The 72,089-nt window shown below is 33.3% G+C and overlaps 2 protein-coding genes across 2 annotated transcripts in view; one reads left to right on the plus strand and one right to left on the minus strand.

Moving 5' to 3' along the window:
* The window catches only part of LOC148302942 (transmembrane protease serine 9-like), a 21,020-nt gene extending 6,619 nt beyond the window's left edge, over positions 1-14,401 (plus strand). Inside the window, exons 7-13 of the mRNA XM_088270842.1 lie at positions 3,781-3,842; positions 9,986-10,613; positions 11,119-11,262; positions 11,743-11,840; positions 12,391-12,624; positions 13,078-13,279; positions 14,102-14,401. Coding sequence (XP_088126968.1) covers positions 3,781-3,842; positions 9,986-10,613; positions 11,119-11,262; positions 11,743-11,840; positions 12,391-12,624; positions 13,078-13,279; positions 14,102-14,269 — 1,536 coding nt within the window. The 3' untranslated portion in view covers positions 14,270-14,401. The remainder of the gene's footprint in view (positions 1-3,780; positions 3,843-9,985; positions 10,614-11,118; positions 11,263-11,742; positions 11,841-12,390; positions 12,625-13,077; positions 13,280-14,101) is intronic.
* A 2,531-nt stretch (positions 14,402-16,932) lies between these two features.
* L (zinc finger protein Lobe) lies at positions 16,933-52,994 on the minus strand. Its single transcript, XM_088270812.1, has 7 exons — positions 52,739-52,994; positions 41,913-42,112; positions 29,578-29,720; positions 22,035-22,284; positions 20,294-21,139; positions 19,659-19,973; positions 16,933-19,525 (listed from the first exon to the last, which is right to left on the minus strand). The coding sequence occupies exons 1-7, from the start codon at positions 52,839-52,841 to the stop codon at positions 17,906-17,908; spliced, it is 3,477 nt and encodes a 1,158-aa protein (XP_088126938.1). The 5' UTR covers positions 52,842-52,994; the 3' UTR covers positions 16,933-17,905.
* Positions 52,995-72,089: the final 19,095 nt, after the last annotated feature.

Raw genomic sequence — 72,089 nt, forward strand, 5'->3', positions numbered from 1 at the left:
AAGCCTCAATTTATTGGACCAAACAGAGAATGTAGTGCAAAACATTTCGCTCACTCTTTTCAAGAACGTCAGAAATCAAAAAACTTGACTTTCAGGAGAACGTTTTTAAAGTTTAAAAATATAACTTAATGTAAGTACTAAAAATAAATATCAAGCCATTTCTTAAACTTTTACTGTGCAACAGATGTTTGTAGGTAAAACCTGAAGATTTTTTCTCCATTTGAAAAATAGTTAGTTTATTTAAAAATAATTTTAAAAAAAATATCTTTTCTTCAAAATGAAAAACAACATTTTCTGCCCTGTAGCGGGTAAATATTAAGTTAAAAATATGCCTCTTTTGCTGGAACATAGTAAATTTTCTGGGCATTCCGAAAACATGCACAATGACGATGAAAATTGACGATTTTTGATTAATGACGTTTTTGAAAGGAGTGAGCGATTTGTGAGTGTACAAATGTCAACAATCGAATAAATATTGGTGGTGCATCAAGATATCCCCCGCCCTGGAGGCCCATCAGTCCCGCCCTTGGGTTACCACTCAATGTAAGCCCACTCCAAAGATTATTTTTATTTAGTTTTATTCCGTAAAAAAATGTACAATCATATAAAATATATAAGCTTCGTTTATTTGTACGAATTCAGTTTTTAAAAAAGTTTGTTTGGTGTGCGCATGTTTTGAACCATTCAATTTCAATCTTTCATTTTCAAGTTTGTGTTCGTAGAATGGCCTTTATTACATATCTCAAAATGGATTCTACTGACGAAGAATATATATTCTTTGGACTTGGTTTAGTCAGAATAAAGTACAAATTATACAAAAGTACTCACTAGAGCCCTCAGACTATCACTGGGTTTTACAATATGAGTATGCCATTTGAAATTACTATCTATACATATACGTAAATATCCATATTCGTCAACAAATCTATTTTCTTACAGTTACATTTTTGTTGCATTTTTTTTGTGCAAACAGGCAAAATTTTGCGCAAAATTATATATTAGATGCCGCGAATTTTTTAGCAGAGTGAGTATAATATCACATCACCAAGTGTGGTGATGTGATATTATATATGTACATATATTTAGTTTATTTTAATTAATAGTATTTAATTTTAAGAAACTGTCAAATGGGTGAGAAACATAAATACGCCATCACTAGGAGATCGTTTTTAAAGATTAAAAATATAATAAAATGTATTCAAAATAAATATCAAGACATTTATTGAAATTTTTACTGTGCAACAGATCTTTTTAGGTAAAACCTGAATGTTTTTTTTTCCATTTGAAAAATATTTAGTAAATATAAAAAAAAATAAACAATATCTTTTCTTCAAAATGCAAAACAACATTTTCTGCCCTGTAGCGGGTAAATATAAAGTTAAAAGTATGCCTCCTTTGCTGGAATATAGTACATTTTCTGGGCATTCCGAAAACATGCTCAACTGAAAATTGACGCTTTTTGATTTATGACGTTCTTGAAAGGAGTGAGCGATATGTATTATTCCAAAATTGCACGTGGTCGGTGGAGAGTTCTGTATAATATTATGTATAAATCTATGCAAGTATTTTTTGAGTATTTCTATGGTTCTGTTAAAAGACTCGAGCGACAGATTGTGAACCGTATCGCTCAATTTCCATGAGCGAACAAAATATCTCGTATTACCTAAATAACCCCTAGTTGATCATCGATAACCAGTACGAACCTATGAGAAGGTTTTTTTAAATGATTTATTTGGCAGTTACCCAGTAAAATGATGTTTCTGCCAGTGTCAAGTATTATTTTTATTTACAAACAAAAAAATAATAGAGAATAATAAAAACAATTAATGCATTATTTTAAAGTTTAAATGCATTTAGCTTTATCATTTTAGAAATTATGCCCGCAATTCTAGAATTGATTCAGAAAGAAGGGTGGATACTTGGGACGGGAGTTGGATTCCTGCACGTGTTAAGCTATTTAGAAAGGGAGGAAGGTTAAATAGGATTTTCGATTCAATTATAATATATTCTTTTACCCGTTCACTGTCATCAAAAAGTAAACACTAGTACAGTAAAATCATTATACTGGGACTACTACCCTACTGTTTATGTATTTCTATACTTTTGTACAATGAATGGTTAAAAGTCGAATCTTTAAAAAGAAAATTACCATGACACCTCTATTAAACGAATAATATAATTTACTTTTGTATTTTGATCACTTTATAAACTGAAATGTACGTACACTGTTATTATATTGGTTGATTCACAAAAATTATAATGTCCTCGTGCAAACATGATGGCCTTTTAATTTATATAATTTGTTATTTTAATACACCAATATGACTAGTTAAAATAGACAGAGCCGGGAAAAGGCGTTTCGAGATATGTTTCAAACTTATCGCTCACTCCTTTCAACAACGTCATATATCAAAAATCGTCAATTTTCAGTTGTGCATGTTTTCGGAATGCCCAGATAATGTACTATATCCCAGGAAAAGCGGCATATTTTTTACTTAATATTTACCCGCTACAGGGTTTTTGCATTTTGAAGAAAAGGTATTTTTTAAATGAATAAAAGTTATTGTTTAATTATTTTTTTAAATAAACTAAATATTTTTAAATGGAGAAAAAACATTCAGGTTTTACCCAAAAAGATCAATTGCACAGTAAAAAGTTCAATAAGTGGCTTGATATTTATTTTTAATACATTGTATTATATTTTTAAACTTTAAAAGGGATCTCATGAAAAATCAATTTTTTTGATATATGACGTTGTTGAAAGGAGTGAGCGTTATGTAAAAGTATATGTTTATTATTATAACTAATCTATAACATGACTAAGTGATTTATTACATAAGTTGACTACCATATTTAGTTATATATTTATTTATATTATAGAATACTTAGGAACCTTTTACTTAATATAATATGACATTAGTACATACGTTAACGAAATAGTCATTTATATTTATGTAAAAGGACGATCTCCATATAATGATATGATTGAAGAATCAGAAGAATCAATGGAAGAACTGACCACTTACAATTAATTTTAGGGAATCCAAAAATATTACAAAGAGTCTGATTTTTTTTTAAAAGTACATCTTTTTTTTTTACATTGTCATGGATATATGTTTCCAATTTATAAAACTATATTACTTTAAAACCTATTTTTGTTGTTGTTGTTGTTGTATGTAAGTTATTGATAAATATTTAAGAAGAATGTATTTTTAAACACAAAATTAAGGGATATTATTATATACTTATATAAAACGTGTAATTGTTTTGCGTTATCGTTGACATATTATATTAAGACGATTATTTGTAAACTTATTTTTCTAATATGAAAAGGCAAATTTTCTCTAACGATATCCTTTTTCATCGACTTTTTAAAAACAATAAAAAAAATCATACCTTTTTTAAAAAAACATACAAGATGATTTTATTGTATTTTTTAACAAAGTAGATTAAAGTTTTTTTTTCTAAAAATTTCATAGATAAGCCACATCAGGAGACTTGGCGGGTCTCCCTAAAATTACAGATTCCATAAATCATTGAAATATACAAGCTCTACACTTGATCCGGCCCTTTACCGAGAAATGCAGCAGTTAAACCAATTTATTACTTGATATCTATTTGCAGATCGTAATTTTGCTGTCAAAATAAACCCAGTGGAAAAACCAGAAATTTTATATCCCTCACCAATATGTTCTCTGGTCACGAGATAATGACTCCAGCGGAGCTATATTTATGCACGCCTAGTTTTGGAAATACCATTTTCTTCTGTGAAGTGCGAAGAAGTGTTTTACAACTGGTTTCGTTGTATTTTGTGATCTGTGTAAAAATATGTTCTCACGCAGGTAGAATTTTTCATTGAGAAAAAAGTGCACAATTTGATTTATTAACATTATCTAGACCTTGTTTTGTATTTTTTAAATGTGTATAACTCTAAAATCTCCATTCTGTGCACCCTTAAAAATATATCAATAAAAAATAATAAAGGTTTTTACAACATTTTGAGTGTGTCCAAATACTTGTTCACAAAATCTGGATTGTCTCCAATAATAAATAATATAAGAGTTTCTGCTTAGTAAAAAAAAAGCTTCTTTACATCTCACCAATAGATGTCTCTAGTGAAGTTCTAGTGATTCATGAACAAGGTTTCTAAATTGGTTCATATATATAGAACTTCCAAGAATTTGAGTAGTGTGGTTGTCAATTATGGGTAGAATCGGTGAATGTTACACGTGTGTAAAGTGATCACTTAAACCAGCCTATGACGGTAGTAAGCCCCGTAAATGCTCAGACTTCCATATTCTTCTTCATCTTTGATGAGATGTCAAAAAATACTAAAGGTTTTTCTTAATTCTCTATACCTGTGATTTGGAAAATTATGAAAGAAATATCGGGCTTTAGACTTAGTTTTTGGCTGGCTTAAGTGATCACTTTATGCACTTGTGTAACGTTCATTGTTCTACCCATTATTGAATGATATGGCACTAATTTTTGAATGAGTTGTGTTTGCAATGACCTTGGATTCCTTTCACGTGCAAGTAACTATGTAATAGATTTATATTATCCACTGACACTTCGTGATGGAATTGCATTTTTAATTTATTATTAGATTAAAACCAATATTTTTAGCTTTTCCACTTTTTTATTTGACCAGCGACCGGGTTTCGTCGTTACCGACATCATCAGACTGGTGAGAGGCTATACAAATTGTTATGTTATATATAAAAGAAGGCAGGAGTTGATAACCATGATTTGATATAATTTTATGAGAAATTAATTTATTTTGAGTGAATTTTAGTATTGTATGATATTTAAAATATTTTTTATAAAGGTTTTTTTGTATTGAAAGCACGATTTTATATAAAGTTAAATGCAAATCTATTATAACTTTTTATAAAATCGTGCTTTCAATACAAAAAAACCTTTATAAAAAATATTTTAAATATCATACAATACTTAAATTCACTCAAATTAAATTAATTTCTCATAAAATTATATCAAATCATGGTTATCAACTCCTGCCTTCTTTTATATATAACATAACAATTTGTATAGCCTCTCACCAGTCTGATGATGTCGGTAACGACGAAACCCGGTCGCTGGTCAAATAAAAAAGTGGAAAAGCTAAAAATATTGGTTTTAATCTAATGATAAATTAAGTAATTATTTCATAAATTTGGAAGTTTGGCTGATAGTTAAGCTAACAGTTGAGAATTTTTTTAAGTATACACATTACTCCTAGTAGGTAAGTTTCATTCTCAATTATTTCACATAAATCATTAGGAGAGAGAAAGTCTGAAATGACCATTTTTAGATAATTGTATTTGATGAGTTTACAATCAAGTTTATTATTATTCGATTGTGAAAAGAATTTATATGAAAGGAATCTAAGAAATTTTTAAAGCTAACTAACTAACTAACTAACCATCACGCCGCTTCCCCGCAGGGGTAGGCAGAGAGAATCGAACGCCACACCACTCTGTCTTTGCAAACATTCTTTGCCTCTTCTACATTCATGCATCTCCTCATACATACCCGACGATTATTACGACTCCTGACCCGGCCGCTTTCAAGCATTTGACATACCTGATTGTGCCAAGTTTTCCTCGGTCGTCCTCTGCTTCTTTTTCCAACTACATTCGCTCCATAAATTTGTTTAACCGTTCTTTCTTCACTTATACGCTCCACATGTCCAAACCATCTCAACACACCTTTCTTAATTTTATCGAAAATGCTTATCTCAGCCTTACATTCTTTCCTTATTTCATCATTCGAACATCTATCAAACATCGTTTTGCCACACATTCGTCTGAGGGATCGCATTTCGACTGCATTCAGTCTGCTTTCATCCTTCTTTTGCCAACTCCATGCTTCGCTTCCATACATAAGGGTTGGAACCAGAACTCCATTGTGTACTGCCAGTTTAGCTTCCGCTGATAGATTTTTATTTGGTAAAACTGATTTTAGTAAAAAAAAAAAGAAAAATAAATGCAATAAGGATGTTTAATATTGGTCACAATGATGAATGTTACTCATGTGTATAAAGTGATCACTTAAGCCAGTAAAATGCCAGGTCGTAAGCCTTATGATGCTCAAACTTCTATCTTTTTTAGTATATTGATAAATCTGAAGTTGAGACACCTTTAATATTGATATATCATCCGTAGGGTGTATAATCTATTGTGAGAATAAATAAAAATACACCGTTAGACAAAGTCCTGTAAGTTTCCAAATACTTCCGTCAAATTGCATGGTCTTTGTAAAACATCTACATATTTGTAATTATTCCTATTAACAATTCGTAATCGTATTTTTAATCAATGTTGGACATATTAAAATATTGTTAAATAATCACTGTATCTAGATAAGTAGATTTCTGCAAGTTTTGTGTTTGGTTTAAAAATAAAACATTTTATTAACTTATTAAGGGCTTTCACAATGGGAAACACTGCGAACGATGGTATACAAATGACAATAATACGTTGGGCCTAGTTATTTATCATCAATTATATGTGAATACGGCATTCCTGTATTTTGATATTATACGTGTATATTACAAATACATGACATGCATACATACTTACATATGTATATATATATATATATATATATATATATATATATATATATATATATATATATATATATATATACATATATATATATATATATATATATATATATATATATATATATATATATATATATATATATAAATATATATATATATATATATATATATAAATATATAAATATATATATATATATATATATATATATATATATATATATATATATATATATATATATATATATATATATATACACCCCTGGACAAAAAAATTTACGAGTCCTCAAAAAAACTAAAATTGACACATAATGAATTATTCTTGATATTTAATTAGTTTTTTTTGTATTGTTTAACATATGTGATGACTACTCGTTACTTCAAGGTTAAAATGAAAGATCTTACTCATGAATTGTACTCAGAAATTGCCATTATATACCAGGTATCAGATTATCCGAACCTTAGAGACCCATAACGGTTCATTTATGGTCGAGTGTTTGTGATGGAGTAATAAAAGACATGTAATTTTTTAATTCATATTTAAGAAGAAGGTTCTAATCGCTTTATTTTAAATTAAGGTATTTTACATTTAAACATATTTATAACATTTTAAAATATTTAATACTTAGTGAATTCACCTTTATTTTTTATAACATGTAAAATTCTATTATTTAACGAAGCGTAAAGCGAATCTTAAATTTCTGATGTTATTTCTTCTTCCTAAACTTGAATCAAGTTTTTTTTTAATTCCTCAATGTTTTTTTATTTTTTTTTCCTAACTTTTTTTTTCATAATCGCCCATAAATTTTCTATCGGGTTCAAATCAGGACTATTCCCGGGCCACGTCAACGATTTTAAGCCAATTTTATCCTTGTATTCAATGATCTGTAAGAAAAACAATAAATTATTTATCAAGTGGTCTACAAAGTGCATTAAAAAATAAATATTTGTACTCACAGTGCGGGCTCTATGGCACGGCGCCAAATCGTCCTGAAAAATCGGGTCCGCGGTATACTGCGTAATGTCCTCGATTGTTGGAATAAGATGGTTTTTCAACACTTTTTTGTACTGGATGGCATTCATCGTACCCTGTATAAAATTTAGAGGTCCCAAACCGTACTCTGTCATGCACCCCCAAATCATGACGTAGGGTGAATGTTTAACGGTTTGAGTGACGCACGACGGATGGTATCTTTCCCCAAGTTTTCGTCGAACTATCTTTCTGCCGTCTGGACCAAAAAGGTTGAATTTTGATTCATCGGAGAAAATAACATTTTGCCAATCCTCCAAGGTCCAATTCTGGTGCTCCTTCGCCCAATCCAGTCTAGCCTTCTGCATTTTGTTCGTCAGTAATGGTTTCTTAGCGGGACTTCGTGCTTGGAAACCATGCTCCAACAGCCACCTGGACACTGTTTTTACGGAAAATGTTGATTAGCTGGTAGACTGCACCTCTGCGTGTATTTTAAGTGCCGTTAAAAATCGATCGCGCATAACAATTTTTTTTATTAAGCGATCATCTAGGGCAGATGTTGCGCGCCCCCATCCTTTCCTTTTTTCCGTTCTATGGATCCAGTTTCTTGGAATTTTTTTAAATAAAAACCTCACTGCACCTTCTGAATACCCAACTCAACGAGATATTTTACAATTAGATATGTTTTGTTGCGACAGTGTGGTTATTTTGGATTTTATCGCAATCGACATTTGCTTTGCACTTTCCATGATTGTTGTGTTATGTTCCCTCAAACGCGGGTAAAACAAAATTGTTGAGACATTTTAAAATGTAAATATTGTAGAAAGGTGACACAAAGTGTCTTTAATTTATTGAACAAAAGAAAGAGGTATCGATAAAGGATTTCTTAGAAAAAGAGTTCAGTAAAGTCAAGGCGTGCGGTAGCAAGTAAACTCGTAAATTTTTTTGTCCTGCGGTGTATATATATATATATATATATAAACATATATATATAAATATATATATATGTTTATATATATATATATATATATATATATATATATATATAAATATATATATATATATAAACATATATATATATATAAATATATATATATATATATATATATATATATATATATATATATATATATATATATATATATATATATATATATATATATATATATATATATATATATATATAAATATATATATATATATATATATATATATGTATATATATATATATATATATATATATATATATATATATATATATATATATATATATATATATATATATATATATATATATATATAAATACAAAAATTAGTTGATAGTAGACAAAAAAATTGTGTGCCGTAATAGATGTGATGGGAATGAATACCAAATATTATATGTATTTTCGAAATCAATCTGTATTACTGAACATGTTTTATATATATATAAACATATATATATATATATATATATATATATATATATATATATATATATATATATATATATATATATATATATATATACATATATAAATATATATATATATATATATATATATATATATAATATATATATATATATATATATATATATATATATATATATATATATATATATATATATATATATATATATATATATATATATATATATATATATATATATATATATATATATATATAATATATATATATATATATATATATATATATATATATATATATATATATATATATATATATATATATATATATATATATATATATATATATATATATATATATATATATATATATATATATATATATATATATATATATATATAAATACAAAAATTAGTTGATAGTAGACAAAAAAATTGTGTGCCGTAATAGATGTGATGGGAATGAATACCAAATATTATATGTATTTTCGAAATCAATCTGTATTACTGAACATGTTTTTTGAAATCCTGCCAGAAAAAAAAATATGTTCATTTAGTACGGGTGCCCATAACATGCTGTATTGGCATTGGCTGTTTTTTTTTTTAATTATTTAATATTTTTTTTTTTTTTTTTTTGTATTTAATTTAAGTTTTTTGTATTTTGTATTAACTAATTATACTTAGAAACCTATACCCTTATACCCTGTACTATGACTATTTATTTTGTATACCCACACACAGGCCATGCCTTTGTGGGATCTTTTTTTGTATTTATTTTTATTTTTTATAAATATCTTTTTGTTTTTGAATTTATGTAATGCAAAAGAATTTTAAATAAAGAAAAAAATTATATAGTTACTTTTTTAAGTACCTACAACATAATACAATTTCCAAATATTTATACATACGGCAATCTTATAGTTTTAGATTCGCTGTGCCTCTCCAAAATAGAGACTGAGCTCCTGTGCTGTTTATACAAACATAATAATAAACTATCATATTATGGCACATTTTTTAATGAATTCTTAATATTATTTGCAGAATATGTTTTTGGATACTGACTTCATGTCTCGGAGTCATCGTTGCTCCGGTGCCCCAACGTAACCACAAGCACGGGTCCATAGTGACTGCAGGAAGTCCTTCAACAGCGCTACCACCTGTCGTGACACCTTCGACCCTCCCACCTACCTTCGCCACCACAGCAGCTCCAGTCGCTTCTACTATTCCCGGAACGCCGCCCCCTCCGGCGTCCACGCTTCCGCCAGCCTCCAGTACCGCACTTCCTCCCCCGACTACTCTCCCACCAACTACAGTAACAGGTCCGCAGACTATCCCGACAGGACCTCCGCCGACTTTACCAACCACAGCACCTACCACCGCTACTCCTCCACCCCTTACTCCAGTTCCTACCACCACCGCCTTTCCTCAAATCGACCCTCGAGTTCAAACGCAAGGCCCATTTAGAACCAGGGATTCGGAGCCTTTGACGAAATTCGGAGAAGGCGAAGAAATCGAATTCGTCGGAGAAGCAAACGTTGTTGACAGTGTAGCGTTTCCAAGAGACAAGCGACAAGTAAATGGCTGCGCTTGCTATTTGGCATCCCAATGTAATGTGACTACTGGAAATACGGATGGAACGGGACTCATCGATTTCCGCGTTGTAGTAGCGGTGAGATTATTACTAATTTAATCCTTATTTATTTAGGCATATATGATGGAACGCCACACCTAACATCCCTTCTAGCCTTTCTACATCTATATAGGTGTCTAGATAGACACACGTGCCTTCCAGTTACGAAGACTTTTGACACGACCGGATTTTAGGTTATTGTTTGATCGGGTCGTGCCAAGTATTTCTTGAAGGTCTTCGTTCTGTTCTATCAGTACGTAACAAACATAAATAATATAATGAAGAGGAATAAAATTGAGTGCATTTTTTTTACCAACAACCGTTTTAATTTATAAGAATAAGTTACATTTCCCGTACATAATCATTTTGAAAAGCTGTAACAAATTTATTAATCTTGCAAAATAAAATATTTGAATTACTTCGTGTCCAAATAATACGTGAACATATGCATGTAAAATTATATATATTGAAGGACTTTTGTTGTATGTACAATTATATACATCGAAATATCTTTGTTTCTTTAAACTGTGCAATTTTCTTTAAGGTTCCAGTAACATGCGCCACGGGTTTGAAATACTGCTGTCTTCCCATTAGTTCCGGGCAGCAATCTTGTGGGTCTCATGTGACAGGAACTATAGTATACCCTACTCTGGCTGGGCAGACAAGATATGGGGATTACCCGTGGATGGTATGACTTTACGAGTAATAGTCTATTCTACAGTATGGAATTATTGGGTAGAGTAGTACAAGTAAAGCTCTATCAAATGTTATTGGAAAATCACAAAGTAAAGTTGAAATAAATTTAAATAAGGATACCTGCATCATTAGAATACACAGAACACCTATATCATTAATAGTAAATGGACAGACGCCGTGGCGTAGTTGAGTAGACGCTCGACCGCGAAACTGGCGTCGCGATGCTCGATTCATGCCAATTGCAGTATAAATTCAAGAAAGATTTATTTTTAATTGGTCTGGGTATTTACGATGTATTTTTCACATCTACCTTTCCTATTCAAACTACCATCGTCGATATAATATCTTAATAAAAACCTAAAATTCTTAATATACATCAATGAAATATCGTAATAAAAATCATTCGGGAGTTTTATCCAGTATTTATCCGCTTACTTATTCAAAATATTGTAAACGTACTGTTAAATTTCAGGCAGTTATTTTAACAACAGCAAACCAATACGTCGGAGGAGGAGTGTTGCTTGACGTTCAAAATGTTTTGACCACGGTTCACCGAATCTCTGCATACCCGTAAGATATATTTTATATTTTTGTATGGTATTTTATAGAGCTTTTAAATAACACCCAAAAAAACTATTTTTTAAATCAAAGAAACTTGTCACTTACACATTTTATGTATATTGAAATAGGAAATTCCATTTAAAACAAACCTGACCAAATTATAATAAATATTTAATCATTTTCAAATATTCAAATAAAATGTACATGAATTTAAGAAAAATACTCAATGGCCGGAATTGTAGAGGGATTTTTTTGTATTTCGCACGACGCAAACGAGAACGCGACATCTCACCGAGCTACGATTTTGATCGAAAATAAGGCAAAAAACTCAATAAATACGATCAATTAAACCACCGTATTCACCAGATATGGCTCCGCGTGATATTTTTTTAATTCTAAAACTCATATTCACACTGCGGTGTCGCCGCTTTGCAATGATAGAGGCCATCAAACAAATTTCGCTAAAGGAGTTGAAGGCGATGGTTTCGGCGGCCTATGAGCAGTGTATGGAGGATTAGATTAAACGTTGGTATGGCTTTACTGCATTTTTTTGTTCCAGTAATGGCAGTGGAATCAAGATCCGTCTTGGTGAGTGGGATGGTTCAGCGAACTACGAGCAATACCCATACAGGGATTTCTCAATAGCAAGAGTTTGGACTCACGAGGCTTTTAATCCAAATACTTTACAAAATGACGTGGCTCTCATAAGGCTCGTTGGAGGTGTTCCTGTAGGAGCTCAGGGCATAGTACCCATATGTCTTCCTACAGCTGCACAATCATTTGATTCTCAGAGGTAAGCGCAGCTTTAAATTAAACTAAATTTAGGAAGAAGGTACAAAAATATATTGCCTTTACACTACAAGTATGACTAATGTGTAACTGTTTTGGATTCCAAATTGGGTGGAATTCGATACTTTTCCCATATTTATATATTTTCCAGCTTAGGTTTTTTTAAATGTCAAATGGTCTAAAAATACTCTATACTCAACCAAATTGGTGCACTGATTGATTGATTGAAATTATCGTATACAAAAACTGATTTAAGTAACTATACCTTCTAAAGAAATCGTATTCATTTCGGTTTTAATTAGATCTCCCATGATCTTCACACAGGCCTGACGAGGTGAACTTTCGATTTCGAAATTAATGCGTATTTTACGAAGCCTGTAATCACCCAAACTTCCATATTCCCATCTCGATAACTTCTTCATCTATGTTCACTAATCAATATGTCATTTCATTCTAGGTGCTGGGTTGCTGGATGGGGCAAAGATCAATTCGGCCCTAACGGACAGTACCAGAGTATCCTAAAGTCTGTTGATGTGATTGTAGTACCTGCGGCTACTTGTGAGACTACATTGCGAACTACCAGACTGGGGACTTCTTTCCTGCTGGATCGTACTTCCTTTATCTGCGCTGGTGGAGAAATCAACAAGGATTCTTGCACGGTAATATGACATTTAATTAGTTTTCAAGATTATCGAATTGTTATATAAATATTCAACACGGTAATCTATATATAATGTCTACCTCCGTATTGTGATGGTCAGCACGATCGGTTACCGTACTGGAGGGCTGATCACCTATCCTTCATGTGTTCAGATCAAGATAACACTGCGTTTATATGATGTAGTGCCGTGTACAAACCGGGTGCGGGTGAGGGTTTGATGAATATCTTATAAAAATCTTAGTTTCTTCAAAATCTTAAATCTCCTGAAGTAATTCACAGATTGTATTGAAAATTTTACATGACTTTACATTCCAACAGGACTTTTTTATGTAACGCGGTGGAATGGCGTTCCGACACCTTTTTTCACTGATATATACTTATATATTTTTAAATTTCAATATCAATTCGACTAAACAATGTTTGCGCTTACGTAATTACACTCTATATTTATATAATTCGTCAAAATGATAAAATATGGTATTGCAATGAATACTTAATATTTGAATATATATGTTTTTCGTAAAAAAATTGTCATGAATTGAGTTCCGGGACTTTTTTGTTTTAAAAAAGCCCTGCATTAAAATATGTGATAAGTATAAACATGCTTTCTTCGCCGCATTTAACCATCGCCGTTGAAATTTCGCTTACGACTCAATCATTCCTATGTGTATACCTGCTTTGATTCAATAGCATCAATATATATTGTTAGTACCGGAACTCCGTTTGGACATTTGTTTGGTATGCTATTTATCACGTTATCGTTTATTATTAATAAAAATATCATTATTCCAATACCGCAAGTATTATTTCTTGGTTTCAGGGTGACGGTGGATCCGGCCTGGTGTGCGAGACCACCCCTGGAAGGTACACCCTCGCGGGGCTCGTGGCGTGGGGCCTGGGCTGCGCCACTCAGGGAGTCCCCGCTGCCTATGTCAACGTAGTCAACTACCTCCCTTGGATACAACCCAAGCTGACCGTGGCTGTTTAGTCAGCAGATCCTTTAACCTGGTTTTCATTAATTTCTGATTTAGTAGAACACCCAAGTCTTCAAAATTCTAAGTTTACAATTGTCGAGTTACATAATTAATTTTTTGACTAATTTACTGACCACGTGGATTCCCCTCAATTCTACTTAATAATTTTTTATTTGAGTTTTACTTGGTATATACCACTGTTTCTTAAAATTCATTTCACGTGTTTCTATGCATTCTGCATCGTTTTCAAACACCGTATGTGAAGCTAAATCTAAATTTTAGAGTTGTGTCCTTGGGACGTTGAAGGATGAAGAGGGTGTAGGTGCTTAAAGATTGATGGTTGTGGGCGAGAATGTCACAATAATTAATATAAAATACTTTTTGAACAGTTTTATCACTAAACAAGAATCATTGAAGTGGCTTGACAACAAATTGAAAAAAAAATATAGGCGAATGACAGAAGAAAAGACAAACAATAAAGAAGAAACTAATACTTCAACTAGACACTTAGGTATTATTATATAATTTATATTTGAAGCACTAACTTTGTGATATTCCATTATATAATTAAAATGTAACTTTGTTTTAAAATCACTATAAAGATTTTATTATAACTGAATTATAATGTCAACCGGTTTCGAAGCTAACCACTATTATTAAGTATAAATCAGTCTTGATAAAGAAGCTGTTAGCTTCGAAACCGGTAGACATTATAATTAAGTTATAATAAAATCTTTATTGTGATTTCAAAACAAAGTTACATTTTAATTAAACCTACTTCTTAATATACTTTTTAAGGCGAAATGCATAAAAAATATATTACTTAAAAAAACTGACACAAAAATGTTAGTTATAATTATGATTTTAGAGATCTTAACTTTATAAATATTTTGTTTATACGATTATAAATATTTTCTTTCTATTTTTACCCTTATTTCTTCACAATATTAAAAATTTCATGTTGCAAAAAATATTTTTATTTTTAATTTAAGTAGGTACTTAATAAAATAATTATTTTAATTGTAACCTAAGGTATTTGTATATATATAGAAATAATTATTATTTTAAAAGATTTTACTTGGCAAAAAATATACAAACAAAATAGGTGAGCATTTTTTTTCTCAAAATTATTATTCGATGGCATTTTGTTTGATCTGTAATTTTGATAACATGTTTCACCTACATACAGCAACAAAAAATCTTGGTAAAAAAAAAGACATAGTACATATCGCTCACTCCTTTCAAGAACGTCATAAATCAAAAATCGTAAATTTTCACTTACGCATGTTTTCGGAATGCCCAGAAAATGTACTTTATCCCAGCAAAAAGGCATATTTTTAATTTAATATTTACCCGCTACAGGGCAGAAGAGTTATTTTTGTATTTTGAAGAAAATGTATTGTTTAATTATTTTTTTAAAATATACTAAATTTATTTTTCACATGGAGAAAAAACCTTCAGGTTTTACCTAAAAGATCTGTTGCACAGTAAAAAGTTCAATAAGTGGCTTGATATTTATTTTTAAAACATTGTATTATATTTTTAAACTTTAAAAACATTCTTCTGAAAAATCAAGTTTTTTGATTTATAACTTTCTTGAAAGGATTGAGCGATATGGTTAGGTTGTTTTTGATAATGTGCCACAGTGTAAATTTATTCCTATCGTTTTCCCATTTTCTCCGGTACAACTCTATCCTGTCTCTTTCGCACCTTTTTGAATATTCCAAAAAAAAACGAATTGGAACATTTTTATTGTTGCAATTATTTCAGTACTCGCTTTGCCTTAGTTCGATACGCATCCGCGCTAAATATATGTATATTAAATAATAAATTTAAATAAAAAAAAGTTCTTTGAATACCTTACAAATCAAAGCTATTGTGACGAAAACGTGAAACATTACATTGTGGAGTTTGCAGCTTGTAACAGTTCTCCTTAGAGCAATCCGAAGATCTACCAAAAGGTAAGTCCAATAATTCCATATCCTCATCATCCACTTGCGCTGTGACATTTGATGCGATTTAATAACCTACGTTATGAACCAGCTTACGCGACGTCAACATATACATACATTTAGACATGTGATTGTCCTGACGGAGAGACGGGTACGTCTCGAAACAGGTAGACATAAAAATCTTGGTGAGCGGTTACATACTAATATTATTAACATTTATGTTAAAATAAAAATAAGTTTTTAATCAATTATTAAAGTCCTTATTTTGTATGAAATTAAGTTATATTGTCTAATATAACTTAAGGTCTAAAATTATAATTAAGTTTAACTAGAATTGCAAACCGATTTGACTCTCAAGAAAACTTTTAATCGTTGTAAAGTGCATATTGGCTTTTTGGCTAAATAGTTTGCCGATCACTGATTTGAAGGATGTGTTTGTAGAAAGAGGAACTCATTTAAAATAAAACAAAAATTTTCAAAATGGAATGCTTTGGTTTATTAAAACAATAATAAATACAATAATAATATGCTTGTGTTTGCCACGTTGCAAAATTGTAGTCAAATATCAACGATTTTGGTTAAAAATATTTAAAAAGTACGGTTAGGGTTCAATACATTTTCTACATAATCTAAATCGTTTACTTATTTACTTTTAAAATATTGCAATATTCGTAATGAATTATGATATAAAGAAAAATATGTAACATTATAAATTAAATATCAATGAAACAATCATATAATAAATTCGAATATCTAAAAATATTAATGACAATTATATTAATAGTACGTAACTTAAAAACACGATATTACATTTCATATAAACAAATTAGTATGGATAACGAAACCAACAAATATTTTAGGACATTTGCTTTACATGTGTGTTTAAATGAAAAATTGCGATAATTTTTTTGACGTACCAAATATATTTTTTAAAATTTATAAATACTATACTTGAATCACTAAAAGCATTTCTTGTTATATTTGATTTTTAAATTAATGTTTAATGTAAGGATATGTAAATTTACATACATAATAAATATAGGTACTCTTAATTGAAATAATAAACTATAAGAAATAAACAAACGTCTATGGAAAACAAATGGAAACTTCACTTATATTGAAAACATTGTATTTAAAGAGATATTTTCTCCGTTTGATTATATTCATATTAAAATCGTTTTCTTTTAAATTGACCTTTTGAGTAATGACTGTAGTGCAGAGAACATCAAATAGAAATTTCTCTGTCAATTAAAGATTTAATTTATTATTTCCGTAAAATACTTTTTTAGATGTAGCTTATTTATATTTAAAATTCAATTTATTAATATGTTTGTCACAACTGTGTAATTGTAAATACATATGTAGTATTACGCTATAACAGTTCGGTGCGAGTGCAACTTATTTATATATTCAGTGATTTATTGTACGCATGGACATAATAAACTATCTATTCAAATCGTAGTGCACCGTTACTTGTATTAAAATAAACTTAAAAACTATATTTCCTAAATATAAATAACATATACATCACTAAATTATCAATAAAAATGGATGGTGCGACGCCTATTCTTTTTAATTTAAACAAAAACTTAACCAAAATAAATTATATAATTATTATCACTAAGCTTTACATCGCCCTATATTTAACATCAATAAGTCTTAAAACAATCATTTTTAAAAGGTTTAACATAAACAGGGTTATTCTTCGATAGATTCCTTTTTAGGACTCAGCAGTGGGGCACTTCCATTCGAAGCGCTGAGATCTTCAGCGGTATTGCCGATACTTTCAGGTTTAGCGACATTTCTCACAGGCGGTGGCGAGCTGACTTCCACATACTCGTCCGTTTTATCTTCCACTTCTCTTTTCACCGTGATTTCCTCGTTGGATCCTTCCGGAGTTCGGGCCTCTCGTTCTGATCTGTGCTTTCTTCTATGCGCTTGCAGTTCAAGCGCGTTGCTAAAATCAGCCGGACACTCGGTACACTTTAACGGACCAGGGCTACTGGAAACTTTCATTTTCTTAATACTCGGCGAGCTCGAAGCGTAAAACGGGACGCCTTCTATTCCGTGAAACCCATTCTGGCCCACAAAGTAAGAGCGCTCGAGCGGATCGATGTCGGCTAACTTCATTCTCACATCGTCTTCGAGATGGGTATAGCTGTGATTGTCTAATTCTGCCCTGAAGAAGAACTTGAGTCCGCAGCGAGCGCAGTCGTAGGGTCGCGCCGCCAACCCGTGAGCGAGCATGTGGTGCTGCAGACCGGATGCTCCCGTGAACACGGCAGAGCACAGGTAGCACGTGAACCCGCCGCAGCCCGCGAAAGTGTGCTCTATAAGGTGGGCCTGGAGCTGCATCGGGGAGCCGAGTGACCGGCGACACAGGCGGCACTCCAGTCCCCCTCCCGACACGTGCGCTTGGACATGTGCCCGGACTTCTCTTTCGGATTCAAAAGCGGCTTGGCACTCGATACATGTATAAGTTTTCCTATGAACCGATTCAATATGGCTCTCTAGTGCTGACGAGGATTCAAACTTAGTATTGCATTCGACGCATCTCCTTTCTACGGATTGGACAGTTCCGCTGTGTTGCCTGTAGCATTCTCTACAAACATGCGTCGTCGGAACTCCATTATTGGCTTCAGCTCCGGCTGGGATTACATCTTGTTGAGAAAATGACTTAAGACATAATGCGCATTGAAAACTTTCAGTCGACAGTCCAGAATTTTTAAGATGAAACCTAGCGTGTATTCTAGCTTCGACATCCGAAACTAGAGTCTGACGACATATCACACACGACGTGGGTAAATTGAGAGGGGACGGAGAATGTGGACTGCCGGGTGGATTATTGTTATTGGAATGTCGCGAGAGATGAGAAAAGAATTGTTCTTCGGTTGTGAGGAGTGTTTTGCAATGCGTACAGTTATTTCCACCTAGAACTTTACAGTGAGTTAGTTTGTGTTCGGCGAGAATGGCGGACGAAGGAAATACTTCGTCGCAAATGAGGCACTTGTGCTTGCCTCCCGTAGCTCCGCCCTGGGAGTGACTCTTCATGTGGTTCTCCAGCTCGGCTCGAGATTTGCAGTTTTCACTGCAGTATGCGCAACTCAGACTGACAGCTCCATTCTTTCCTCCTCCTTTAACGTGGTGCGTGAGCTTGCGGTGGGCAATAAGTTCACTTTCCGACTGGAAGTCACTTCTATCACATATATCGCACGTGTTGGATTCTTTTTTAGTGTTGTTATTTTCAGTTGGCAGTACTTTGACGCTGACTCGGTTAGTGGGAGATTGTTTCGGCTTCGGACTGTCCCCATTTATTCCCTAAAAACAAACGAAATTTGTGAATAAAAAGAAAAGGATTCATTTTGATTTTTAAATTCAATTGCTTTAATACGTATGCAATGCAATTATTTCAATCAAAATCAAGGACTATGGAATACGAGTATATTTTTACCTGCTGATGATGCTGTTGCATGTGCTTGTCGAGTAAGAACTCTACATGGAAGCCTTCTCTGCATAGTGGACAGCGATATTGCTCGGCATGGGCTGCCAAGTGGAATTGCAGCTCCAGGTCTGTAGCGCAGGCAGCGTGGCAGTAGGGACACCGCGCTGCCATCACGCCCGACCCTGGCACCATTCCCGCGCCAGCGTGCTGAGCGCGCACGTGGAGCGCGAACTCCGCCTCCGAACGGAAAGAAGCAGCCGGAGACGCGCACGCGGTGCACTTGTAAACTTTGCATTCGTGGCTATGTTTTACAGCAAAATGCACCTGAAATTTATAAAACATATTTAAAAAAAACAGTTAATTATTTACTAGAAATATTTATTAATATTTCGTTTAAATTTCTCTCGTGTTTTGTCAAATTCTACGATTGACCACAAATATTGTCCTCTTTTAATGTTATAACGTGACATATGAACTTGTTTGTTTTTTTACTTTAACAACTTAAATTAATAAAAACACATTTATCATCTTTGTCTACTAACCTCTGTTAGAAAAATTATATTATCTGGACGGATGGTCTCGTTATTTGAAATAGGCTTTGATATAACACATTAAAAAAACATTTTAGTAAGACAAGTACCTACCTGTATAGCCACTTTGGAGTCGAACATTTCTTTGCAAATAGCGCAGCGATACAGGTGGTGCGCGTGGAGGTCCATGAGATGTTTTTGGAGTTCGTCCGGCTTGGGGAAGGCGCGCGAGCAGCTCGGGCAGCCGAACTCCGCACCCAGCGCCAGCAAGTGGACGGCCGCGTGCCGCTCCAGCGAGCTCGCGTCCGAGAAGCGCGCGCCGCACGTGGCGCACGCCAGGCACGCCCCGCCCTCTAGGTGAGCGCGCAAGTGCACGCGGAAAGATTCGAAGTCGGGAAGAGCGGCGCCGCACTGGTTACATAGCAGAGTTCCCGCGGCTACGGATTCTTCCCCGCCGCGAGATCTCTTCGCGGGACGATCGGAGGCCTTCTTGCTGAGGTCCGTGGGACGGAGTTGCTCCGGTGGCCCGCCGTGCACGAGCGCGTAGTGCTCCGCGAGGCCGGAGGAGGACGAGAAGGGAGCGGCGCACAGGCTACAAGACAGTGGAGATCTAGGACTCAGCTTGGAGTGCGCTACCGAGATGTGCTGATGAAGAGTGGCGGGAGAAGGGAAGCGCATGGTGCAGGAGTCGCAAGAATACGAGAGAGCGGGAGAGGGGACCGGAGGGATGCCGTTTTCTGGCAGTAACGGCGGAGGCGGAGGAAGCAGCGCGGAGTGCATGGAGTGCACGTGGCTCTGAAGTTGTTCCATGGTAGAAAACGTATCCCTGGTACAGTACATGCAGGCCAACTTGGGAAGGCTGTGAGGGCGTGCCCTCGGCGACGGAGGAGTGAGGGGGGGCGGGGCGTGAGGACTTCCAGTAGAGCTGACATCCGACGAGTGGACGGCACTCATATGGCTCTAAAAAAACAAAATATATTATTTAACACGTTGAACGCCATGAGGGGCACAGGTGACCTAGCCTGTTTTGGACCGCAGTGCCATGGGGGGCACTAGCGACCTCAATCAAGAGGTATATTCAAAATGCCTTAACTTTGGAACCCATCATCAAAATAAATAAACTAAATACATTATATTATTAAAATACGTAAATAACCGAAAAGTTTTTTTTGTGAAATTCAAATTTAACAAATTTTAATTATTTTTATAAGCGTTTAACGTATAAAAAAAACTATAGTTTTTTCCATGTTTACTTTATTTGACATGAATTTTTTATAAATTAAAATCATTTTTGAGGCGTCTCCTGATAGGTAAAAATAAATTAGATCATTCGGATAAATTAGAGTTCTTATTCTTACTATTGATAGAACGGAAATGTATTTACTTTGCAGCTTTCTAAACCGTAGCAGTTCCATCTGCCAGTTCCAACTATGATACTAATATGCGATTATTTAAATACTCGATAAATATCACTTTCGAAAATTGAGGTAATATGAATATTCGATTTGGTTATACGGTGTATAAATTGATAACTCAAGCATGCTGATGAAAGGTCGTAAGCTCTCTGAATGCCCTGACCTTGAAATGCTACATTTCTCTGTAGATATATCACAGATTTCCATACTCCTTCGTAAAGGGATGTTTAAAAACGATTGTTATATTACTCCATAAATATCACTTTCGAGAATTGACGCAGTATGAATGTTTTATTTGGTTATATGGTGCAGAAAATGATAACTTAAGCCAGCCGATGCCAGGTCGTAAGCTTTTTGAAGACCTGACCTCCATATGCATAGTTTATCTGGAGATATCTCATGAGTTTCGATAGCCCTTCGTAAAGGTGCATGGTATATACCTGTAGCAAATCGGGTCTCCTGAACCTCTCCCCGCACTGCAGGCAGCGGTAGCCGCGGCCGGGGCCGCCGCTGCCGGCGCGCAGCGGGGAGCCGCCGCCGCCGCCGCCCCCGCCGCCGCCAGGCTCGCCGCGCTTGTGGTTCTGCATGTGCGAAGTGAGCGCGGCCGCCGTGTTGTAGCCCCTGTTGCACACGGTGCACTGGAACGGCTTCTGGTTGTCGTGCGTCTTCATATGGATCTTCAGGTGGTCGCTGGAATGGAAAATAAAAACATGACAATCATGGTTAAAGTTACACGTGTATAAAGTCGTTTCGTGATCACAAACATTGTAAGTCAACATTGATATCGTGGTGTGTCCATCGTTTTGTACAATGTATCTCTGATTAAAATTTTTATCTTTCCGTGTAATTGAAATAGTTTTTTTTTCAAACCCTTATCCGCACCCCAATGGTGCATAGGGCACTGAATTATATAAACACAGTGTTATCTTGATCGTTAACACACGAAGGGAAGGTGATCAGCCCTCCGCTTCAGGTACTAGTCCAGGGTAATATTAAATTAATATTAGAGTGAAAAATCACTTATATTTATTTAACCCCCCCTGGGAATTGAGCCCAGGACGTCCAGAACGGTATCCGAGCGTGCTGACCATTACACTACGAAAGCGGAAACTGAAATAGTACAAGTATTAATTTTATTTTTCCTTTTTGAAAATGTGAGAATTTGTTTTTTCTTACGTATATGCAAAAAAAATAAACACACACACACACGCACACAAGTCAGCCTCCATAGGTATTAGGTTAGCGAGTTTAGCTACCGTGCTGGTGGTTCCGGGTTCAATTCCTTTGTGCCAATACCAGTACCTGGAGCGCTGTAATTGGAATGTAAAATCACAAATATTTATTTTGATCCCCTCTAGGAATCGAACTCGGGGCCTTCATTACGATAGCTAAACCAGAACGTAAACGGAGGCAGACAGATGCGTTCTAGGATTAAATAAATGTTTACAGCCACCTGTTGACAAAGTTCGTAAATTGGCCAGAAGGAATTTCAGTGAGAATGAATAAACGACGCAATTGAAACAGATGCTTGCATAATTTAAAATACCTTCATTTTCAAGATTAAAGGTTTCAAGGTCAATTAATAGGCGTAAAGGGGAAAACCTACAGTATGGGCGCTTGTCCACTACCCGGAATTCCGTGTAATTTTACCGTCCGGCACGTCAGTTAGCGTTTTAAAACGACGATCGGCTTGGATCGGCTTGTGCTTTTGTCCATCTTTCTTCGGATCGGAGCTCTTGATCGGTGCGTGAACACGTTGCGTGTAAATTCGCTCACTAAACTGTCGTAGTCGTTTTCATTTTTCAAAACCGGACTGCCGGACGGTGAAATCCCGTGTAGTGGACAAACGCCCTATCACGTGACGCCCTGTATCTTTTTTTTTACATTTTGAGTGTGTCCAAATACTAGTTGACAAATCTGGATTATCTCCAATTATAAGAGTTATTAAAATAAAAAAAACTTTTCTTCATTTCACCAATAGATGTCTCTAGTGAAATTCTAGTGATTCAAGAACAATGTTTCGAAATTGTATCATATATATAGAACTTCTAAGAATTTGAGTAGTGTGGTTGTCAATCATGGGTAGAATTGGTGAATGTTACACGTGTGTAAAGTGATCACTTAAAACAGCCTATGAAGGTCGTAAACCCTGCAAATGCCCACACTTCCATATTCTTCTTCATCTTTGTTGAGATGTCAAAAAATAATATGTAAAATATAATTTGAATCCGTCTTTATTTTTATCTGTGGCATTCCATTATTCCATTCCGGTCGGTCGCGGCGGCGAGCAGCTTTTGATCGTCAGAGGCCACGGAAGATTAATTAATTACCATCACCTCACTGTCTCTCCCCGGAGGAATTTGTCGCATTTGTTATGGAGAGTGGTCAGGTAACTCGTGCAACAAATATGGAGCTTAGATCACATATTTTTCTAAACCGAATTTTTTATGGTCCTTAATTTGCTTCTAATAGCTTTCCTTAAGTTCTCCGCAATGAATAAGATTTATTCATGTACGAGTATATAACAATACGTAAACCCCAGAGTAGATATTCTATAAGAATACCTACTCTGCAGATCTAATGAGAAAGTGACTAAGTGCAAGTTTCTTACAAAAACGTGATAAATGGCTATTTGATATCTTACTAGCTTAATTTTGCCCTGAAAAAATCCCAAAGGATTTTAAACTTGGGAGTATAATACTTTGACTTGTTAAAAATGACTAACTGCATTGATGCTTATTTTCTTGCCAAGCAAAAGTGACTTAAATGGCCCCCCTGCACATTTTACGTTTTGTTAGTTTGTCACTTTCTCCTGTACGTGTACGATATATATATATATATATATATATATATATATATATATATATATATATATATATATATATATATATATATATATATATATATATATATATATATATATATATATATATATATATATATATATGTGTGTATGTGTGTGTGTGTGTGTGTGTGTGTGTGTGTGTGTGTGTGTGTGTGTGTGTGTGTGTGTGTGTGTGTGTTTGTGTGTGTGTGTATCTATTTTTAATACTAGTAGTACTAGGGGTACTACTAAGAGTCTTTCAACGTATACCAACATGATTGATAACAAGTTCATTTTATAATAAGGGAGCATCGTATTACTTCACCAATGGAATGAACTTAAATAATGTATTATAAAGGTATTAATAACCCATTTTTTGACGAATGTGGGTAAGTCGTCATTTATAGTACAGGGACGATAATTCGCAAATATAATAAGAGTTATGAAAAATATCACTCAGTAAATATTTTACTTTCATTTATTCAATCGAAATGATATTTAAAGAAAAAAATAAAACGTAACAATAATATGAAAAAAAATACTCACAAAAATAATTTTATCTAGATTCGGAGTATTATATATATATATAAGTAAATAAATAGAGATTAAGATTTAAAAGCCATAAGATATAATGACTTTTAAAGATACCTTTCCGAAATAAATATGTGAGTATGGTAATTATCAGGTACCTACCTAAATGTTTATTTTTCTGTTGAAATATTTAACTTTTGTTAAAAATAAGAACTGATGTACGCCACTGGCGACATGACAAATGACAGTGTGGGGACCACAAAGGCGCGCTCAATTAGTCAGCGTTTATCCGCGCACAGCATCTCCGCGCTTTGTTTAGCCTCTGGACCGTTCTCCCCGCCCCGCCCCTGCTCCCGCTCCCAACCCCTCGTCCGCACACAGATCATGTCTCAATTACTACATTGGGCTCTTATCCCGACACATGTATAATGCACCCGAAAAACGACATCTTAAAGCCCATTATTCGTTAAGTCACAACTTAATTTTCTCCAAATCAAGGTAATTGATTTTTTTCTCAAAACACCGTTTTTGAATCGAAAAAAAAGTTTTTTCTCGAAATAATTATATGGTTTTGAAAATTGAGTTATTGAAAGAAATGAGATAAAAATGTAAAAAAAACTATGTATAAGTATGTGTGTATATATATTTTAAAACAATTTCCCATATACATTCTTCCAAAAATAGGGCGTGAAAAGACGTGTGACCTCTCCGGTAGTCGGCCGGTAATTGAATTCTGTGTTTGTGTTGTTTCCTCTTAAAACTTCTTAGATATATGTTCTGGCTAAAATGATAGCATGGAAATTACGGTTCATTTTTAACATAGGTACCTACCGAAAAAGACTCATTCACACGTCTGCAATTTATTGTCATCAATTTTCTCAAATATTAGTATAGGTATCGCGTGTGTTTGACAATTTCAGACTGTAAAACGATATTTTTTCACTCTGAAAATGTAAAACATATGTGAAACAAATATTTATCAAGAATTTTAAAAAATAAGTTAAATAAATTCTTGAACGAACGAAAGCATAAGCACGCCAAAAAAATCATAGTTTTCCCAAATTTCTACTTATTAAAAACGGAAAATTCATTAAACAACAAAAAGGGTACAGAACGACGGTAATTTACTTCTTTTAAACTCATCCAAATTTCAGTTCTTAAAAAAAATCGTCTCTGTTGTATCATTTGGAGAAGATAAACCCAATATTTGTATTGTCAAAGTGTGATTAACGTAGTCCCTTGACATTTATTCATTTTATATTCTTGTCATAATCGGATGGCTTTTACATAATATATGCATGTTTTTGCGCTCACAAAATGTTATATTTAGTACTTTAATTTTTGTTAAAGGATTACCAGAAATAGCGCATTTCTAAAAACCGTATTGTACAATACAAAGGTAGATTAATTATGGATTAAAGGTATCTATTTAGTATTTAGCTGTGACATCAAGGTTCCTTTATAATAGTTGGAGATTCCGAAAGTATATCATCATCTGTCAACCCTGGTCCATATGTCATCCGAGCTATCCGTGGGTCACAGTATTGTGTAGCGTTCCTTTGATGGAGTCAAGATTGAAGGTGAAGAGTGAAGAGTGAAGAAGAGAGAATGGTATCCTAAACACACGGAGGTAATTTGTCAACAGTCTTACACGGTCGTCCCAAAAGACGGACAAAATATCGACAAGTTATCCATTTATGGTTAGGCAATTTTGGTGATACAAGAAATGATTGATATACCTCCAACCTACTCAGTTATATATGTAATTTTATAATTATTTTAATACTTATATCCTTCAACCTCTCATGAGTCCAATCGTCAAATTTAATCTAAGTTTCACTTACTGTGTTCGATAATACCTAGTGTTTAATATATCGAAACACGTGTCACAATATATTTTTAATAAATAGTCGTATTCACCAAGTAATACTTAAATTTGTAATAAATATATATTTAAGAAAATGCTGAAAAAGTTCTCAGTTCTAAAGAGAAAAATGTCAAATGGTTGCTATATAAGAATGGAAATTTAAAAGGAGGCATATCGAAATATTGTAGTATTTATAATTGTTTATAACAATATTTAAAAAATACGTATTTTCAAAACTTGAACATTGCAATTTAATTTTGGTAAATTGAGTAGGTATTTTTACAAAATTATGTAGGAATTTGTGAATATTCCAAATAAATAGTAAATAAAAGTCCACATGTCCTATTTTCCACAGAATTTTGATCTTTTGGCCGATGTTTTTTACATTAAAAATTGAATTCATCAGAGTGAAAATATCAATAATTAACTTATTCCAAAAAATAATGATGCCTATTACATTACTGCCGACTAATTTACTACCTAAGACACGTAGTCAGAACGTTAGTAAATCATTATAAGAGTTTTGTTTACTCGTGCTGAAATTCTAAGAAATGATTTCAAAGTCATTTGGGTAGGCACGAGACAAAGAGTCGTGTTTTTGTCAACCTACATTTGGTGGCTTTAAATGATACGTGTAAGGCGTTAGTTAATATCGTTCCGTTTTAGATCATAGAAAATATTTACGAAAGGAGAGAAGAGAGGATCTTTTGGTATTCTCTTAGCGGCCTCGGCCGCCGGCCATCAATCACCCTTTCACCTCGTCATTCAGCGCGCATGCGCATTGTCCGCGGAGGACATGCCATCTAATCCGTGGAGGCCTTGTCACTAATTTGTGGTGCGCTCGAATGGGTAATCCGTCGCACAATGCGCGCGTCTCCGTACGAGGGAGATGTCACAAGAGTCCTTATACGGTCCCACGGTGACGGAAACCGGCCGTTTGACTAATTGATCGCCACATTACCGGCGTGACAATATCGGATACCTGACTGTAGGAATGCGTGGGCATAATATGGAGTGGTCGAATTTACCCCCCAACATGTGACAGGGTCACCAGCGTATCCTTCGTCTTTCCCAAAAAAATATCTATGTGTATTGTCAGCCTTCGTAGTGCGCTACTGTGCTGGAGGTCCCGGGTTCGATTCCCAGGGGGGTCAAATAAAGTTCAATTTATTATTTATTTAATATTACCCTGCACTGGTACCCGAACCGTAGGGTTTATTACCTGTATTTAGTGTATTTAATGATCAAGGTAACACTGCTTACATATGAAGCAGTGCCATTGAATACGGGTAAGGGTTAGAAGACTATCTACATATTATTATTAACGAACTAACTAATCATCACGCCGACTCTCCGCAGGGGTAGGCAGAGAGAATCGAACGCCACACCACTCTGTCTTTGCAAACATTCTTCGCCTCTTCCACATTCATGCATCTCCTCATACATACTATTATAATGAGATGAAATCATTTTTCTCTTACCCTTTACCCTCATCCGTACTCAATAGTGCATAGGACTCTTTATCGAATTAATACAATGTTTTGTTGATCATCAATTTTACGAGAGCAAGGTGATCAGTATTAAGTTTCAGGCACCAGTCGAGAGTTATATTAAATATTGGAGGGAAAAAACACTTTTAATTATTTTGACCCTTTCTGGGAAATGAACCCGAGATCTCCAGCAAGGCAGCCAAATGCGGTAACCTCTACACTATGGAGGCAGATATGAGACATTAAAGCAAGCAAACATTTAAAAAACACCTCTAGGTACTTGATTTCCACCCTTTTTCATAAGATATTGTTTTGTATGTATTTACAAATACTGATAGAGAAACATTTATGATAAATAGTATTTCTTTTACAGTATTTAAATGACAAGCGAAATGGTTTAATTTGCATTAGTAGAGATTTCAACGAACGGTTTTGCAAGGAACGTTACCTACCATTAAATTTTTAATTTATCATACCCGTATTCTGATATCCCGTTTATATTTGAACATATAACAAAAACGTCCATACAAAAAAGAGCTTCTTCCGACTTATTTCGGTCTTAACATCCAGTATTCTACCCCTCCCCCTCATCAGGTTAAAATTATAATTTATCTAGTCAATTACATTCGCTGCGCTCAAAATCAAATAAAAAGTATAGTTACTTTAAGGTATACGAAATTTAAACGACAACAAGGTATGTACTTATTTTTATTAATCTATATTTCTTGAACTTCCTCGTTCAAGAAACGTCTATTTGATAGTTGCTCTTGATATCATTGCAAGTAATTGATACTTATTTGACTTTTTTACATTCTTTACCAATATATATGAAAACACATCGTTTATGTCAAACACACGCAATACATTTGCAAAAATGGCGAATATTGAAGGTTACCGAAGACGAGGATGTCCTGTTGTGATGATTCAATTCACATTGTTGTGATTCAAGAACAATGTTTCAAAATTGGTTCATATATATAGAACTTCCAAGAATTTGAGTAGTGTGGTTGTCAATGATGGGTGGAATTGGTGAATGTTACACGTGTGTAAAGTGATCACTTAAACCAGCCTATAACGGTCGTCAGCCCCGTAAATGCCCAGACTTCCATATTCTTCTTCATCTTTGATGATATGTCAAAAAATAATATGAAAATAACTCCTGTAATTGGAGATAGCCCAGATTTTGTGAACAAGTATTTGGACACACTCAAAATGTTGTCCTCTTAATCTATTGATTAAAATTAGTGAAAATGGGTGTAATGTGAAATTACCTCCGAGAGAAGGCGGCCTCGCAGTGCGCACAGCGATACTTCCGGTCTCCCGTGTGGAGCTTGACATGGCGGTCTCTGGATCTCTTGTGCTTGAACAGCCGGGAACAGAAGTCGCAACGAAAGGGCATCTGGTCGGAGTGCGTCTGCGAAATTAAAAATAGTTATTATGTTTGACACGGCAAACGGAAAGTATTGAAATAGAATGAATAGAATAGAATAAATCATGTTTTTAGGCGTTTCTCAATATGTAAAAATAATCCGGGTTCAAATCTTGCATACAAATATAAATGGGTTTCTGCTAAACAAAAAAAAGGTTTTTATATCCAATCATAGATGATTGTTGTGAACTCAATCACGGAACGTCATTAGATTGATTAAATACATATATATGACTTCCAAAAGTTTGAGTAGTAAGTATACACTTTGTAACGTTCGCCATTTTGTATATTATTATGTATGTATGACTTCCAAAAATTTGAGTAGTATGCACTGTTTAACGCTCGCCATTCTGTCTTTTATTGGATTTATTGCATTATTTTTTCAAATATGTATAAATGCTCTGTTGTTGGATTCCTTTCGTACGTTAGTTGTACTTTTCATGGATGTGAAATTTTCGGCTTTTGATGCTGCCCTTAGTTGAGAATTTGTAAAATATATAGCTAAAATATGTAGGAAAGAAATCCAGCAACAGTGCATACATCGTATTAAGCGATCACTTAAGCCAATTTAACACCAAATCACAATCCTTCGGATGCCTAGATTTCCATTTTATTTCGTATAAAAACTGTAGGTAATTTGTCTTAAGTTGAGCCACCAACAAATGAATATTCATTGGTTCCCTCAATAACAAATATGTTTAACAATTACAACAACAAAAAAACATTTAAATGAAGAGATGAAAGAGATAAATACATAATTTAACACGAGAACTATTCCGATGAAAACATTTTGGAGACGGGTATTTACCAGTTGTTATTGTTAATCTAGACATGCCTTGTTTTAAACATCTTAACCGTATGACAAAGTGATGTTACCCTTGTGAAACGTAATGATGATTTCTCTGAACCCCTATCATTTCCCATCTCTACCAAAAGTGTCAGCATGATATGTGAAGGTGTTAGGTACCCATATGCATTTGAGACAACACCATAAAATGTGACACCTTTTCGTGCTAAAGATCCCATGATATAAACATATCTTGTTCTATAGACGGAGTATAAATTATATATTCGTGTAAGTATAACCAGAAGAAGAAATAAATAGTTGCTTGTAAACAAAATATCAGGGACGTGATCAATGCGCAGGCGCAGGTTCAATATAAGATCTCAAACTTTGTATGAGATTTTCATAATTATTTTGTAATTGTCTAGGATTAGATAGAAGATCTTATGAATCCAGTGCATTTATATTCGAAGGTGCGGGTATAATAATTTTGAACGATCTACAAAGACACGCCGCACACGCTTTTGCAAGCAGATCTCTATTTCAACAGAGCAAAGCAGATGGTATCGTGAAGGTGAATGTGGAAGGTGTAAAAGATGATATTCAGATAAAACCAGAGACGTGAGAGAAGAATCCACGCCGAGGCTAAAAAAAGGGTTTTATGATTTCGAAAAACTAACTGAATACTAAGAAAAAGAGGTGTTGATGAGCTTAATGGTATCAACCACATTTTGAAATATTATACACAGATAACAAGGTACCTACACAGGCACATGGATGTGAAAAGGATCGCAATGTTATTTCTGTGAACACCTAATTATTCAACAGAATAAAATAAAAACTATATAATTTATGCATTCATTTTTAAATCAAGCACAGATTTTTTGAGTCTAGTAAATTGTATTTTATTAAAAAACACATAAAAAATTATATTGTGACAATTGTTTCGCCTAGTTATGGCATTTCAAACGAATGTGAAGATCAAATGGACTGACGGTCCTTATATAGCTATACAATTCCAGGTACGTAAGTAAAAGTTTTATCATGTGCAGTAGTATTAATGCATTTTAGTGAATATAAAAAAATCACAAATATTTCTCTTTTGATAAAAAAAATCATACTGGTGACATAAGTTTAATAATGTAAATAATTTACCATTTATTTAATTTATTTCAAAATAAATCATTTATATTATAATTATTTATATAATTTATTATGTGAGTACAAAATTTCAATTCAATAATACATGTCCACTCACAGGTGTTTTTATCTAAGTAACTTATGATATACAAACAATTCGTAGATATGTGGGTTTTAGAATTATATTATCAATGGGTATGTGTGTAGTTTATCCATGTTCGATGGCCGAAATCCTCTCACTACAACCGGCTCCGATTGGGTCTCCTGCTGAGATCTCAGTTAGGTGTTCACGATAAACAATACCGACCGGCACAAAGCAAACATACACCGAGATGCCCTTTGCGATAGCGGCGAGATAGCTTGCGAGAGAGGCTCTCGTGATTAAATTGTAACCAACCGTTTGAGGCCAGTATCACTTATCGACACGCAATTAATCATTTCACGGAATGGTATTTAGCGGTGCCCGATCTCCGCGCAGTCGGGAGACCGGGGAACACGATCCACATATCGAGATCCGACGATTACTCGTTCAAAAGTTACGAAATGCCCGGACCATCAAATGGATACAAAAACGAGCTCAAACATACCTGACAAGTTAAGACGAATAATTACTTAAAAACTTTTAACAGAACAAAAAGCGTGGTTATAATTATAAAGAAAATCCTTGAAGACTCAGCGAGAGGAGACTGTGTTTATTCAATTTCGTCTCCGACCATTGTCCGCGCCACAAAGCGCGCCTCATTTTTCACAAAACACCTCCGCGACAAAGCGACGGATGCTGGATACATATTAAGAAGATCTTCGACGACAATACACCAAGTGCCCGTTAGATACGGTCGCCATATTTCATCGCCTGCCCACAATGGCGTAATGTGTGACCGAGCAAAGACAGATTGCAAATTACGAGCGAATATCCGTGAAAGAGCAGCGCGACATAACGATCCGTTTTTTTAATGCAAATCATTGTGTTCGAGTTCGAGAGAATTGCACATTAGGCGACTAATGCACTTTTAATTTACACATTAGTCTTATTGTGTCCGTCGGAACGCGCTTCTAATAGGGGCTTTTTCTGCACTTCGTCACAACTGCGTAGCGCGAGGAATTAGTATTGTCTCGTAGGAAACGTACGACACGTTGATACAAAGGTCCCATAATCATTCAGTGAAAGCAAATATAATTTTTGTGAAAAAAAAACATCTCATAAATATGTATTTTACACGGTCAAATGAAATTTGTGAAATATTGCTGCCGGTCTTCCAGACAATGAAAATTGTTTACAAGATTCGCTCACTTACACGTATTTACGTATTTCGTGGCTATTTGCCAGCAGAATATTGAAATCACTGTTTATAATCGTGGGAAATTCGTAAAGATACTTCCAGTAGTATCAACGTTACTACAACAAATATTAGTATACAAAGTAAGACCTCGCTTAACGCTGCTTGGCTTAACGTTTTTTTCAGTAATACGCGTTAGTATTGGCATTCCCCGAAATCGTACGTTTTATTGGTATACAATGTTTTTGCTTTGATACTCGCATAGACGGCATTTATGATACTATTACAATATGTGTTGTAATATAAGTATTTAGGTGTTGAGATAAGATGACCATTTAACGCTTTTTCGATTAGTGCTGTAACTTATTAGAATGTACTATTTTCTGCGTTAAGCGGGGTCTTGTTGTATCTACATGTATATGAACATCTCAACGCTACTAATATATTATACCCCTGACTACGAAATACTTAAAAAATATATAATAATAAAAACGTAGGGACTTAACGTAAGAATAATGACATACTGTAAAATTCGTTAATATAGTGGTTGTGGTACAATGTTTTTGCTTTGATACTCGCATAGACGGCATTTATGATACTATTACAATATGTGTTGTAATATAAGTATTTAGGTGTTGAGATAAGATGACCATTTAACGCTTTTTCGATTAGTGCTGTAACTTATTAGAATGTACTATTTTCTGCGTTAAGCGGGGTTTTGTTGTATCTACATGTATATGAACATCTCAACGCTACTAATATATTATACCCCTGACTACGAAATACTTAAAAAATATATAATAATAAAAACGTAGGGACTTTAAGAATAATGACATACTGTAAAATTCGTTAATATAGTGGTTGTGGTGATGGTAGTCGTTCTATATAGTTCGAATTAGACATACGCGTAGATTTTTCAGATGATTATCAACAATTAAAGAGTGGAGAAAATGTATATATGTATAATAAGTATGAAAATGTTCTCCTGCGAGTATGCAATATGTTTGCACAATATTTTACAAACCATAGTATAAAGTAGGAGGTGCTAGAGTGAATATGTCACAATAGTGCAGATTTATCTTGCAACATCTTCTTGGTGATGATGCTTACCTAAATAAATTTCACAACGTAAGCTAATGCCAGGAATTGACGATTTTTACCAAAATTACGGTTAATTTGAAGAAACGACGACACTTAGTATTGTTCGCCATGAAGTTGTCACGCCAACTCCTAGTTATGGCGAGTGTGTCTCCATTGAAAATTCGACAATTGATTCATTCCTCCCATTAGGCATAATTTCACAGGCATGAGAGAGCCTCACGATGCTCTTTGGAAGAGAAATACTCATATGTGAACGAAAGTAGAAGGCATTGTATTATATCATTATTCGGGTCAAATGTTACTTACAGAAACGCATAAAACCTTCATTTTCAGACATAATTTCAAATAAATTCAAAAAAGAGAAAAATAACCAGTTTTTTATGTGTCATTAGAAGAACCTTATAAATAATCAAAGACTATTTTTTTACGAATTTTACACAATACATAAATCAAATCTTTCAAATAGATGAGTTGCACAAAATAAGTACTTGTACTATCTATTCCAATTACAAAATTCCACATCTGTAAATTTGTGAAAATACCTGAAAGAGGGCCGGGAAAGGAGAAAGACCAAAGCTCAAGTAAAAGACAAATTGTATGAAAATAGAGACATACTTCGATATAAATGTCGACTTACAGTGTAAGCGATTATACTAGTATCTATCTCCAAAATAAAGTATTTCAATATCTTCATGTTTATTTTCATTACAAATTTTATTAAGACAGCGTGAATATGATTTTGACCATAATATATTGTAATTTTGACAAAATATATTGTATATGTAATATATTTTTTATAAATATGTATTTAAAACGAGCAAAGAAAAATCTTTGCTTGGCTGCCTTTTATATTTTTATTGAAATTTTTTGACGGTATTGCATTGAAGTGAGATTAACTTATAGAATCGAAATACTTGATACACTTTCACTTGGTCCTTTCACCCTTTCATCCTCAGGTAGATAATTTGGGTGTGAATATTCGCTAATTTATTACGCATGTTACAAAGAGCACGTGTTACTTTATTTATCAAATACAGATATCGCTCACTCCTTTCAAGAACGTCATAAATAAAAAAAACTTGATTTTTCAAGAGAACGTTTTTAAAGATTAAAAAAATAACCAAATGAATTAAAAATAAATATCAAGCCGCTTATTGAACTTTTTACTGTGCAACAGACCTTTTTAGGTAAAACCTGAGTATTTTTTTACATTTGAAAAATATTAAGTATATTTAAAAAAAATAATTACACAATACCTTTTCTTCAAAATGCAAAAACAACACTTTCTGCCCTGTAGCGGGTAAATATTAAGTTTAAAATATGCCTCTTTTTCTGGGATATAGTACATTTTCTGGGCATTCCGAAAACATGCACAACTGAATATTGTCGATTTTTGTTTTATGACGTTCTTGAAAGGAGTGAGCGATATGTTAATGACAATCATGTTGGTACGAGTTTGAATAATGTCTATATGTTCATATTGGTTTCCTGATTACATTAATATGAAATCAGCACTTATGCCCCTAGGTTTATAAATGCTAATATACTTTACATACAGTTTTATCGTACACTAGTTTATTGCAGGATGTTCGTTTAATTGGCGTTAGAAAGTACGAACTGTTTTAGTGTTACTTAATGCAGACTGAAAACCCGCAAAGTACCTCATGCAACCTATTAATATAATATGTAGTTTACTTACTAACGTTTAATTTCCTGTAGAATGAAAATAAATATTACTACGGTCTCCGCATACATTGGTCCCCCTTGAAATAGTTTTTTGCTGAAAATTTATATCTCTTCTTCTAATAACTATTATATTTGCACCCAAAGCAGGATATAAAACCCTTATCCGCACCCAAATGGTGCATAGGGCACTGTCATATAAACGCAGTGTTATCTTGATCGTTTATACATGACGGAAAGGTGATCAGCCTTCCGCTTCAGGTACCAGTCTATGGTAATTTTGAATAAATATTACAGTGAAAAAATCACTAATATTTATTTTACCCCCCCTTGGGAATCGAACCCGGAACCTCCAGAACGGTAGCCGAGCGTGCTGACCATTACACTACGGAGGCGGACAAAAGGCGGAAGGATAGATCATTGTATAAGATAATGGAGTTTTGTTAAATAATTAATGGCAAGGTGGTCACTTTTATCCGTTAGGCGCCCATCTAGTCGTCTTAAATATTATATGTGTATTTTTAATTTTCCATATTTGTTTGGGTAGGTTTTTAAAATATATATGTAAATATAATATGCGAAATACAATACATCCTCGCCCTTAAGAAATTATATAATATCTTAAATACAGAGTGGAACAAAATAAGGAAACTTAAAGGATTCAATAGGTATTAAGCGATTTCATACAATAATCTGGGAAACGAGGAAATTGATTAAGGATATATTAATATTTCAAATTATTTCTCTTTTCATGTTTATTACTATACAATTATCACTATGTATCTGATTATTCAATATTTTTCATTTATAATTCCTTACTATTGTTATTTTTTTTGATAATTTTTGATGGTGAATATTATTATTTGGTGAATATTATTATTTTTGGTGAATATTATTTTTATGTAAAAAAATTACAGCAGAACTACATATTAAAAATTAAATTATTTGGCTTTTTCAACAAACTTTAACTTATAATTTGTAAACATTTATTAAATGAGATAATTTTTTGATAATAATAATAATATAGATAGTTGATGGGCTAAGAACACACATTATGAGTTTTTGATTTCAAATTAGAATAAAATAAGTTCAGAAAAATTGATTTCATGGTTTACATATTTGAATACTCAACAAAGATGTCGGTAAGGATACCAAAAGCTACGTGCATGACTGTCTACTTTTGTTACTTGCTAACCCTTCTAGATAAATTACGCCGTAAAGACAATTAAATCAACCCGTTTCGTAATTTGTAATAGTGTAATTGTTGAGAAATAGCCACTTGAGGTTATCTGATGTACCGACGGATAGTGGGAGCGAACTCTGGCCTCTCGCTAAGTGCTGGTTAATTCGAGGTGTTAGGACGATCCAGTGAAGAGATTAGAGGAACACAACACCCACATTGTTGGCACGAGCTGTGCGGAACACGGATATTATATTAGTGGGGAAATACTTTTAATTGCCGTGGAGATAAACCACTTACAAACTATACCAATAACAAAAGTTTTCCCATATAGCTCTAGTTCTTACATCTAATGATAATGAATAATTATTATTATTTCCATTAAACCCTTATCTGCATCCAGTGGTGCATAGGAAATCATATAAATCAATCATATAAACGCTCATATAAACGCTCTGTTAAGTTGATCGTTAACACACGAAGGCAAGGTGATCAGCCCTCCGCTTCAGGTATCAGTCTAGGGTAGTATTGATTAAGTATAAGATTGTAAATATCACTTTTATTTATTTGATCCCCCTGGGAATCGAACCCGGGACCTCCAGTACGGTAACCGAGCGTGCGGACAATGATAATGAAAACGCTTTATAAATTAATCAATCACCCTTCTGTTAAAGAGACCCTATTTATTTACTTCAAAAATAATGTTTAGTCATATATATTCTTATTCTATTCCTAATTCGTACTTAATGGTGTATAGGGCACTACATTACATCGACTTAGTGTTATCTCGATCGTTAATTACATGAAAGCAAGATGATCATCCTCCGATCGATCTTCAGGTACCAGTCCAGGGTGATATTTGATGAATATTACAGTGAAAAATTAGGAATCGAACCAGGGACCTCGAGCACGGTAGCCAAACGCTTTATCACTACAATACGGAGGCAATATTATAAATGATCCAAGATAAGAAATACTGAGATTTCTGGGTGGAACTGCATTTTGTATAATAAATATACCAAGAACTTGATAGCTTTCTCCAAAATTTTCACCAGCGATTGAGTTTCATTGTTACCGACATCAGAAGTACATATGATGTTATATTATGTATATAATAAAAACATATTTACATGTTACCTACATTTGTTAATTTTGATAGTAAAATTATACTAGTGATATTATTTATTTATATTACTCAGTAAAAAAATAACACTTGCAAATTAAACGCTTTATGCTATTTTTCTTACATTCGTATATATCAAATTAAAAAATATATCACGATTTGCACCAAAGACAATGAATGCAAATAAAGCTTAAATTTAATACTTTAAATGTGAGTGAAGTAAAAGTCTCTAAAATAATGTATGTTTTTCGCATTTTCAACACATTTTTCAAATCCTTATCGCAACAATGAAAATCTAATTATTGAGATAAATTGAGGTAAATACGTTTAAAGTGCTGAGGTACTGGGGTACTTGAGTCAAATGTTGAGAATAACAATAAACATTACGAGGATAAAGCAAGTTTTTTTTATTATTCGCACGTGTTTATCGCAAAACTTTCACTGAAATAAAATAGTTCTGTATTCTTAAATATGTCATGGAAAGAAAAGTAAAACGAATATTCACTATACAAACATCAAAAATATTGAAACACGTACCGCTTTAAAAATGTTCGGGTTTCCAGTAAATACCACATTCTACCAAATCATGCGAATCGACTTAAAAAAAACATCTCTTTAGCTGTTGGAAAATTCCATTTCGAGCCATAAAAAAATATGTTTTATACATATAAAGTATTCTTTATATTATGTGTGCAATTATAATTAAGGATAAATTATTCAAACATCAATATTACCTATTGGACACTACTCTCTGTAGTTATGTAGTAAGTGATTACTTGCGTTTTTATGGTGATATTAGTGAGCCATTTTTTGTATGAAGCTGCAGTTAGTAATTAAATATCAATGAGTTAGTAACCAGTTTCTAATTATACTAACAGTTAATGAAAAACGGATTTACTAAGTTAAAGTATTAAGCAGTAGCTAATATCTTATGTACAAGATGCAAAAAGCGTTGCGAAGGTGTGCGTACCATTTAAGTTAGCGTTTTCTTGATAATATAGAATTATAAACTCATGACTCATTTACAACCTATTATTATATACGTTTCCTGATGTCTTGATTAAGAGAAAAGACTTCTTATTCATTGGTGTTTTTAGATTTGTGTTCTCAAATAAAATGGGTATTTAATAATATTAATTCTGATTTTACATTTGTTTGTCAGATTATTTTTTTTGCCTACAGTGTTTCCCATCAGCCAAGCATTTTGCGGCGATCCGTCCATTGTCGGCTTTTTTCGCACATCAAAGCGGTGGAAATCTGTCTTTGTCATATATCATACCGTCGCGTGTTTTTATTGTTTTTATTTTGAATTAATAATGCTTACTTAAGCTGAAGCGACCTTGATGCAATACCGCCGGGTTGGCAATTCTCACTACATCCATGTCTGCCAGATTGCAATTCTGAAAACATCGGGTGGTGTCATTCGCGTGTATGTATGTGTACCAGTCAATGTATTGTCTATGTAATTAAAACAGCATGTCTATGTAAAAAATGTTAAATGTTTTTAAAATACGCCGATTATTCCTGTTTTGATAAAATTCGTATTAGCTCGCGAAACTGCAAACATATACATTTTGTACCTAGACCATAGGTCGACAATGTGTGGCTCGGGAGCCGCATGTAGCTCTTTGACCTTTTATATGGGGGTCCGGCAAAAATATCCGCGGGAAGGTTCTTCGACTCTACATATTCATGCAAACAATCTTTTTGAACATATACCCTATTAAAGCAATAGAAAAAAACATCTCATTGACGACGAGCGCCTGGAAACGTGCTAAAAATAACGGAATACAATCCTGACTTGATCAAACTTTAAAGGAGATGCAAGGACATTATTCGCAAATCTTATGGGTATTTTACTTTGAAAAGATTATTTATCCATGAAGAAAATCTGCATTTTATGTGAAATCATGTTTTATTGGGTATACCCGTAATTGAATGAAGGGCTAAAATTGTAATAAAGGAGTACTAAAATTGGATACAGATTTGGCTTTCAAGATAAACCGCTGAAATGTGCATATCTGGTTCTTTAGCTACCAAGTTTGCTGACCACTGACCTAGACCAAGTGCACGATAATACTAGGTACTATAGTTTTATTGCAATCCCATGCGTGTACTGCTAACTGCTGCCAGTCTCCTGGGAGTTTCCTGTTGGGTACAGCGCACAGCGGCTGCGGATGTGACAGATCTCGGTAGATTTCTTTCTTATCACCACCGCGAAGAGGAAGGGAGCCGGTTTATCGAGGTATCCAACTGTACTGACTCCACTCAAGGAGACGAATAAATAATAATTCTCCAAGTAATTAACCTGATCATCGACCATAGATTTCGATTGCGTTTACATTTGTGAAAAGTACTGAACTTAATATCATTAGTAAAAATTATTAAGTGTAGTACAATGTATTAATTTTACAATTTAAAAATAAACTCACTTTATACGTCATTCAAAGGGTCCCTTCAATTTTGTGCTTTCGGTGTGCACTGCTGTAAAAAATTGTAAACAAAACTGACGTAGACCGAACAACGAATGAAAGATATCCATTTAACATCAGTTTATTGGCTTTCCAAATGTTATGCTTTAAAATCTAATTCAATATTAAAATTTACAATAATTACGAATATTACAAGGATTTTACATTAAAACAGGATGTCTATCAATTAACAGCATGTACTTTTATCAGTGCATGATGCAATTTATGGGACAGGTAAGTTATCTCAAGGACAGGAAGTAATGTATCCAACGCATCAGATCAATACGAGTCTCTGGTATTCGCGATTCGTGCGGAGATAAATAGTCATTCCAGAGTTGTTATTCAATGAACAATAATCAATCGGGAATTTTATGTGGATCGAGAATGTCAGAATTCTAAATATCTGATCATATCGAAGGATCCACGATTAACGATATTGAATTTAATACTTGAATATTAAAGATTTGAGAGTCAGGTTCCTTTGTCAGAATAGAGATCTGTCGTAACAAAACTGTCGGCAAAACAGGATCGTCTTATCTGGGTTGAAGAGGAACCACCGTACTCGGTTACAACAGATCGCGGCTCCTTTGTGAAGATCCGAGTTTAGATACAGAAGTGCTGCCCTCGCTCCGACTTATTCCAGTTAAAGTTCCAGTTTGACTCCAACTATCAGAAAGGTTCGTAAAGCGGCTGGCGGTCACGGATGATATAACTATTCCAAAAAAGATTTTTGGTCGAGGCGGTGCGCGGTTTGAACGGTAGCGCCGAGAGAGCCGGCTCTACGCGTCCAGTCTCCCGCTGATCTAATCGCCAATCCGGGGTTTAAAAAGTCCCTTGTACGTGAGCTCGCGCGGGTGACGGTAGGTGTCGCGGAGGCTTCACGTTACAGATTACCGTAAATTATTCGGGCTCGGAGTATCTCACGGGTCCACAATGATCCGCGCTCATTCTGCCTCCTATTGACCCGACACGTACCGCTTTAAAGTGTGTTGACACGACTATTAAGAGCTTCTCTATCGCGATCGCTTTGCTCCGTTCCAGATGTCAGAGGCTTCGGTGAAAATACGAGATAGTAAGCGTGCACTTGATGGAAAATTTTCAACCATATTCTCTCTGTATCCGGGAGTATAATCGGAACCAACACGCTTTTTCGTGATAAAGGCTCGCGTTACTGAAACGGTCAGTGGCCGTGTGCAGCCGAGTCTTTTCGAAGCTTTCTCGCTACAGTGTGACGGAATGTCGAGTATACTATTCTCGTTTCGACTTTTTTCTTCGGGCAATTATATCTGTCACAGGATTGTGACTATTGTAGCCGCTCATGATGAATCACTAGACATCCGAGTAAAACTTTACTTCTGGTATAATATTACGCAGGAGCGCTAAAGTAGGCAAACCTCTAGTAAGTAGCAAAAACCGACCTGTTCATGCTTCTTGAGGTAGGAAAGCCTGGGGAAGGCCTTGTCGCAGAACTGGCACTGGTAGGGGGTGTGCTCTGTAGCTCCCAGGGTGAAGGTGAGCTCCCTCTCCGAGGAGGGGCTGGAAGGGGAGGCGGGAGAGGCCGGGGATCCCCCCGACGGTGTAGAAGATCGCCACGAGCTGCCCGGGGTTGTCAGTGCTTCTGAAAGAATGACAAAATGATTTCCCTTTTTTAATATTTGATAATCAACACAGGTAAAAAAAAATAAGTTTATTTTGTTCAGATTCCTTCAATAGGCATCAGCTTTCAAAAACAGGTGCAAATTAATTACTTTTTTTACAAAGAGTAAATCCCTGTGATTTTTTAATGAATACTTAATATACACATTAAAATTACTCATTAACTATCATTTCGTGTATCATAGCATCTGTCTATCTAATTAGCGTTGGTAAAATTTTATTAAATGATAGAATAATTTATTTATCATATAGTTTTAAAAGGTACGTAAAAATAAAATACTGGCATCTACATACATACATGTTGTATTGCTAAATTCGCAGTCTTACCATTCGTGTTCATATATAACATATGTTATGGATTCAGGTTAGTAAATGGATATCTGTGTACTCGTATATTATGGTTACCCACATATTGCGGGTTTATTTAGTATTTTTTCATGATACGTGTCGGTAAGGTAAGCAGGTAGGCAAGTAGGTGGGTGGTGGGCGGTGGGTAGATAATGGCATGCCTAATGCCTAATGTGAAGCCAGTGAAAGGAATAAATATCACTTCTGCATTTCATTCCATTTTGCGGTTGTGAATCTTGACAAATGATGTCGTGAAGTGAAGCCCTGTATTAGGGTGGTATTTTATTTTCATTTTACACTTTTACACACGCGAAATGATACACCAGTGGCGCTCCGTGTATATTAAAATACGTATTTTGATTTTTTTTGTATTTTAAATTTTAGAAATAATCAAATGCCACGAGACGCACTCGTATCTGTTTGTACGTATTTTTATTTTAAATGACTCGATTAAAAATAAGACATTCACAAATTATAGGAAAGCTTTTAATTTTTAATGCCAATTATTTTGATTGATAAAATAAACGGACATAATGGGATAAGTACATGTTTGTAATATAATAATGTGCTTTACCTCACGCGACTTGTCTACATAAACTTTCGCAAGCTTGTACGAGCACGGTAACGCAACTCGAGCACCCTAGGCATTGCTACTATTCACATTTTCCTAACTACTGTTCTTCCTCTATCTCCTTTCCCATATAGCAGTCATGTTCCTCACCTTGAGCTTCTTCACGCACGTCATTTTTATTCCGCCAAATACGATACATTCCACTCCAATCAAGATACCGAAGTGTAGGACTGCTCAGTTGCCTTCATTCAATTGAAGATATAGTACGCTTCATCGATGCGATGCGGTGTTATATGTAGCATAGCGTTAAGATAGGGGTAAAAAGTAAAAGGAATAATAAATAAACGGTAAAAAATCATTAACTCGGTTACAATGAAATCCAGTATACGAGTATATTAGTGGTAATATCATGTATTCATTTCCTTATCCGCACCACAATGGAGCAAAGGGCACTGCATCATATAAACGGAGTGTTATCTTGATCATTAAGACATGAAGGAAAGGTAATCAGCCTTCCGCTTCAGGTACCAGTCCAGGGTAATATTGAATGAATATTAGAGTGAAAAATTCACTTATATTTTTTGACCCCCTACCCTGGGAATCGATCCGGGACCTCCAGAACGGTAGCCGAGCGTGCTGACCATTATACTACGGTGCGGACTGGTAATATCACTGATCAAAATATAGAAGCGGTTGAAACTCAAATAAAACTTATATTTATTAAGTTAAATGAAGTTTGAAAAAGAAATGTTTTTTCGACATAAGAGTCAAAATATGTATACGCGGACCGCCCTGTTTAATGCATGTAGGTACCTACTCGTATCCGCACCTAAATAAATGGGAAACTCGTTGGCGAATATAAATGATCCCATATCTATTACCAGGAGAACATCTAAGGAGAGGAGATGATGGTGAGGACTTCCGTACAGTGTACCGACACAAATTGTGATTGATGGACAGGCCGGGGAAATGAATAGCGCCATTTCACCTAAGTGCCTTCTTATTGCCTTATTTGGGTGTTATTTTAATGTGTGAATGAGGGTGATAAAAATGATGATGAATTATATACACTCACATATTTGTCTTAATTTTTGAGGAGCGTATAGATACCTATATATACGAATATTTTTCAAATACTATTTTCAGTGTGTTTTCGTGAACAAATTTCTTATTATTTTTTGATATCTCATCAAAGATGAAGAAGAATATGGAAGTCTGGGCATTTACGGGGCTTACGACCGTCATAGGCTGGTTTAAGTGATCACTTTACACACGTGTAACATTCACCAATTCTACCCATTATTGACAACCACACTACTCAAATTCTTGGAAGTTCTATATATATGAACCAATTTAGATTTAGAAACCTTGTTCATGAATCACTAGAACTTCACTAGAGACATCTATTGGTGAGATGTAAAGAATTTGGGCACACTCAAAATGTTGTAAACAAATTTCTTATGGATAGTCTTATTTCATTTACCTACTACATGATTACTACTACTACTACTACACTACACTACTACTACATTTTTTTTTAATTAAGGATATTTATTGAGATTTTTTTTCATTTAGTACAGGCATAAAATTTACAAATAAGGTTATTTTTTATTCAAAGGAACCCACAAGTTTATGTGTATAATAAAAAATTATATTGCAAAATCGTGATTTCTACATATTTTTACTCATTACTTGATGTACATTCCACGATGAATACAACAATTGTATTCATCGTGGAAAAATGCCAATCATATTTTAAAGTATTTGACATAACCTAACATAACCCATCACAAGATAAAACTAACAGCGTTCAAATTTGAACAAATATCTGAAAAATAAAAATTGAATTCCAATATCACCTTTCATTATCTAACAGACTGCGTAAATTATAATCAAAACGTATTTTTAAAAACAAAAATTCACATAAATATTCAGCATGCTAACCGAATTGCCAGTAAATTAACTCCTTTTTTCCAAGAACTGAAAAATTACACCTGAAATAATTTGTTGGTACCACTGAATATAAAAAAAAGAGCTAGTACGAGGATATTTATGATAGTTTCTCGATCAGTACAGCTTGAGCTTATCATTTTTTTCCAAAAATATTGAAGTAAGACCATAATACATTCAGGTAGGTACCAAAATGGATGTTGACCAGTGTGATTGTTCTCAAATTACAAATTTAACCCCTCAAAAATACCCAACAATAAATCAAGCTTAAAATATTTAGTTCAGGGTTAAATATTTACACTTTACTCAAAATCATATTGTTTTAAAGTTGTAGCTCTATTTTATCGGACTTGAGATATGTAGTCACGAGTATAAAGTGCAATTCCGCGATTAAAGGCCTGGGTGTCCGGAGTTGAGATAATCAGCGAAATAAATCAACCGGAGGCATGATATCACCGGACACAGGACGCGTGAGCCAGGAGGTGATTGAGGGATCCAGCGTTTAGTGCCGGTTGATTCCAGTAGCGAGTAGGTAAAGTGGCGCCAGCTAGTCACTGGTCATCCTTTATTGCCCAATTATATCCCCGCGAGCCGCAATCAAATACTCGTTGTAGGGCGCTCGGGACCATGTTTCCGGAGCGTGAGATTCCCAATTTACGGATATCACTTATTTACCATTGTTCTTAGTGCAACGTAAACTGAGGGAATAAGGCACCTTTTTTGTAGGAAGGTATTACATTTCTCATGGTACTTGTAAATAAAGAGTAAATACAATTCACATTCATCCTTTTATAACCTCATTTTATAACGAGTCATTAAAATAAAAATCGACATTTACAAAAAAACAATCTTCTCATATAATTCTATATGTTGGTGATATGGCAACACGAACACTGGTGATAATCTTGTAATATAAATAAAGCAAATATTTCCTTTTTAAAAAAATAGTTTTAGATGAAATTTGATTTTCAAAAATACCAAAACTATTTTTTTGACATCTTAACAAAGATGAAGAAGAATATGGAAGTGTTGGCATTTACGGGGCTTACGACCGTCTTAGGCTGATTTAAGTGATCACTTTACACAGTGTAACATTCATCAATTCTACCCATGATTGACAACCACACTACTCAAATTCTTAGAACTTCCATATATATGATCCAATTTCGAAACATTGTCCAAAATGTTGTAAATACTAAAACTCGTTTATATTACTCGTACAAGATTTTTATTCTGAAAAGTCCATTTTTTTTCACTGGTAGTTTCACAGCAACCTAGCACAAATTATTATGAGTGAATGTAAAGTAAACTGTTTAGATTCGGATGATAGATGAACAGGAAATGATGAATTAGGGTAATCCACTGGGGACTGTTACACTCCCAGGGCTCTAAGTAAAAGGTACATCTAGTATCTTGGGACGTTAAACTTACGAGTAGATGAACATAACAATTCTGTGCCCAGTGCAAAAAACATCACCTCCATATTCACCGTCACATTAATATTTAATTCAATTATATTTAATATTATTTTTATTTTAGGATAGGGTAGATACCTACTTCTAGCAACTTGCTAAGCAAATGAAATTTCATTAAAAATTAGTTTTTAACAGTAAATTTTCTTACATACTAAGAGAACTCTATTTTTTTTTATCTATTTATTGTATTTGGTTATATATGCAGGGCTTTTTTTTAAACAAAAAAGGTCCTGAAACTCACTTCATGTCAAGCTTTTAACTCAAAAAATAGTTCATTATAATGCCATATTTTATAATTTTGACGAATTACTTAAATATAGATTGTAATTATGTAAGCGCAAACAATATTTCATCACATTAATTTTGAAAATTAAATATAAATAAATATGCATATGTACATAAATAAATATATATATATATATATATATATATACACATATATATATATATATATATATATATATATACACATATATATATATATATATATATATATATATATATATATATATATATATATATATATATATATATATATATATATATATATATATATATATATATATATATATATATATATATATATATATATATATATATATATATATATATATATATATATATATATATATATATATATATATATATATATATATATATATATATATATATATATATATATATATATATATTTTTATATATATATATATATATATATATATATATATATATATATATAAATATATATATATATATATATATATATATATATATATATATATATATATATATATATATATATATATATATATATATATATATGTCCGCCTCCGTAGTGTAATGGTCAGCATGCTCGGCTACCGTTCTGGAGGTCCCGGGTTCGATTCCCAGGGGGGTTTAATAAATATAAGTGATTTTTTCACTCTAATATTTATTCAATATTACACTGGACTGGTACCTGAAGTGGAGGGCTGATCACCTTTCCTTCATGTGTAATCGATCGAGATAACACTGCGTTTATATGAAGCAGTGCCCTATGCACCATTGGGGTGCGGTAAGGGATTTATTATTATTATTATTATAGATATGTATGTTTGTATATATATATATATCCATGAAAAAGGGCGCTGGAACGCCGTTACACCGCGTCACATGGAAAAAAAGCCCTGTACCAATGTATCCAATTTGTTAGGTAAATTTAAATATCTCTGTATTGTTATAGTTTTATGTGTTGCAAACATTCGTCGCATCGCCCACTCCATGCGGCGCCATGTCTTGAGGATACTGTTACTTTAGCCATTTTACGGGTAATTTACATTATTTCACAGTCGACTTACGTAGTTTTAGGTAAATGGCACAGTCTTAGTACGTGAATTGAATTCCATCTTTTCTCATGTTAATATAGAACTTATTATTCTTCTTCTAACCCCTATCCGCACCCAATGGTGCATAGGGCATTGCATCGTATAGATTCGGTGTTATCTTGATCGTTTTTACATGAAGGCAAGGTGGTCACTCCTGCGCTTTAGGGATTAGTCCAGGGTAATATTAAATATATATTAGAGAATAAAATCACCTACATTTATAATCGCACTCGGGACCTCTAGCACGGTAGCTAAACACGCTAACCATTACACCACGGAGGCGGATAGAACTTATAGTAAAGATGTTATCTGATGAATGCATAAAATTATAGGTACTCCGCCGAGGGCATGACATTTTATTGTGCTATTGGCACGTCTCAAATTGACCAAACTTTACAAGATCTTCTCTAAATATCCAATTAAAGAATATTTATACATATTTTAATTAAAATTGGTATATCTATCGTTTATAACAGAAGGCGTACAAAATAGATCATCCGAAAATGAGATGTATTGCAAATGTCTTTGTGTTTTCTCAAATGGTGATATTACAATGGCATAGGGAGAAAACGGCGTAGTTCTATACTATCGACCGTTTCTCAGCACAACATCGTACATGCCAATATAAGGAGAAATATTATGGTACATACATACGGTCAAAAGTACCTACCTATATACTCGTAGTATATAAGGGGAAGTTTAGTATTTTTTAACGGCTTACTCTAATTTAACAAATCTACGTATATATATATATATATATATATATATATATATATATATATATATATATATATATATATATATATATATATATATATATATATATATATATATATATATATATATATATATATATATATATATATATATATATATATATATATATATATATATATATATATATATATATATATATATATATATATATATATATATATATATATATATATATATATATATATATATTTAAATATATTTATTTTATAATTACATTTAAAATAAATTCGCCTTTATTTGTATTATAGATACAATCCAGGCTTATTCCTAAGTAAAATTCATATACCCCGTAATATAAAGAATTTACAAACGTATTTGAAAATTAAAAGTTTATTATTCTGTCCGTCTCTTTTACAGCAACTCACACACATGAAATATGTACACAAAATTAACTTACCCATTTGATGGGAAACATGTTATACCATATATCTACATATCTATTGTGTGCATGTGTGCGTCTGGTTTGGATCAGGGGGCACTTTTGACAGGTCTAATTGACCCGTTTAACGCCTTTCCATCCCACCCGACCAACCCCCGCCCTCCCTCGGATACTTTCCAAACTCCCGCAAGCCATTTGTGCAGGTACCAACCTTCCACTGTCGGGTGGAGGAATTGTGAATTGAGAATGAGAAAAAGTTTTCAGTGGGTTTGCCGGGAGCACAATACATCGGTTTCAAAAGTAGGCGCGCTCTGTATAAAAAGGCTTGTTATCGTTCAATATATATTTATTATATTACACCCCTTTAAAATGATATTTCAAGATATTTTCAATTGATGCTTTAATTTTATTTTTATAAGAAAATGAAACACAATGTTCAAAATATTTTATTCTCTTTTCAGCGCTTCTGAAATATTTTTTAATCCAATTTTAACTAATTTTTATTTCAATTATTTTGTCCGATTATTTTGTTTGTATAAACGTCCAGTAAAAGGATATTGTTCTTTATATGTCTATATGATTAATTGAGTCAAAATTAAGGGTAGGTACAGTTTTATAGTATTATTTTTTTAAAGATATTAAATTTGATACAATAACTATATATTATGATTCATCAATTGTTGTAAGAAAATTTCTTTCGTAATTCTTAATTTTTTTTTTCAAATCAGGTAATTTCATGTACAGCTCATCAATTAAACAAATAAAATAAAAACCTTTCCAATGTTTTTTCTTAGAATATTTTATTATTATTATTTTGCAACAAATATAATTCTTTAAACTCATTTTTATATACAAAATCGTGTTGATAAATTGTTTTCCGTACAAAAAAGACACAGTTAAATGCTTGAATATCTAAATTTGTAATTCTTTGCTGGATATACTTACGCGCTATGTTGTGTATTAAGCCGTACACTAAAATAAATATGAAAAATGTAGTCAATTGAATACTTTTTTTTTGTCATTTTTGTGATTCAAAGTAAGTTTGAGCAGATATATCAATTATTACGGAGGTAAATAATTTATTTTTTAAGTAATAGTGATCGAGGTAACATTGACTTAACATTGAGGTAGCGCTGAAATCTAACTTCTAAATCTTTCGTCGCTATACGTTTTTTGTTTCATTACCAAAAGCAATAATTATTCGACAAATAATATTTCCAATCATTCAATCATTCCCCAACTTGATCCGTGAAACGTGAGTATTTTTTGTTTCTAGTTCTTTAAACACAAAATTCAACGGCATTTTTTTCAGAAAATGCTTCCAAATTAGGTTTACTAATTTGGAAACATCGAGGCATTGAAATCCCTCCCATTTGCCGAGTCGAGATCTGGGCATCCAGTATGGGCCGCCCAGAGCCGTGGGCGGAGGTGTATAGGTGCCGGGGCGGGGGCGGGGGCGCGGGGCAGTGGGCGGTCTCACACGAGGGCGGATCGCGCAAAGCCTCGGCCGTTTAAACACTGTCGCGATTTGTAAAGAATCTGTGATTTATTCTTGTTTTTGTCGGATTTTCCGTGACGTAGGTACTCTTTTGTTTGCCAAAAGTCAAACGTAGTTAGCGGATTTAGAAGTCACGAGTTGAAACGGAACGTAAGATTTGTAAAGTCAAGAAGCGCTCTTCGATAGGCGGCCATAACAGTATAAGTGTAAAAAACAATTTTTTGAAAAAGCAAAAAGAACACCCATTTTTCATATTCACTTGCGAATAAAGCAATGGATATATATGCGAAAAAATATATATACAGCACTGAAATAATGGTGTATCAATACTTGTATCTTTGTATTAAGCAATAATAATATAACTTTTTATAATTAGTGGATCACATTCGAGAGGAAGTGCCCTGAAAACGACATTTGTTAACTTGAAAGTTACAGTGTTTTTTTAAAATATATATTTAAATGGTTTAGAAATTTACGAAGCATTGATAGAAATAAAATTAGCCATACCACTAAATGCTCTTGGAAGGTATACGTTCTCTGCATACAAGATGAAAATCGTTCTCAGCATAAGAGGTTATTGTTTTAAAGGTGACGGTGGTTATTAATAAAAATTATTTCTTCGACTTTTAAACTCAGCTATGAAATAGATGTATCATTAAATTATGTTTTTTTTGTTTGCTTTGTTTCGTCTAATTCTTTAATGTGAAAATAATAAATCATGTGTCAAAAAAACATTTTTAAACAGCACCTAAATTTTATTTAAAATCATATAAAATTAGCGATTTGGATTTTTATATACTGTATGCCTGCATTTTGCCATAAATTCTTATTTTTCACGAAAATTTTTCGTAGTCATAACTAAAAGTAATTATAGCATATTATGAAATGTAAAATTCATCGTATATGGCTTTGATACATTCGAAAATATAATGTTTTTTATTATGTTAAACCATGGGTAATCCGTTTTTGATTAATGTTTTACTTCGTAAATACCACTATTTTACTTTGTAAATACCACTATTAGTAGTATTTACATAGTAAAACAGTGGTATTTACTAACTAATATTCACTTGGTAAATACCACTGTAGTGATATTTACAAAGTAAAAAATTAATTAAAAATGGATAGATTTTACCGCAAAGTGACTCTCGAATCAATAAATGAAATCATAGGAAATTCATTTAGATTAAGTGTACAAATTATAAAATATTGACATTCGATTTGAATAGATTCATTTAGCAAGTAACAAGTGGTTTTAAAAATATTTTTTTTATAATTTTTATGTTTTAAAAGTTTTTTTTGCATTGTACCTAAATTTTCTGGTCAAATATCTACTCAATAACTTAATTTAAAAATGGTTTAGTTTTAAGTCCATAAACCTACAATTGCAGAAATTTTTCTTCAATATTCTACAGCAGATAAACCATCAAAATACCTCAATAGAAATTCACGTTCTTCCTATCTTGTCTTCACCATCACTCTTCTCAGTAGTCGATATTTTCCATTCCTTGACGTAACAGATCTTTTTTTATGCAATTACTTTTTTATCCAAGCTACCAGAATACGAAACAAATTATTTAATACCATGAAACCTCTGATAATAGTCAAGAAACATGTGAAACAATACTATTCATATTTGGAAGCTCAAGTGTCTATCAAATCATCCTGGGATTTTTACTCTCTTCCACCTAACTCCTTATCTGATCTTTCTCCCAATGTCTTCCTTGCTTTCATCAATTCACTGTTTCATCGGTATATAATTATTTAAGCATTCATACAGCAACTCCATCCAATTCATATTTACTTCTTCTATTTTACGTTTACAAACGCTGACTGTCCATTAATTTTAAACAGGTCCTAATAAGAAAAAATCTTCACCACCCTTAGTAGATTATGGGTTGGCTGATATTGTTTTATAGCTATATGCCGGTAAATGTATACATTTTACAAGATGTGTACAAAATACCACAGCCTTTAATTAAAATTTTTAGAAGCTAAAAACTCGCAGATTGAAAACCATATCAACATGACAAAATCACAGGTCATTATGCCAGATGTTCCTAGGAGAACTCAATAATGAAGAGACAGATTCTGCTTTCATTTGACTATATTCCTACATCAAAAACATGATTTATTGTCACCAATTACAAAAATGGATATTAGGGGCCAATTATAATTTTTGACAGTTAAATTTCCAGAAGGATAATCACTATTATACTAACAAACCTTTGATGTCGTCAGCAGACACTTCGTGGTTCTCCTTATTGGCCTGAATCTTCTCAATGAGGTGCTCCAATCGGCTGCTGTTGCCCTTAAACAGCATGATCATTCTCTTATCTCGCTTCGTATTGTCTTGTCAACAACATCAATACAAACTTATTTACTTCGTTGTAATTAAAAACCCAAAGTCAATTACTTTCTCGTCACAACTGACCCGCGTCAAAGTGTCGACATCTACTTATGCGTAAATTGAAAATTTCGAATAAATTCTACGGTCCAATGAGCTATTATTTTTATCGTGGAAATTCATAGATAAAAACAGAGTTCCTTTTTTCAAATGTTATTTTTTAAAACTTGCGTATTTTAAAAAATGTGTTCTATGAAAAGAATAAGTAAGTACTTGAGTAGGTACCTATTTAAATGAAAATTATTCTCTGTCAGATTTCGCAAAATTTTTCATTTGTTTTTTTTTTTAATTGGTTCTAAATTCTTATTTTGAATATTTTCAAGATGATGTGCGTAAGCAGCTGTCCTTGTCTTGCCCAGGTGACGATTCCATACGCCGAGATGTTGACCTCTTTGCGAGGGAGGCGGAATAATATCCTGACAGGTGTAACGCAATGTCCGGCGTGACGGAGTAACCGATCATTATAATTTCGCGCGATTTTTCGACTTTATTTTTGACAGGTGCTCGAGTCAAAAATTCGTGTCACGGTTCGACCGCCAGACGCGCATCATTAGAGCGAGAAACACGATATTTTATTTATGTATTCAATGGCGAATAACCAAATTCGGTATTGTTCAAAATCACGGGGAATTTAGAAAATTTTCTAATTTGTTCATAAAATACACATTAAAAAACGTGACTTTATTTAAAACAATAATAATAATAACACAACACTAATTAAATTAAAAAATAATAAAAATGACAATGTTCGTATGCAGACCACTTGTTTTTATTAAATAAAAATATTTATTTTTTTCAAATATATTTTTATGTTCGAAATCGTATTCAATTTTCGAATTTCGCGGCTTCGTTAATTAATTCAACTCAATCGCCGTCCGTCCAGCGTGCGAGGCACGGAGTCACTGGTTGGCGAGGTCCCTTTGCTCCGTGGGCATCCCGTGTGGGACCTGCGGGGACGTGAGGGTGAAGGGGGGGAGAGGTGCTAACAGGCTCTATAGCCCCCCCACCGCCACCCCCGCCACCTGCCCGCCGGTAAAGGGATAACTGAAAGGATTGAATTTGGAGGCTGAATACGTTTTAATACCATTGCAATAATACTGTGAACTGCACACATAGGGCACTCGGAAAATTGATAAAGAAACACAGATTTTTGACTGCATATTATGCACATACATATATATCAAATAAGATTTTTAAGAAAACAACTCTAGAACAAACATTCAGGATAATGATTGCATGACTAGTTTTTCAAAAACTGATTTAAAAAAAATAATGATTATACTTTTATGTAACTAATCGGTGTTAGTCACATTTTAAAATAAAATGCGTTTAGAGTTCAAATTAATTTAAAAATTCAAGTTCTCATTTAAATGAAAATTTTTAATTAAAAAACAAAGTATGTGGAAATGTGATATTAACGATACGACAGGTTCATACGAACGTTGTTATTCATTTATTGACATGTTCAATTTTAAGATTATTTTTGTTTTTATTTTATTTTGTAAAGCGTGTTAATTTATTTGTATAAATTAAAATGCAATTGTTCTTTTGTTCATTCCTTTTTTAAATCTTCTAAAGGGACTCAATGATTGGTTTGTAATTTTTATACAACGTTGCATACGAATACGCGCATTCAATTAAAGCATACATATTTTTTGACAGGTAGTACACGATTTTTATAAACTGCTTTTAAAATATTTTTGAGCTTTTTGAAATAATTGAATTTTTGTTACAATTTTTGTTAAATTTTTGTTAGTAAAATTAAATTAAAAATAGATAAATATTACTACAATGTGACTGCCGAATTAATTTTAAAAAATTAACATTTTATTCGCTTCATAAGCATTGTGAAATTAAGTTTCTTAAAAATGTGTACCTACAATACTTTTTTCCTTTTCCATTTAACCAGAGTGCGCCACAGTAACTTGTAGCCGGTATAGCTAGTATTTTTTTTAAATGGATTACAATTATTTTTATCATATATCTTGTGACACTCGAGAGAGAATTACTTACGAAACCATTAATTTCTAAGTAAAAATTTAAAAGATAAAATATAAAACAAACGTACTGCTAAATTACCATAAATGAAACCTTAAAATCTTATTACCTATTAATCATAAGTCCAAATGACAAAGCTTTAATTTCACGGGAAAAATCTTTTTACATATTTAAAAAAATTACAACATTTTGAGTGTCCAAATACAAGTTCACAAATCTGGATTATCTCCGTTCATGTGTTATTTTCTACATTTTTGGTATCTCAACATATGACGGTCGTAAACCTTGTAAATGCCCAGACATTCATGTTCTTCTTCATCTATGTTGAGATGTCAAAAAATATTTACAATTTTTCTTTCAAACCTTTTTTAAAAATTTTTATAGAGACATATTTGTGTTTTTATTATTTACACAAATATTTCAATTTCATACTATTTCTGCGAGCCTAAGCGGCTCATAATTAGAAATAGGTATCAAATTGTGGTAGAGTGGGTTCGAACTGAGAAACTCGACACTCGTCACAACCAGACACATCTATATTTAAATTTTCGAATTCTCATTATATCTCTCATCAAAAACATTAAATTCACATTGCAGATCTAATTGATGACAATTCCAAAAATATTTCGCGAACGTTCGCAATTTGCGGTTTCGGGATTCGCGAATCCCGAGCACACTTAAATATTGCAAAGGGAATGCGCCGACAGCCGCCAGTTCTATTCTAGTTTTCAGGGCGGGTTCGGTACAGTACCACCGTACTACTACTACCTACATACAGCCTTCAGTTGTCCTGCAGTCGCGGAGTCACGCCACCCGATAGGTCCTGACACCAGCCGAATTGTGTCACAGAGCGACTGCAATCCGAATTGCATATTCTATTAAGGATTCAAATTTACATTATTAATACAGGGTGGCGCAAAATTAGTCACCCTATCGGAAGATGTTATAATTTTTGCAAATGTAGAGGTCCTCACCAAAAGTCGCATTTCCAATATTGCACAAGAAATATTTTTTTTACATTTTATCATTATAAAAGGAATAACCAAAGCTTATTTTTTAGCAGCTAGGATAGTAAGGACAGGGGAGGTAGATGTGAAAAATACACCTCAAACGCCTAAACCAATTGAAAATAAATATTTCTTGAATTCATTTTGCATTTGGCTGAAATCAAACCCGCGACGCCAGTTTCGCAGTCCACCGTCTATCCAACTACGCCACAGCGCTTTTCTGTAAATGCAAATCTGTTCTATTCAATCAAAATCACAATTAAAGTTGCGACAAAACTTGACCAATACTGTGTTGAACCAATATGAAATCATCAAATCGCACCAAAACGTAACGATTTTACAAACTAGAATTCCTGATTACTTAAAATCATTTATAATGGAAATGTAACGTTTTGGTGAGGACATCCACAAATGGTGTCGTACGTCAATCATATTTTATATTTTTAATCGAGACAGCTGCAGTATACAAACAGAGTTAGAGCGGTGCAAAATTAATCTTCCAATTTTGTTTTTGAATAAGTTTTTATTAAGTAAAAATAAATAATTTTGCGTTATGAAAATCTTTATATAAATTTTTACATTTTTTCTGCCATGTGGAAAAGATGATATCTATTTAGTGGCTACACATTTGTGCTCGTTTTATCGATTTGTTTGTGTACTGCAGCTGTTTAGTTCACAAATGTCAAGTATGATTGACGTACGACTTTATTTACATTTTTTTTACATATTCTATTAGAGTGATTATTTTTGTGCCACACTGTACAATCAATAATTGCTGAAATTCACATTATTAATTCGACCAATGAGTTTTTAAATTTACATATCAATTTGATCAATAAATGTTCAAATTTACAATATTAGTTCGATCCAGTTGGGAGAGGGATATATGCGCATAATTCAAAAAAACTTTAACATCGCTGTATCAATTTTAATATCTGTAGGTAGTATAAATGGATTTATTTCTCTTTTATTTAAAAAAAATATATAGTTAAAATATAAAACAAAATATTAACATAAATAAATAAGTTATTTTTTGGATCGAAACCCGGTTGACCGGTTTTGAATAATTTTAATCCAAATTTTTTTCTTGTTATACCAAAATAACCCCAGTTTTCTTTTTGGAAATTCATTTCTTGTACGCTTTAGTAATCCGTACGCGGTTGTCTCTATTTTTGACATCTATAACATTTTTACTGGTCAACCTGGTCAACTTTTGCTACTCGTGCAATATCTTGCAGATATTAAAAAATATATATACATATATTATATGGATACACATGTCGAGAAGACGCAAATTTTATGCTTGTTTTGTATTGTTTCTTTGGTTTGCTGCTTTTTTTTTGTTTTTTTTTTTATATCTCGTCTCCTTGAAGCATTTGCAAACTTTTCTTGTAATTGATTTTATAGATTATCCAATGAGTTTTTCTCTATTTCAGTTTATTTTCAATTTTGTCGTCTTCTTAAAATTAAAGCAACGCAATAACGTTGCCAATTAAAAAAAGTACAACTTGCAAAGACTACTTTTAGAAGCTTGTCTGCACGTAGAATAGTTAATATAGGGAACGTAAACACTCTGTTAACATCTTTCTTGAATTTATTTTTCAATAGGCGGGAATCGAGCCCAAGGTGCCATTTTCGCTGTCGAACGTCTCTGCCCATCTACCCTAGGGCGCCTACCATTTACGATTTAGTCGTGAAGGGGACATTTATTTTTTACGGTACTTAATCTCACGGTATACAGATTTGAACTAAGCCAAAGAAGATAACTGACTAAACATACTTTTAAACTACAGGTAAAAGTTGGAATTCTGTTTCTTGGTCATCTATGTATTTGCAAGGTAATAATAAATGTTTTATTTAAATATTATTTACAATATATTTAACGCATAAAATCATGTTGAATATTGAATGGTAAATCAAACAATAAAAAAACAGACTCCGAGATACAATATTTTTTTTTGGTACCGCACCTTATGGAGAGAAGTTTCCAGATTTAATGCCACTAGTGTACGTGCAGTCAATTGATTGAGTGATGTAGCTTGTAGGATTGTACTGGAATTATAATATACTAGTTATTTTCTATCCATATATACCTATTAAAGTATGTTTTTTTTAAATTGCCAATTGCCTGGCGCCTATTACATTATATTATTTTTTGACATCTCATCAAAGATGAAGAAGAATATGGAAGTCTGGGCATTTACGGGGCTGACGGTCGTCATAGGCTGGTTTAATCACTTTACACACGTGTAACATTCACCAATTCTTCCCATTATTGACAACCACACTACTGTTTTGAAACATTATTCTTGAATCACTAGAACTTCACTAGAGACATCTATCGGTAAGATAAAAAAAGAAGACATTACATTAGTTTGGACAATATATGTGGAGGTCCTCACCAAAAAGTTACATTTCCAATATTGCACAAAAAATCCTTCATATGCAAATCTGTTCTGTTTACTGTATTCTATCGAAATTTTAATTAAAGTTTCGACAAAACGTGACTTATCCTGTGTTAAACCAATATGAAATCATTAAATCGCACTAAAACGTAACAATTTTACAAGCTACAATTCCTGATAATTAAATATCATTTATAATGGAAATGTAACATTTTGGTGAGGACCTCCACAGTTATTATCTATTCTCACATACCTATTATATCAAGATTTTAAATTTACTATTGCCTGTCGCCTATTAGATTAGTTTTCTAAATATACCTAACGGTGTTTCAAAGGCATCATTATATTATTTATTATATTTGATACACAAGAGTTTTTTTTAAATATAAAAACCATATTTTTCCTCATGTGAACGAACAGCCACATGTTTCTATCACCAGTCACGTGGGTGCGAGGGAGATATCACCATAATCAGGTAGTAGCGGTGAAAAGGAGACGACAGCAGTGGGCGCGGGAAAGGCGCCCATTGGTCGGTGGGCGTGTTTAGGGACAGAGATTGGACGCTGGAACTCCCACTCAAATAGAATCGAAGCCTATTTAGTAAATATATTTATCAATTTACATTTTTAATAAAATATAATCAATTTTGTCCGAATATTTCGATTAAACCAAAATATTTTTAGAGGTTTATAAATTCAACACAAACAACAAATTTCATAGTTATAATGCTATTACCTCCGATTACGATATCTCATATAAAATTTCACAGTTTCATATAATTTCAATTATCTACGTAATATTATGTGTGATATTTTAATTGATTTCAGGGGAACACTATAAAACATTTTTATTAGAAGCCATACTTGAAAAGATTAAAAAATGTTCTTTAAGGTGGTATGGACATGTGGAGCGAATGGTTATCGAGTGAATGACTAAGAAATGCCTGTATTTAATATTTACTTTTTTGAATTAATTTGAAATTTATGATAAAACAAAATTTGGTATTTTTTCCACTTCTATTTTATTTGAGCAGCTGGTCACGTGGAGCGAATGGATAATGAGAGAATGGCTGGGAAAATATATTTGGTAGATGTGACGGGAGAAGAGAACGAGGTCGGTCAAAAATGTCTAGGGAAGACCAGATCAATCAGAACCTGAATCTTGATGGTGTCAAAAGTCTTTGTAGTCGGAGGGCATGTATGACTAGATAGATGTATGGACGTGAAGGAAGCTAGGAGTGTATGTCAGAACAGAAAAGCGTACCGTTCCATCCTCTCTTCCTACCCCTAAATGGAATCGGTATGATGGTTGTAGGCATATTATATATCGCTTGCGACTATAACTTTGACTACCGTAGAACGGGGCTTCTTGATCTTTGATGTGTTACAAAAAGACAAATGAGCCCAGTACAAAAAAAAATCTGTATTTGGTCTACAATAATGAACGTATCGACATGATTCATTGTTTCCCTGACAGGTGACACTTATTGTCACTATACTTCGATCGATACCACGATCTAATTTTTTTTTTTCATACTGGGCTCAAGTAACACATCAAAGTTCAAGTAGCCCCGTTCTACGGTACCTCATCCTTTTTCTCAGCCTAACTAGTTCAAATGTAAGCTACAATTTACAAATACACTATCTGGAATTGGAAGTCTAGAATAACATATTCAGGATATTTGGAAACTCCATTACTACCGAGATATTCCGAAAACATTCTCACGCCAATGCCAAGACCCTGGTTCCTACTAGAAAGTATGGGTTAGGGTTCCTGCGAGTAGTTCGACCCACGGAAATTCTTCGTGAGTTTGGTGAGAGCAAATGCCAATATCGAGTATTTGTATGTACAAGGAATCGGGCTACACTGTAGGTAGGTGCCTAACTACAATCTGAGAACATTCTGAACACCGCGCCCCTCCCTATGGGTGAGATTCTGCTGTGAGTTTGGAATTCCTCTACGACTAGGGTAGTTTACTCACCAACGCATTCTCAGCGAAAAAAATATAATTTCAAGTATTATTGATAAAAAGCCGTGTCAAATTAATTAAATTCGTAATATTTGCTTGCTATAGTAATATATATTTATCATTAAGTATGAGTAATTTCATAATTTTATAATTTCATATAATAAATTTCATAATTTTTTTCGACAGTCAGTTTGTAATAAAATCAATCCATTTTCAATTTAAGTTTTACGCAGTACGGTGTTTGCTGAATGCATCGTGTCACAGTAGATTTTAATAAATAGTGGTATTTACTAAGTAAAACTTAAACTCAAATTAATCATTTATTTAGGGTATTATATATAAAAGTAGAGTCCAAATTTTCCAGATTTTATATTCGTGTTATTATTATCAATATAAATGTACATTAAAGGTATTAATGCATCGTGTACAGGATGGTAAACATTACATAGGATAAAAAGTGATCACTGAAACTAGCCAATGACATGTCGTAAGCTCAGAAAAAGTTCAGAGATAAATACCCTTTTTCATTTGAAGGCCCAGTAATCAAAAGCCCACAAATTAACCCATCCAACATTTAACGAATTTTTTGTTTAAAACACCGTTTTTCTTTTAAAAACACAAGATTTCTTCGAAGTAAATCTATGATTTAAGAGTTATTAAAAGGTAAAGGCTTGAAAAATATGAAAAAATTCCAATACATATTCTTAAAAAAAAACAAATTCAAAAATATTTTTTAATGGGGGTGGAGAGACGTGTGACCCCTCACACAACCGGTCGCTTACTGAATTATATGATTGCTAGAAAGGGGCGGTAAGAATAACTGCTGATTATTTCTACTTAGAATTACTATCTAGGTAACGTAGGTATGAATCTACATATTATTAAATTTAAAAAATATTATATGTATTGGAATATCGAACTCTTAGATGATTATTCAAAATGAGCGGTTGAATATTTCAGCGATCATTCGATCCAAAATGACTGCTCATTTGTTGTAAAATAAAGTGAGAGGTTAGACTGTGACGAAATGATAACGTGCCATCGAATTTTCTTCACTACCGATAGCACCAGTTCCATGCTAATTATCGGTAACATTATTCGCAAGGCATTATATTCCCGTTACGCTTATAAAAATGGTGTGAGAAACTTTCCGACTTTTTATTTATCGGTTACATTTTCACAAAAGCAAAAAATGTATATAATTTTGCTCTAACAAATTAGATGGTACTAGTATCGTAATCTTTTCCACTCTGAACTGTATGTAACGATGACCTGTATGTATGGTATATTCTCTAAAAAATCTAAAGTGTCAGGTTTTGGTCCCGTGGTTAGTATCGCGGGCTCTTAAGTCAGACTTTCTCGGTTCGAACACACTCTACCACAATTTGATACCTATTTCTAATAATGAGCCGCTTGGGCTCACAGAAAAAGTATGAAATTGAAATATTTGTGTAAATTATAAAAATACAAATATTTCCCAACATTTAAATTCACAACATTTTTAGTGTGTCCAATTACTTATTTATAAATCTGGGTTTCTCCACTTAGAAGCTATTTGTTTTACATTTTTGACATCTCAACATAGGTGAAGAAGGATATGGAAGTCTGGGTATTTACAGGGCTTAGACCTGTCATAGGTTGGTTAAGTGATCACTTCATACACGTGTAATGTTCACCATTATACCCACTATTGACAACCATAAAATCGAAACATAGATGGCTGTTGTGAACTGATGAGAATGATCATGGAACGTCATGAGATTGATCATATATGTATGACTTCCTAAATTTGAGTAGTGTGGTTGTCAATCATGGGAAGAATAATGAATGTAATAAGTGTGTAAAGTAATCACTTTACTAACCTATAACAGGCAGTAAACCCTGTAAATACCCAAAATTATTTTTAATCTTTGTTGAGATGAAGATGAAGATGTAATAAGAATTCGTTTATATTAAGCAATTAAATACTAAATAACGGTGTTATGATTAAAATTGAGTATTTAGATATTGGTATATACACATATAATTTGCAAATAGATAGTAGTTTGTTCAATTAATTAAACGATTATTAGGGGTCTGCCTCGTTATTTGTCATATTTTAAATTGAGATTATTTTCGAAGAGAATTGGACATAGGGGGATCTAAAAATATGTATAAATACCGTAATGACATTTATTACATCGAGTATTTATTTCCGGGCGGCATTTTAGGGTTGGGTTAGTGTACCGAGGGTACACTTCGCAATCGGGAACGTATGACCCGGCTTTAATAGATTAATCCTAAGAAATAAATCGATTTTAATCCACCCCTCTTTGGACTTTATTGTCTAAGGACTTAAGGTGACTTACTCGTGTGTATTGCACAATATATGATTAAGTAGTAATTTACTGTTTTTAATAATAGGTACTTTTATTTAAGGTGGGGTCACCAATAGCCCGCAATTTAATTTTCTTTGAACCCAGGTAACATTTAATCACCATTTTTTTATTGAAAAAAATAAGTTTTTCGATTTTTGAAATAAATGTGTGGTTTTGAAAAGAAAATAGTCATTGAAAGGTAAGGAGTAAAACAAATGAAATTAAAATATTCGCAAATTTCTAATACATACTCTAAATATAGTATTAATACTGTGCGCAGCCGGTCGTGTACTGATTTTATATATTTATGAGTACCTACACCTTAAAGTTATTTTACTTGAGTTGTTATTGTTTTCAGTTCTCAAGTCGATAGAATATTATTTTGATAATAGATTATTATTAATCTGTCAAAATAATATTGATAGTATCAATATTATTTTGGTATACTTATTTATACCTACAATACGTACTAAATAATTTACCTTTACTGTTAATATACCTATTTACAATTTAAGGGATTTATATTATAATTCAGGATGCATTCATTTGCGACGTTGTCCTTAATATTAAATTAAATGAAAATAGTATCTGTTAAGATACTAGACATCAAAAGGACTCAGGTTTTGTTGAATATTGAGTAAAGAATGTCCGCCTCCGTAGTGTAATGATCAGCACGCTCGGCTACCGTTCTGTGGGTCCCGGGTTCGATTCCCAAGGGGGGTGAAATAAATGTTAGTGATTTTTTCACTGTTATATTTATTAAATATTACCCTGGACTGGTATCTGAAGCGGAGGGCTGATCACCTTTCCTTCATGCGTAAACGATCAAGATAACACTGCTTTTATATGACGCAGTGCCCTATGCACCATTGGGGTGCGGATAAGGGTTTTATTATTATATTATTAAAGAATGTTAATTTGTTTATGGTTACCTTTAATAATGACACTCAAATAAACAGTTTGAAATATTACATAGATGTTTAAACCCCTGTTTGTTTTTTTATTTAGTCTAATAATAAATTAACCCAAAATAAAGCTTCAACAAGACGCAACGCTTGTACACTTGTTTTAAAAACTTAATGTGTGAATGTATGTTTGTTACTACATATTAAGTCATACGACAAAATTAAGAAATATGACAAAAATACGATATGAAAACTTTGCATTTAAAACTGCCAATTGCATAAAATTTGATAAAATGGTTAAAATATTTTAGTCAAGCAACGTTTTGCCCGAGATTTTAATCCTATTTTTTCTTTGTGAAAAATAAAAATAAACATCAATTTTGTCACATTGAATGTTGCCATAATTTTCTTTATATAATAAAAACTGCCTTTAGGGTAATTTTGTATCCTTACTACACCTGGGGGAGATATAAGGATAATCTAGGATGTAGCTGAAATATTTGGTCAAGGTGTAATTTGCTTGTTGCGGACCAATATGGTAATACCAATTTCTTTAATCTCATCCCTCTGGTACTTCAATTTCCAAATGATATTATACCCAAACATAAATAATAATTTAACCGCCTTCGCAGTGCGGTGGTTTATTAAATGTGGCTGTTTTCTTCCATACAAATAAATATTTGGTCTACGTACATTATACTACATTTTTCGTATTATTTCGATGTCCGCCTCTGTAGTGTAGTGGTCAACAGGAGGTCCTGGTTTGATTCCCAGAGAGGGTGTCAAATAAATATAAAGAAGCAGAGGGCTGATCATCTTTCCTTCATGTTTTAACCATCAAGATAGCACTGCGTTTATATGATGCAGTGCCCTATGCACCACCTTGATAAGGGTTTGAAGAAGAAGAAGTTTGTTGTATTATGTTTATGCCATATAAACCCCTAGAGGCTTGCACACTTCACCTCAAGGTTTGGAAAAAATCATCCCTTAAATCTTAAATCAATGCAAATAAAAAAAATTAACAATCACCTGCCGATGAAAATAACTGTGGTTTTCGAAACTAGTCGTATGTAATAAAACTCGGGAAGTAGTTTTATACAAGTGTTTAATTAAATTGTCCACCTCCGTAGTGTAATGGTCAACACGCTCGGCTACCGTTCTGGAGGTCCCGGGTTCGATTCCCAGAGGGGGTCAAATAAATATAAGTGATTTTGTTCACTATAAACTAACTAACTAACTAACCATCACGCCGCTTCACGTAGGCAGAGAGAATAGAGCGCCACATCACTCTGTCCTTGCAAACATTCTTCGCCTCTTCCACGTTCATGCATCTCCTCATACATACCCGCCGATACTATAATATGTATTGCCGTTCACTATAATATGTATTCAATATTACCCTGGACTGGTACCTGAAGCGGAGGGCTGATCACCTTGCCTTCGTGTTAACGATCAAGATAACACTGTGTTTATATAATGCAGTGCCCTATGCACCATTGGGGTGCGGATAAGGGTTTGATGAGTTTAATTGAAAAAAAAATAAATAAGATAATCGGAAACGTGTTTCAGTTAAAGGAGCTTTTGAGGGCCAAAATAAAACGCCCTAGTTTAGCAAACATTCCGACATCATTTACTATAAACATTCACATTGTTAGTGCCATGCGCCCATGCAGGCGCGACACATTGAAGGTTGGGAACAATGCTCGAGCCCCTTGCCCGCTACTGCGACAGCGTCACCACACACCCATCCATCGGAAGCCCATAAATTATCAGGCAAACGGTACAAAATAATGGGCAAAAGAGAAAATACGATTACAATAACATTGACTCCGCCCCCGTAGTGTAATGGTCAGTACGCTCGGCTAACGTACTGGAGGTCCCGGGTTCGATTCCCATGGGGGGTCAAATAAATAAAAGTTCAATTTCTTTCTAATTTATTTATTCATATTACCCTGGACTGGTACCTGAAGCAGGAGGCTGATCACCTTTCCTTCATATCTTAACGATCAAGATAACACTGCATTTATATGATGCAGTGCCCTATGCACCATTGGGGTGCGGATAAGGGTTCAATGATAATATTGACTACTACTACTACCGTCTCGCTGTCTCTCCGCAAGAGTAGGCAGAGAGGATGACATTCAATCCTCGCTTCCTTCACATCCATATATCTGGTCAACCATGCCCTCCGATTACGCTGACTTTTGACACCACCAGATTTTAGGTTCTAATTGATCTAATCGTGCCAGGTCTTTTTCGGCCGCCATCGTTCTGTTCTTCAAAAAAATAAATCTTTCGAGAAAGATCCATGGCGATCGCCTGGTTTACAATACGTCCTATGTGCTTATACCATCTCAATTGCCTTTGCTCTACCTTACTATTTATGTCAGTTACACCCGGGCTTCAACAAATGCATGAACTTCTTATTTTAGCTCTCATGGACGTTATATGCTACAAATAAAAAATTTATCTTAAATCTTGAGTGTAACATAATAAGACCTACCGCTTCAGTAAGCCGGAATAATAAGATGAATCATTTGCATATATTTATCAGCATAATATAGTCGCAATAAGTAATAAAACAACACACAAGTACGATATTTTGAAAATTTCAAATAAATTTTAAAAAATTTGCATGTTTAACCTCGATTCGTAACGCATGTCTGTATTGAAAACTATAGTGCATGTTGGTCTTCGGGTCGACCAAAAATCGCATGTGTTAGACTTTTTATGTAGTTTTGAGTGTGTAAATGGTGCTATGGTGGTGAAGGGTAGTATTGTTTGCATGCTGTGTTAGTGATTGTCCTGACGAAGAGACGGGTACGTCTCGATACCGGTAGACATAAAAATCTCGGTGAGTGGTTATTTACTAATATTATTAACATTTTAGTAAAAAAAAAAGTTTTGAAATAAGTATTTACAGTCGAAAAATTGTAAACGTGACGTTTGTCAACAGTAAATGACCTACACGTGTTGATCGTCTCGGGTCTCTGGTTTTGGGGCACATTGTATACTTCTGCGGGGGGCTAATGGACATAAGGCTTCATTGTGCCCCTCTGGGATAGGGAGAGGAGGGGGGGGGGAAACGTGCACAGGGCCCTTACTTGGGTGGCCCTAACATGGGCTACATGCAGAGCATTAAATAAAATTTACAAGAAAAAAATTCATGTCATTTTTTACGTAATAGAAATTTGAAGTATCTAACGAATTAGTCGTGTATTAATTTGATACGGTACTTACTACTTTAAAATATAAGTATATTGTAATATACTAATGGAATTTAAACAATTAATAAGTATCGCTTCATTTATATATTCACCTACTCTAAGCAACTAGAAACTACTGAAATACGAAAACTTAGATGGTCAGCTGAAGTTTCCCTTAGAGGTAAAATAAAGAGTTCACGCATTCGTGGAAGCCTAGGTGTAACTGATATCAATAGTAAGGTAGATTAAAGGGAATTTAGATGGTAAGGGCATATAGGACGTAAAAATTCTGAACATATTGTAAACCAGTTGATCCCCATGGATCTTCCTCAAAAGACATCTAGAGGAATACCAAAAAATCATGGATGCTACAGAAAGATAACATATTTGAAAGATAACAAATTTGTAGAACTCCATGGAAAACGTTTTTTTTGTCTACTAAGTTGTATTTTATTAACGAAAACACATAAAAATTAATTGAGACAATTGTATCGCCTGGTTATGGCATTTTCAATTGAATGAACATTTGTTTGAAAATGCCATAACTAGGCGAAATAATTATCACAATATTATTTTTTTATGTATTTTTGTTAATAAAATACGGCTTAGTAGACTCAAAAAATCTGTGTTTAATTTTAAAACTAATACATAAAAAATAAAAAAATAAAAATAAAGATAACATGATTCGAAGGCATGACCTAGGTGACGTTATATATGATAGAAGGACCTACAACCTGCGGACGAGGAGAGCTGACCTTAACAGTTTACAAAGACGATAAGTTGGGATGGAGCAAGGAAGAAGAAGAAGCTGCATTTATATAATTATTCAAGTATATCTAGGTATTAACTTAAATTTGTTAGATATAAAAATACGTTATATCAACAACAAAAAGAACGCACGTAACCCATAACTTTTAAATCCAACATCTTTATAACAACTATCGACAAAATAACAAAATACTTAATTCATCTGACATGTTTTTTTTATCGAGTGTTGTGGTTAAGTAATTTGTCGGATTATTTCTGGGACCGATATCTCCTTATTTGAAAAGGTTCAAAGCGCGAGGACCAAAAGGGTGAGTTGCTTTTTTTAAACATTTTTTGTGATACTCCTAACCACTTCCAGCATCCGTTTTTTGGTTAGCTGATTATTTTATTATATCCTTCAAATAGTACGACCCACAAGATATCTAAATTAATCACAAAACATTTACTTGTTTTGTTTTTCAACATGTAAAAGTTGTAAAATACATAATATAGGAATGATTGCACGTTTTATTTCGACTTTACATATTTTTACATCTTTTCACTAAATTCTGATATCTTCAAACCCTTATCCGCACTCGATGGTGCACAGGGCACTGCATCATACAAACGCAGTGTTATTTTGATCGTCAACACATGAAGGAAAGATCATTAGCCCTCCGCTTCAGGTACTAGTCCAGGGTAATATTGAATATTTAACTATCTGGGTTAAAAAATGTTTTTATTTCGATTTGAATCCTACATTTTTTGGAGAGATTATAATACGTTTTGAGATAAGGATTTTTTTGTAAGTGCTACTTAGGTACAGTCGTATTTCACTGAAAATTATTGAATTAATATTAAAGGCGTATGTTTCCTGATGATTAGCTTTATTCAGCGCCATCTGAATCGGTTGAAATCGTGACGTTTTTTGAACTCCTAGTGAGAAAGAGAAGGGCGCAAATCCCGCTGTCAAGACTTATCCCATTAAATATTAATCGCGTCAGTATCCCAGACTGACTTAACCCCTTTCACGTACCCTTAAAGCTCCGATTTAATATTAAAATATAAATAAAAGCACATATACGCATATATGTACGTAAGTTTTTATATAGGGATCCCAGACGTCTCGGTTTCACAGCGACAGTTGTGGATTACTCCTTATTGTCCCCTAACACTGAAAAAAGGTCCTGGACCGCAGGAATCCAGTAATTACAAATAACACTTTAGTTTTCCTAAAAATTAAGATGTAAAAAAGTTATTTGAAATAAGTAATTATAGAATAACCGACATTATCACCGACATCATCAGACATCAGACACCAGTCTGATGACGTTGATAAGACGAAACCCAGTCGACGGTCAAATAAAATTCATGTGTAAAAAACTACATACTTAGCTGCTTTTTTATTATATAAAATGTAGTTTCACCGAGAAATGTCAGTACAAAACTTATATCATATTAAGTAATTATGCTTGCATTTTCGTAGATGACGTAGATAATTGGGTCATATTATTTAAACATGATTCAAGCCTCATAAAAACATTCGGAGGTAAGTACCATATATGAAAAATTAATATAATCGCTTAGATCCCGAAGGTAAACCTGCATTTTAGACCAATCTAGTATTAGAAAAGTTGAAAATTTACAATATCTTTATAAAATTAATACATACTGTTTTTTTGGGTGATTCCATTAGTTGTTATTTGGGGTTGCTATGCAATAAATAATAAAAATACCATTTAGAATTTTTATGGAGTGTGTGAAACTTTTTTTGTGAAAGTATTCTAATATTTTTAATGTTTTTTTTATATTTAAAATAAACCCTGATGATGACAATGTTTTGTTGAAACCGGTAGGTTGAATTATATGCATAAAAAAAGTGGTGAAAACAAAGTCTATTAATTTTATAAAGATATTATAAAATGTACCACAAAGTATCTGCGCAAAACATTCAAGATTTTTTTTTTATATTAAAGTCATTCAATTAAGTATCGTTGATAGTATATAATAGAAAACGCATGTTGTTAACGATAGTGACAACTAGACCCAGGCTATAACATTCTTTCACAAGGGTGAAAAGCCATCAGAGAAAAAAGAAGTTGCAGTGCTTTAAGCACCATTTATTTAGGAATCAACAGAAATAAAGTGGACACAAGAATGTAAGGTGATCAATCTAATGATTTTGAAGTTAGTCCAAGAACTCTCATACTCGTACATTGACCGAAACAAATAATAAAACTTACCTAAAGTATTTTTTTTTAAATAAAAAATAATTATTTCGTTCATTAATAAATTAAAATATTTAAAAACGCATTTCCTTTACTTTTTCGTCAAGCTGAGGATTGGGAAACGGGTTAAACCAGAAACCGTCAGACTTAAGTAAAAAGGGTTAAACAAGGAACAGAAACACCCCCACCCTTTCTAGTTACTCCCTCCGTTGACTGACAGAACAGTCTGAATTTTTTATTCGGTGGTTTCGCAGACAATGCTGTAAGCGAGAAGGAAATATGGAGACTTTTTCCAAATTACTGGGGTTTAGGTGAATTAAATTTTGTGATATGATAGAATATATAAATGAGACTTTTATGTGATCTATTATATCATGGATAATTTTGTCAAAACAAGTAGGTACTTATGTCCAAAATTGACATCATAACAAAGTTACCAGCATCTACAGCAGTTGTCACGTAAGAGGGTATTAACACGACGTCCGTCTTTGTAGGGTGATATAATTTGTATACTGATTGCCACTCTGATTTTTTTTTAACATTCGGGTATTTGTAGTGACATACGGGTGTCTGCCTGTAGACAACATTTTTCTTAAATATTTTTGATATCATATGAATAAGTTGGAGATTGAGTGGTAAAATGAACGCACATTTTACAAATGTAGCTGTGATTTATTTAAAAATTAGTGTGATGTTAGATTTATTTAAATAACGTTGAGAATAACCCTTTGCTTCATAATATTAATTGAAACCGTTAGAAAATTTAATTTCCTTGAAACATTCTTAAATAAAAAAGGGAGGTAGATGTGCATAACATATAAGTATATTTCTGTATAGGATCAGTCTTATGCTTAAGGTACCAACTAGCCCAGGGTAATATGAAATACACATTAGAGTGAAAAAACACCTTAGTATATTTATTTTGACCCACTGGGAAATCGAATACGTGACCTCCCGAATAGTAGCCAAATGCGGTAGCCACTACACTTTTGAGGCAGAGTAAATGATATTTCCGTAACAAATTTGTTTAAAAGAAATATCCATGCGAAATAACGGAATTGAGAACGCTTTGGGCCCAAGAAAGTGTTCTCTCACATAATACTTCTTTAAAAATACCATTAAAATTTGATAAAAAAAGAAAATACATCTCCAGTGGCGGAATTTCATGGGAAGGTGTTAAATTGTAAATTCGGATTGCCTCGATAAACATTCAATTTATATTGTCTTCTGCATCTGCCAAACGGATTCGTCTTAATTGATCGCCGTGAGAAGCAGAGTTCACCCATGATCGAATTACTCGAACCGCATTTCTTACAGATACCAACTAAATAAATTCACAGGTCAACTGTTGGCAGGTACTCTTGTAAAACTCTGTTCGGTAAAAAACTTTGATTTTAGTTTTGCGTATCATGTGAAAGATAAGGTCTATTAGCGGCGATTTTCAAAGTAATGGGTAAAAATGTTTACAATGCTTTCGATAAGCGTTAACCGTTAAAATTTATTAATAAACATTTTACTTAAAGAGGCTATAACTTTTAATTTAAATGGGTTTTTAAATCACCAATTTCTTTTTTTCATTTTAATGATGTTTAATTACTTCAGTTATTTTTTTATACGAAGAAACTTAAATATGATGAAAGAAAACATTTGTTTTATACCACTTGAGTTTTATTAAAGACTACATGTTTCAGAAGTTAAACTTCCATCATTCAGGTCTGTATTACACAGACCTGAAAGATGGAAGTTTAACTTCTCAAGTGGTATAAAACAAGTGTTTTCTTTAATCATTGTAACATGTCTTACCACAAAGTTAATGCCGAAACAATAAATAAAACTTAAATATCATCCCATTTAACCATCGTAATTATTTGTAAAAATTTTCTTAATATCCTTCTTCTCGTACATATTCATTGTTCTTTTTCTTATTCTGTTTGTTACTTCTTCATGTTTCAATTTTAAATTGTGTATTTAAATAAATTAATACGTTACATTTTTGGAAAGTTTTGATCCAAGACTTCGTGTGGTATACATACCTGTGTATCTTTAAAATATAACTTTGGGCAGATATCGTTTGAAGCTACAGCATAGTCAAGAACTTAGACCTCAAATTTGAGAAGAAGCATCTCATTCGATCGTGTAAAAAATGAAATATTTACTTTCAATGTCTTTAATGAATAAATAACAAAAAAAAAACCTATAAAAATTATAGAGTTCTCTAAAACAAATTTTATGGTTTATAAAATAATGCATAAACAGCTCAAGCAGTTAAGTAAATATTTTACAGAATCATCTCAAAAGTCGTAACAAAAGGCTCACATTTAAAATAAATCTGGCACCCATAAATCTAA

The sequence above is a fragment of the Brachycentrus maculatus genome, unplaced genomic scaffold (genome assembly GCF_059751285.1).
Source record: "Brachycentrus maculatus isolate JH-2025_06_01 unplaced genomic scaffold, ASM5975128v1 h1tg000396l, whole genome shotgun sequence".
In the NCBI taxonomy this organism is placed as follows: Eukaryota; Metazoa; Arthropoda; class Insecta; order Trichoptera; family Brachycentridae; genus Brachycentrus; species Brachycentrus maculatus.

Coding starts and splice junctions, on each gene's coding strand:
- L (XM_088270812.1), bottom strand. CDS start 52,841: ATGATCATGCTGTTTAAGGGCAACAGCAGCCGATTGGAGCACCTCATT. Junction 22,285..29,577: donor GAGGCCGCCTTCTCTCGGAG/GTAATTTCACAT, acceptor TTTCCATTCCAG/CGACCACCTGAAGATCCATA. Junction 21,140..22,034: donor GGAGACCCGATTTGCTACAG/GTATATACCATG, acceptor TTGTTTTTTTAG/AGCCATATGAGTGCCGTCCA.